The sequence below is a fragment of the Canis lupus genome, chromosome 25 (genome assembly GCF_011100685.1).
Source record: "Canis lupus familiaris isolate Mischka breed German Shepherd chromosome 25, alternate assembly UU_Cfam_GSD_1.0, whole genome shotgun sequence".
In the NCBI taxonomy this organism is placed as follows: domain Eukaryota; kingdom Metazoa; phylum Chordata; class Mammalia; order Carnivora; family Canidae; genus Canis; species Canis lupus.
Genome location: NC_049246.1, coordinates 35,776,967 through 35,844,318, shown reverse-complemented (window position 1 = coordinate 35,844,318; position 67,352 = coordinate 35,776,967). Strand labels below are relative to the sequence as shown.

The 67,352-nt window shown below is 41.5% G+C and overlaps 1 long non-coding RNA gene and 1 pseudogene across 10 annotated transcripts; one reads left to right on the top strand and one right to left on the bottom strand.

Moving 5' to 3' along the window:
* Window positions 1–10,334: 10,334 nt before the first annotated feature.
* LOC111092460 lies at window positions 10,335–34,907 on the bottom strand. Of its 10 annotated transcripts, none has more exons than XR_005378252.1 (5): window positions 34,629–34,907; window positions 30,904–30,981; window positions 25,592–25,695; window positions 10,957–11,053; window positions 10,335–10,566 (listed from the first exon to the last, which is right to left on the bottom strand). It is a non-coding gene; the product is annotated as an uncharacterized LOC111092460 (long non-coding RNA). The 10 variants fall into 10 exon arrangements; XR_005378244.1 differs by lacking the exon at window positions 30,904–30,981 and adding an exon at window positions 12,149–12,306 and having other exon boundaries at window positions 25,592–25,705; XR_005378245.1 differs by lacking the exon at window positions 30,904–30,981 and adding an exon at window positions 12,149–12,306.
* Window positions 34,908–49,947: 15,040 nt separating this feature from the next.
* LOC100684509 lies at window positions 49,948–61,739 on the top strand (annotated as a pseudogene).
* The last annotated feature ends 5,613 nt before the right edge of the window (window positions 61,740–67,352 follow it).

The window sequence follows — 67,352 nt, the reverse complement described above, 5'->3', positions numbered from 1 at the left end:
GCAGAGCAGAGGTTGGTCCTCTAATTATACTGAACTGGAAAAGCTTCAGATACAAGTGCAGGAATACTAAGCAAAACAAAAGCAGAGTTGAATCTCAGGGTTAAAAACAGAAATGAAATAATACATTTTGAATAGTGAGAACACCCCCTCCCAGCTCCCTATTGCCATCCAACTTTGAAAATGACAGCAGTCAGATAGAGACAAAGATAGAGGTAGAGATAGAGATGGTACAGGTAGAAGTAGAGAGACAGAGACAGAGATTCCAGGAGGAGATAGACTTTTCTGAAGAAATTGAATTCTCTTATCTTCTCACCAAAAAGAAAGACCTATATCCTGCTTGGTGCTTGATAACTCTACAGGGAAACTATGTAAGAAGTCGTCTTCCCTCAATACACACACACACACACACACACACACACACACACACATAACACACACACGAGTGCTTCTATTTTTAAGATCTTGCTCTTAAACATGAATGACAACCATGAGATATGCTAAAAAACAGCAACCAAAATGAACAGTTGTGGAAAAAAGAACCCAGAGGAAACAATGTTGGAAAGAATAGAATTTCCAAAAACCTCTGTTAATATCTTTTAATTAATATGAGAAAGTATTGTATCTATGGAACAAATATAGGATTCCATTAAAGAAAAGAACAATGAGGGCAGCCCCAGTGGCGCAGCAGTTTAGCGCCGCCTGCAGCCCAGGGCGTGATCCTGGAGACTTGGGATCGAGTCCCAAGTCAGGCTCCTGCATGGAGCCTGCTTTTCCCTCCTCCTGTGTCTCTGCCTCTCTCTCTCTCTCTCTCTCTCTCTCTGTATGTCTATCATAAATAAATAAATAAATAAATAAATAAATAAATAAATAAATAAATCTATCTTTAAAAAAAAAAAGAACATGGTCATCAAGACAGTGTGGTACTGGCACAAAAACAGACACATAGATCAATGGAACAGAATAGAGAACCCAGAAGTGGACCCTGAACTTTATGGTCAACTAATATTCGATAAAGGAGGAAAGACTATCCACTGGAAGAAAGACAGTCTCTTCAATAAATGGTGCTGGGAAAATTGGACATCCACATGCAGAAGAATGAAACTAGACCACTCTCTTGCACCATACACAAGATAAACTCAAAATGTATGAAAGATCTAAATGTGAGACAAGATTCCATCAAAATCCTAGAGGAGAACACAGGCAACACCCTTTCTGAACTTGGCCACATAACTTCTTGCAAGATACATCCATGAAAGCAAGAGAAACAAAAGCAAAAATGAACTATTGGGACTTCATCAAGATAAGAAGCTTTTGCACAGCAAAGGATACCATCAACAAAACTCAAAGACAACCTACAGAATGGGAGAAGATATTTGCAAATGACCTATCAGATAAAGGGCTAGTTTCCAAGATCTATAAAGAACTTCTTAAACTCAACAGCAAAGAAACAAACAATCCAATCATGAAATGGGCAAAAGACATGAAGAGAAATCTCACAGAGGAAGACACAGACATGGCCAACACGCACATGAGAAAATGCTCTGCATCACTTGCCATCAGGGAAATACAAATCAAAACCACAATGAGATACCACCTCACACCAGTGAGAATGGGGAACATTAACAAGGCAGGAAACCACAAATGTTGGAGAGGATGTGGAGAAAAGGGGAACCCTCTTACACTGTTGGTGGGAATGTGAACTGGTGCAGCCACTCTGGAAAACTGTGTGCAGGTTCCTCAAAGAGTTAAAAATAGACCTGCCCTACGACCCAGCAATTGCACTGCTGGGGATTTACCTCAAAGGTACAGATGCAATGAAACACCGGGACACCTGCACCCCGATGTTTCTAGCAGCAATGTCCACAATAGCCAAACTGTGGAAGGAGCCTCGGTGTCCATCGAAAGACGAATGGATAAAGAAGATGTGGCTTATGTATACAATGGAATATTCCTCAGCCATTAGAAACGACAAATACCCACCATTTGCTTCAACGTGGATGGAACTGGAGGGTATTATGCTGAGTGAAGTAAGTCAATCAAAGAAGGACAAACAGTGTATGTTCTCATTCATTTGGGGAATATAAATAATAGTGAAAGGGAATATAAGGGAAGGGAGAAGAAATGTGTGGGAAATATCAGAAAGGGAGACAGAACATAAAGACTCCTAACTCTGGGAAACGAACTAGGGGTGGTGGAAGGGGAGGAGGGCGGGGGGTGGGGGTGAGTGGGTGACGGGCACTAAGGGGGACACTTGACGGGATAAGCATTGGGTGTTATTCTGTATGTTGGTAAATTGAACACCAATAAAAAATAAATTTAGTATAAAAAATAAAAAAAGAGAACAATGAAAGAACAGAAAGAATTCTTGGAAAATTAACATATGATAGCAAAAATTGAAAATGTAAATAGAATCAAAGGAAGACAAAGTCAAAGAGGTCTTCCAAAACGAAGAAACTAAAAAGGAAAGATTAAAAGCTATAGGGATCCCTGGGTGGTGCAGCGGTTTAGCGCCTGCCTTTGGCCCAGGGCGCGATCCTGAAGACCCGGGATTGAATGCCACGTCGGGATCCCGGTGCATGGAGCCTGCTTCTTTCTCCCTCTGCCTATGTCTCTGCCTCTCTCTCTCTCTCTCTCTCTCTCTCTCTCTCTCTCACTGTGTGCCTATCATAAATAAATAAAAATTAAAAATTAAAAAATAATAAAAGCTATAAATAAATGTAGGGAATAATCCAAGAAGTTCAACAATTATCTAATAGACATACCAGAAAAAGAGAAGAGATAAAAAACAGAGAGAAGAAAGCCATCCAACATGTGTAACAAAAATATCTCCCATGACCTGAAACATATCAGTCCCCTAACTGAAATGGCTCCCTGATTGCCCAACACAACCAACGAATAAAGACCCTACATTTAGGCTCCTCATCATGAAATTTTAGACCAACAGGGGTCAAGACAATGTCTTAAATTCTTGCATAGAGAAAAAAATGTCACATCAAAAGGCATGAAATACGAATGACAATTGATTTCTCAATAACTACGTGGGAGGTTAAAAGACAAAATTCTGAGCAAAATTTCTTTTAATTTTATTTTACTTAAATTCAGTTAATTAACATTAATAATTGTATCATTAGTTTCAGAGGTAGAGCTCAGTGATTCACTAGTTGCATATAACACCCAAAGCTCATTACATCACGTGCCCTCCTTAATGCCCATCACCTGTTACCCTATCCCTCCACCCACCTCCCGTCCAGCAACCCTCAGTTTGTTTCCTAGAGTTAGAAGTCTCTTACAGTTTATCTCCCTCTCAGATTTTGTCTTATTTTATTTTTCCTTCCTTTCCCCTATGGTCCTCATTTTGTTTCTTAAATTCCACATATGAGTGAAATCATATGATAACTGTCTTTCTCTGATTGGCTTATTTTGCTTAGCATAATACCCTCTAGTTCCATCCACATCATTGCAAATGGTAAGCTTTCATCTTTTGATGGCTGAGTAGTATTCCATAATATATAACTCTCTATATTATATATCAATCTTCTTTATTCATTCATCTGTTGATGGACATCTAGGATTGTTCCATAGTTTGGCTATTGTGGACATTTCTGCTATAAACATTGGGGTGCAGGTGCTCCTTTGGATCACTACATTTGTATCTTTGAGGTAAATGCCTAGTAGTGTAATTGCTGGGTGGTAGGGTACTGAGCAAAATTTCTTTTCAATATAGAATTAAATTCCCAACTAAACTAAGATTCAAGCATGAGAGTAGAATAAAGATATTTTTAGACCTACAAGGTACAGTCATTTCAACAGCACCTAGAGGGCAGCCCTGGTGGCTTAGCAGTTTAGTGCCGCCTTCGGCCGGGGGTGTGATCCTGGAGACCCGGGATCGAGTCCCATATTAGGCTCCCTGCATGGAGCTTGCTTCTCCTTCTACCTGTGTCTCTCTCTCTCTCTCTCTCTGTCTCTTTGTGTCTCTCATGAATAAATAAAGCCTGATGTGGGGAGAGTTGAAATCTTGACCTGAGTTCTTGAGTATAGGAAAGGAACAAGAGGAAAGGACACTGGGAGAAGATACAAGTTTCAAAGAACCAAGTATCATTGAGTCAAAAAGCAGGTGTCACAGAAGAAAGAGAGCAGGAAAACTGTTTTTGTTTTTTATACTCCTTCGTATATTGTCAGTTGACATACGCATTGTCCATCGTTAGTTTAGAAGTTGCGGACAATATAATTATTTGCATATCATAAACATACACAGGTCCACACATGGACATATAGATATATCTCAAAAATAAATTGCTCCATCATTTTTTAAGCACACTCCATGGACTCTGATTACAATAGCAATGTCACAGTGCCATCATACACTTTAAAAAGATACAAAAAAGCTTAACCTTATCAGCTGAACAAGTAGTTAAGTGAACAGTAAAAGTCAGAGAATTAACTTGAGCAGGTGCTTTATTAAGATGGGAGTTTGTGGGTGTGAGGGAGGGATAATGGAGTTTCTGAGGTGGAGTAAGTTGTGTCACACCCAGGAACTGTGAGACCAGGGTGCTGGAGAGCCACCCAATTGCCTTTGAAAACACAATTGGTGATGTCTGAGTTGAAAGAGGGGCAGCCCGGGTGGCTCAGTGGTTTAGCGCTGCCTTCAGCCCGGGGCATGATCCTGGAGACCCAGGATCGAATCCCATGTCAGGCTCCCTGCATGGAGCTTGCTTCTCCTTCTACCTGTGTCTCTCTCTCTCTCTCTCTCTCTCTCTCTCTGTCTCTTTGTGTCTCTCATGAATAAATAAATAAAATCTTTTTTTTTTTAAAAAAAAAAAAAGAGCACCTAGATATTTAGTGGAAAAAAAGTGAAAAAGAGGAAAACATGGATCCCAGGAAACAGGGCTCTAGACAGGACAATAAGAAAGGTAAATTCTAGGATGGTAGAAAAGGAGAGCCCCAGATGGCAACTTTACAGCAGGTACAGAGAGCAAATTGATTTAAGTGGGATTGGAGGGTTACTTACTTTGAAGAAGGATGGCATTTTAAAAAGCAAGCTGTTACAATCCCTGTTAATGAGCACACAAGAAAGGAAACACAGTTACAGTACACTACTTGGCTCAACAGTACACAAGATTCACTTACCATAAGCATAGAAATACTGAATATTGGCTTACACAGAATTTGTGATATTAACTACATTATTGGTGTGGCAGAAATGGTGTTAAGAGTATAATTTCCCACATTAAGAATATGCATTCTGCACCCCTGAGAGTGAGCTGAAATAGGCATCCCCCCTCAAAATACATCTAACTACAGAACCCATTTGTGGTGAGGCATCCTGTAGGGCTGGTGTTCCATGAAATATCCTTGAAGGATTTTGTCCACTACCCTCTGATTCTCCCAACCCAGGAGCCTGCCTTGGAGTAAAGAGATCCAGCACAATGCCTATTAAATCACAATGCATAACAGTGAACTTATAAGTCTAAATGAATGAGGCTCATAGGAGTCCAAAATCACTGTTTTGAGGCAGGAAGTTTTAATGAAGAGAGTGGGACACATTGACATCGGCTTCTAAAAACTGAAGAGATTCTAAAGCCACTCCTTGACGTGCTTTCTGCCAGACTGACCAGATTCCCTGAGGCCTCTGGGTACCTGAGATGAAGTCCTCCTTTCTCTTTCTTTCTTTTTTTTTTATAAGATTTTATTTATTTATTCATGAGAGACAGAGAGAGAGAGAGAGAGAATGGCAGAGGGAGAAGCAGGCTCCATGCAGGGAGCCTGACAAAGGACTCGATCCTGGATCTCCAGGATCATGCCCTGGGCTAAAGGCGGCACTAAACCACTGAGCCACCCGGGCTGCCCCTCTTTCAACTCAGACATCACCAATTGTGTTTTCAAAGGCAATTGGGTGGCTCTCCAGCACCCCGGTCTCACAGTTCCTGGGTGTGACACAACTTACTCCACCTCAGAAACTCCATTATCCCTCCCTCACACCCACAAACTCCCATCTTAATAAAGCACCTGCTCAAGTTAATTCTCTGACTTTTACTGTTCACTTAACTACTTGTTCAGCTGATAAGGTTAAGCTTTTTTGTATCTTTTTAAAGTGTATGATGGCACTGTGACATTGCTATTGTAATCAGAGTCCATGGAGTGTGCTTAAAAAATGATGGAGCAATTTATTTTTGAGATATATCTATATGTCCATGTGTGGACCTGTGTATGTTTATGATATGCAAATAATTATATTGTCCGCAACTTCTAAACTAACGATGGACAATGCGTATGTCAACTGACAATATACGAAGGAGTATAAAAAACAAAAACAGTTTTCCTGCTCTCTTTCTTCTGTGACACCTGCTTTTTGACTCAATGATACTTGGTTCTTTGAAACTTGTATCTTCTCCCAGTGTCCTTTCCTCTTGTTCCTTTCCTACACTCAAGAACTCAGGTCAAGATTTCAACTCTCCCCACATCAGGCTCCTTCATTTTTTCCCCATGCCTTCAGTCTTCTGTGCCATCTGCCCTACAAACACCCTTCAGTCCAGGTGCACATGGGTACCTGAGCAGCGCTAGAGAATTCATATAACCATGATTATTGGAGGACTGGCGATATTTTCTAGTCTCGACCGTGTCTTGGGACTACTTGTCCATGTTAGCTTCTTCTCCCATTCACAATATTCCCTATCTCCTTAAACCTGTACCTTCTTTGCTTCACCTCCTATTCACAGTGGAAGAGGCATCTGTCTCCAGGTTCACAGCCAACACCTCCTCTTCTGTCCTCCGTCTCATCCACTGCCAGCTCAATGGATTGCTGTCATTCATTCACAATGGCAGCTCTTCCCCCTCTACCCGTTCCTCCCCCCTCAAGTCTTCTCCTCAAATCTATGTCACTTGTCATTATTACTTTCTCTCTCTCCTTCCATTCTGAGCTTCTTAGGGGATATGTGTGCACTCGGTATCTCCACTCAGCGTCTCCTATTCCCATTTTAATGTAAACATGCTTTCATATGTTTCTGCCCCCACCATGGCAGGGAAGTTATTCTTGCCAAGGATACCTGCCAACTGCCAAGTGAAACAAGTGCTTTTTAGCCCTTACATAACTTTGTTCTTTGGTGTACTTCATGCTCTTGACCAAGAATTCTTTCTTTTCTCTCTAGAACATTCCTTTCCCTGCTTCTTTCTTCTTCTTTTTTGACAATTCATTTACTCATCCAGAAAGCATTCATTGAGCACCTATTCCATGCAAAGCTGGGCACAGGAGCCCACAGTCTGGTTGAGGAAGTTGGTCATGGAGACCCAGAGCACTCTGCCAAGGGCTACAGGTGTAGTGTTGAAGTTTATGTATGGGAGGGAGCATAATGAAGGGATTGTCCTTTACACTTACAAGAGAGGTTGTCAGAGAGGACCTGAAAGGTGACAGAGTATTTGCCAGAAAGACACAAGGAGATGTGTAGTCCTGGAAGATTGCCTAGGAAGCGAAGATTGGGAACCCATATTGGCCTCAGACCCCTAGCCTCCTGTAAGGTGTGTGGTGTGGTTGGGGAGTAAGTGGAGGGGTCTGCTCATCACTAGGTCTCCCTCCACCAGCATCCTATGGCTGCCATTACTACAGTCACTCCTTTGTCTATCTTTACTTCCCCATCAGAACCCTCTCCCTGAGTGATTTCAGGTTTACACCCATCTGGGTGTACAAAACATAACTTCATCCTCCTCCTGAATTCTCCTTTGTGGTTTATAGTTTCCTCATCTCCCAGTGACCAATGGTGGAAGCCTGGGGGTCCTTCTGGACTCCCAGCTGTCCTTTCTCTTCCTCTGACAATATCCAGATCCCTGCCAGTACTACTGCCAGATGCCTGCACCTCCCACCCCCATGGCCACTGCCATGGTGCGCTCTCAACCTCTCTAAAGCAAGCTATCCTGAAGACCTTCTAACTGGCTTCCTTGCCTCAAATCTCACCCTCCCTCTTCATGCCAACCACTAAGAGACCTTCCTAAAACACAAGGATGGTTACACTTTCCTTCACTTCCTGTCACCATAGCAGGTTTCCTCAAACTTTCCCAAGAGACTCTCCCAAAGGTAGAGCAGAGCCAACAGACTCCCCCTGAGGGGGCTGGCCTGGGACCCAGCCAGAGGCTTATCCCAATGCTATAATCATACTTTAAATTACTTAGCTACTGAATTATTCAACTTCTTCCCCAAGGATGTTCAAATAAAATTAATGCCCCAGGAAGATTACACTGTGTTTATTTCTCTTGTGGCTTTGAGTTCTCCCTGACATACCATCTCATGCCATCATGTAAACCCGTTCCCCAGACTGAGGAGCAGACATGCCCACCTAAAGCCTGGTACATAAAGCTCTCCTAACCTGGCCCATGCCTGGCCCTCCAGTGCCACCTCTCCCCTCTTCCCACCTCACACTCCATTCCAGTGATACTCTCTTTGTGTCCTCAGATAACAGGCTTGTCCAGAAAAAAAACTTAACTAATTATACTCTGGTTTAGAAATGGTCTTCAACCAGAGGGCCCCTCTCACTTTAAAGCCTCAGGGCTTTCATTTTGCAGTGGACTTCTGGAAACCTCACTATGTAGTATTGTTATTTTTATTAAAGTAATAAGTTTCTCACTTTTTATGAAGTGCACATGTTCATTACTTAAAAAGTAAGCAATAAAAAAATACGAAGAACAAAATAAGTCAGTCAAACTCCTACCACTATCTAGAAATAAGCAATATTAACATTTAAAAATCATTTCAGGAATACCTGTATGCATAACAACTTTGTGATTGTTTATATGTTCATCTCTGGTACAAGGCAGTGAGCTCCTTGAAGACCCAAGTCTCACTCACGTGCCCAGCCCCTCCGAATGCCTGACTATGCTGGGCTAGGGTAGCAGCCCCCTAGTGCCATGTCCTCCAGAAACAAGAATCCATCCTTCCTGCATGAGCCTCCCCCTTCGCTGACCATCAGCTTTTATTTATTTATTTTTTTAAAGATTTTATTTATTTAGGAGAGACAGAAAGAGAGAGAGGCAGAGACACAGGCAGAAGGAGAAGCAGGCTCCATGCAGGGAGCCTGACATGGGATTCGATCCTGGGTCTCCAGGATCATGCCCCGGGCTGAAGGCAGAGCTAAACTGCTGAGCCACCCGGCTGCCCTGACCATCAGCTTTTAGCTCCAAACCTTGGGCTCACTGGGTCCCCCAGCTTTACCTCCCTCCCCCACTTTTTACCACCTGTTTCCTTACATCCTGCTGGGGTGAAGATTCACCAGGTGAGAACCTGGTGGACTTTCTAATTACAGGGGAATTGACAGCCTGGGGTGGAGAGATGTCTATTTTTAGCTGTGTGAAGAGAAAGGAGATCAAGAGCAAAAATCTTCTGTCAGAACTTTCCTCAGCTCCTACTCCTGAACTGAGCGGGTTCCCAGGGTCTCAAATTTAAAAAGTTTTGGAACGAGAGCCAGTGAACAAGAAAAGTGATGGGAAGAGCTACAGGGAGGGGAGAAAATGGTTAACATTGCTGTCAGAATATTTGTTTTGGAGAGGTTTGCAAAACAGTGAAATGTGTTTACTGTTCAACGTTAAAAAGCTAACAAGAAATAGATACAGAGGCAGTGTGACACTAACTGTCTTTGACACTGGTGATGGCCCTTTGGTTGGAACAAATTCACCCAGTGCCGAAACAGATTATTTCATGCGTCCATTGTCTTGAGAGCCACCCTTTGCAAATATTCTAATGCCCAAGTTGGCTCATCTGTCCACTTATTGATTTATTTGAAGGCAGATTGGTGTGGAGAAGCATCCGGCAGGAAGGACCCTGCAAGGATGCAGGAGCCAAGGGCAGGGGAGGATGAAGTCTCCGGTAGGAATCACCTCAGCTGCAGGCCCTTGGATCAGGTGAGGCATTGTCCCCTGGGACCATCCCCTAGGGTGATGACTCATTCTGACCTGCCATTGTCACTCATTTAGTCTTCACAGCTATAGGAGGAGAGGAATTCTCAGCCACCTTACAGATGAGGGACTGAGGCACTCAGACAATTCTGTGGCAGTCAACTGGCAGAGGGACAGAGCAGGGATCTGGGCTGAAAGTCAGTGCACTCCCCACCACCTTCCCCTTTCCCTGAGTCCTGCTCCTTGAGAAAGGAAACCAAAGCCTCTTCCCTCCAGCAAGCTGGGCCTTTGCCACACTGGCCCATCTCTCACTCTGCTCCTCTGCAGGCATGCTCCTACCCTCCTCCAGCTTTCACACAAGCACAGGGGCTCAATTTAGGGGTATAGGGATTAGGCAACTCTGCCTTCTGTAATTAGAATAATAGAGTCCATTAAAGTTTTCTTAGCAATTGATATTGTTCAAAATGTTTCAAATATATCTTTAAAAATAACATCAACATAGTTCAGGGAAGCCAATTCCCATTGACTTGGTTACAGCTGCCTTGATTGTGTTCTGAGTTGAGATGGATCCTGAGGTCAACTCCAGGTGCAGTGGGAAAAAGTCCAGGGGTTAATGCATTGCATCATCTGTGCATATAGTCAAATCACATCATAAGCACATTTAATTCGCCCAAATCGACCACTAAGGTTCTATAAAAATGAAAGCAGAGACAGAGCAATTTTAGGAGTTCTACACATTCTAACACTCAGTAGACACATGCCCTGGAGTGAACGGATGATGGGCTCTCACCCACCCTCATGCGTCTCCTGGTGTGAGCATCTCACCACACTAAGTGGGATTTTGCTGTTTCAAAAAGATAACAAGTATTTTCAAACAGCAGACCCTCAAATATGAATCCAAATATTTCATCCACACTGTTCTGTTTTAACACTGAAAAACATTTTTGAAAGGCTTGAGGTTTCCAACTTGGCACCTTCCTAAGAGATTTTCAAGGCTAATTTTGTTTATGTGCAATTTTGTAAGGAGCCCATTCCTTTAGAACTCATCACTCACACGGGACATAAATCTAGAGTACTTACCATCCTGGTAGAGCGGATGAGCACTGGGCTGGATTTACACCTGCCAGCTCTGCCATTTACTACATCTCCAGTAAATTAGCAGCTTCCTAAGGCCTCACTGCAGACAGAAATAAGTAGCCCCAGGTAAACCCCAGAGCCAAGTGTTGGGAAAATACTTCAGCTGTGTTCTTCCAGGTTCCCAAGTTTTGTCTTTCACTCCATCTCCTACTAGCCGAGCCACCTTGGTCAAGTCAGTAACCTTTCTGATCTGTTTCCTTATCTTTAAAATGGGGCCAATAATCCACCACAAGTGGCTTCAAAGAACAAATCCAACAAGATAATGTGGGAAAAAGTATTTTTAATTTTAAAATCACTCTAAAAACAGTTTTGCTTTGCTTGTAAGTGGTTTTCTATTTGTGTTTTTAAGTTGCTATTGTGTATCAGAATGCAGAGCTGATCCTGTCATTCTCTATCTAAAATCCTTCTGCTATAGACTGTTTATAACCCTCCAAAATCCACATATTTTAGCCCTAACTCTCAAAGTGATAGTACTTGGAGATGGGACCTTTGGGAAGTAATTAGGTTTAGATAAGTTCATGAGGGTAGGACTACCATGATGGGATTAGTACCCTTATAAGAAGAGGGAACTACTCAAGACCTCTCTCCCTCTCTCACTCTCTTTCTCTCCCCACCCCCTATCTTTCTCCACACCAAGGAAAGACCATGTAAAGATATATCCATGGAAAGGGACCTCACCAAGAACTCAACCATGCTGGCACCCTGATTGTACACTTCCAGCACCCAAAACTATGAAAAATAAATGTTGTTTAAACCCCCAGTCCATGGCATTTTTTGTGACAGCTCAAGTAGACTAAGTCACCTTCACTGACCGCCTGGGTCCTCAGGGAAGAGAGTATCTTCCAGCCTTACATGCCAGGTTCTTCATAAGCTGGCCTTTGTCTACCACCCCCTGCCCATTCAACACATACAAACACATCTGTAACTTCAATTTCCCTCACAGACCATGCTTCAAATAATTCTTTTCCATTGTGTATGTTATTTCCTCCTTTGGTGAATGATTCAAACTTCAGGAATCAACTCAAAATTAATTTCTCTGTGAGGCTGAATCAATTATTCTGTTGTCTTTCTTATGCCCATGTGTGCTGTGGTGCTTGTCGCATCGCATTGTAATTGGGTATTTAAATACCTTTACCCTCAATTGACCTTGGGAAGTATGAGGAGCTCTTTCTTATTCCCTTAATTAATGTCAACCTTCAGACTAGAGCTCAATAAATTGATGGGTGGATGAATTAATGAATGAAGGAAGGATCCATTTTCAAGTCAGAGGTTCATGGCTGTCTCCAGACAGTTCTGAAAGTGAAGAAAATAGTAGTAGTAGCAATGTGACTACTTTGGAGATGTCTACCACATTTCCCTCAAAAACTTGAAATTCTTTTTCCCCATCCACCTAACCTGACTACTAAGCTTCCTTTATGCCCTCACTAAGGAAGAGCAAACTTGGAAAATCCCACTGAAGCACCTCTTTGCAAAGAGAAGGATTGAAATATCTCACAGTACCGATTAAGTTGGATCACCAAGTATTTTTTATTTAGTGCCATTTAAAAACTATCTATTCAACTTACAGTTAACATGATAGCCAATGTAAACTCTTCTGATATCTTCTTAAAATATGAACAAAGATACTGAAAAAAAAAGAAACCTTACAACCAATAAAACTAAGAGAACTTTACAGGAAAGTAGATGGAAGTGTATTAGGGAAAAATACCTAGCCAATCTTTGCCATATGATATATTGGGACTCTGTACCACATAAAACAAAGACTTTTTACTTTTATTAATTAATTTATTTATTTATTTTGTGGGTTTTTTGTATATATTTTTTTATTGGAGTTCAATATGCCAACATATAGCATAACACCCAGTGCTCACAAAGACTTTTTAATTTAGTCTCTGACTCAAACTTAGAAACCAAGGTCTATACCAAGCATCAATGTGAGGAGCCATTCCTTGGTGCTGATCTTGAGTTTTGACCAAAAAACTACTGCCTGATCAATTGCTCCCTCCTACTGGCCACCAACTTAAACCCTGCATTTTTCTACATCTCTTTGGCAAGAACTCTTAGGGACCACTCATTACAAGTTCAGAGAAGCTAGGAAATCTACATTTTCATGTATTCCATCCATTCAGCTTATCAGGGAACAAGGCAAATAAATAGCAAAAGGAAAAGATGCCTTCTAGGTTATTACCAGAGTTTGGCAGTTAGACTAGAGGTTGTATACACAAACCTAGCTGATAACTTTGGGTCTGGGAAAGTGAAGATTTGAGATTTTGCCTCAAATAGACAAAGAACAGGGAAAGTGCTATTGGAAATATCTAACAAAAGAATAATACAAATTTTAATTTGTTTGAAGATGAATAAAGGAAAATAATTCAAAGTAAGATAATTACTTAGCAAGAGAAATGGAACAGCATCTAAGACACAGTGGAAGAACATACCTCTGAAAAATGATCACCTCCGGGCATCAGAAGAAAATGTCCAGAAATCTGTATTCTCAGTAGAATGCAACAAGTCATTACCTCTTATGAAACAGAATGAAAAGAAGCTGAGATTTCAAAGACAATTGAATGAAAAGCAGAAATGGATAAAATATAGAAATGATTACCAACCTTTCAGAGTTATAATGGACCAGACCTGAGTGGATTATAAAAATCACCTTTTAAGGCATTTTGAGTTCTCAAGAAAAGGAAATCTACAAGAGAGGGAGATGGAGAAAGCAAGAACAACTTGAGAGAAGGTGCACTGAGGACTATAAGGACAGGATTGCTTTATAATTAAGTTCCTTTATCATTAAAATCAAGAGACTAAACTTGTAGCCCTATGCTAATTGAGGAAAATGAATCTGATGACCTATTAAACCGAGGTCCTCCAAAGACACTGAAGAGGTCATAGGTCGCTAATGCTCCTTGCTTCCTAGTAAAAGTAAGCACAAATCCTCTGGATTATAATAACCCATCAGATGTTCTTAGTATTCCCATCCATTAGGTTCAACCAAATATGAACTCACAATACAAAATTTCATCCAAACCCACAAGAAAACAAGGTACCATGATTAAGAATCATCAGAAATAAAATGCAACACATCACAATATCTGAGGGAAACTACAAAACTTTAAAGAAATAAATCAAAGAAGAACTAACTAAATGGAGAGATAGTTTATATTCATGGATAAGAAGACTCAATATTGTCAAGATGTCAATTTCTCCCAGCTTGATCTATAGAGTCAATACAATTCCAACCAAGATCCCAGCAAGTTGTTTTGTATCAGTAAATTGATTCTAAGGAATATTACACTACTTGACTTTAAGACTTAATATAAAAGTACAGTAATCAAGACAGTGTGATATTCAGTGTGAAAGAATAGACAAATAGCTCAATGGAGCAGAGTATAGAGTTTGAAATTAGACCCACACAAATATAGTCAACTGATCTCTGACAATGGAAAATAACAAAAATGTTGCTAGAAAAATTGCACATCCATGAAAAAAGAAAGAAGAAAGAAAGAAAGAAAGAAACTAACAGAGACCTTACATCTTTCAAATATCAAGAATAAAATGAAGAATCTTATAAAAAAATATAGTCAAGGAAAATAAAATAGCTTTCCTAAAAAAAAGATAGCAAGCTATTCTCAGAATTTACCTATCTTAAACTTAAATGCCAAAGGCAATGGAATAATAGCAACAAAGTTTTGAGGAAAAAAAGACTTACTGCCTGAAAACTCTATGCTGGTTGTTGCTTACGTGTAATAGCAATAGAAAATATTCTTGGATATACAAGGACGCAAAAAATATACCACTCACAGTCTTTTTGAAGGAAATAAAAACGAATTAAAGACAAAACAGCTGACAGGAATAAATGAATAAAAATAACTCAACACTGAAGAAAGTATTCTGTAAAAAAACTGGTAAATACTGAAATTATTAAGATAAAGATTAATTTTTTAAAGATTTTATTTATTTATTCATGAGAGACACAGAGAGAGAGAGAGAGAGAGAGACAGAGACACAAGCAGAGGGAGAAGCAGGCTCCATGCAGGGAACCCGATGTGGGACTCAATCCCAGGACTCCAGGATCATGCCCTGGGTCAAAGGCAGGTGCTAAACCACTAAGCCACCCAGACATCCCAAGACAAAGATTTAAATGAAAACACCTGCTATCAATGAAATAACAAAAAAAGGGAAATGTCAAAAATAATTATCAAAAGAAAATATATATAACATAAAATGATAGTAAATACACAGTAATTTACTAGTCTAAATATTACATATTAAATTAACACATACTCTCAGTAAGAGAATGATTGAGGGAAGTAAATTATGCTAATTTGTAAATAATATATTAGAAGGTATTAGGTAATATTGATGATATTTTGATAATACTAGACAATTGATATTTGGTTGACATTGATAAAGACAGGGGGTAATTATATCCTTTTAACTAAAGGTAATCACTTAGAGAAGAAAACAAAAGAAACATTGATGTATTTACCAAAAATAAAACAAGGATATATATTTCTAAAGTACAAAAATGGCCCTAAAAATAAGATGAAAGAAGTAGAAGAAAACTTTTCTGTGATAGTAATAAATAACAATAGGATAAACTCACCTACTGAAATTCAAAGACATTCAGAATGAATTTTAAAGAGTCCAATTATAAATTATCTACAAGACATACATTTAAAATGACACAGATAGTTTAAAAATAAAAAGATGAACAAAGATATACCAGACTAATGTGAACAAAAAGAAAACAGAGACCAGAAGATTAATATTAAAGTAGAACTCAAAGCAATATTCAATAAACAAGATAAAAAGGTCCATATTTAATTGATAAAGGGCAAAATGCACAAGGCAGATAAAGTAACATAAAATGTCTATGTTTTGAATAATGTAGCACCAAATTACATGAAAAAAAAACTATTAGAAATACCAGAAGTTGATAGAAACACATTAGAAGCATGAGATTTCTTAATACATATTTTTGGGACCTGATAGAGATAATAGGAATATAGAAGAATATAGATAATGTGATTAAGAAAATTGATTTAACTTTTTCATTAAACCCGGCAGTTTATACAGAATATATCTTTTCTTCCAGTGTCCATGAACATTTATGAAAGTTGACCATATAACAGGCCCTAAAGAAAAACTCAAAAATTTACTCAGAAGCAAAAGCTATTATCTTCATTCTCTGGTAGACACTATTATAAGATTAGAAAGCCAGTGCAGATGCACACATATACCAAATCAACTGGAAAATGCTATCCTAAATCATTATGGAGCTAAAGAGGAAATCAAACATATACCTAGAGAAAGCTTGGATAAGAAGGGGGACAGACCATGTCTCCCATTAAAAGATTCAACATTATAAAAAGCAAAATGCACACTTCTCCATCAAGCTTAATTTACAAATTTTAATGTCATTCTAACAAAATCCCAGTCAGTATTTTTATTTGGAGAAATAATTCTAGAAACTATATAAATGGTGAATTGATGAGCTTTTTTATAGTAAAAAAAGATTTCGAAAAATAATAATTGGAGAAAAACTAGCATTGGAAATTATTAACATAAAGGATAAAGCTAAAACATTAGAAAAGGTACTGATACAAACGAAAATTTTACCTAGAAGTCTAAAAATATACAATATCTCAATATAGTTACATAATGCTTCAAATCAATAGGGAATCAGTATTATTATTATTATTATTATTATTATTATTATTAGGTGCTTGGATAATTGGTCAACAGGGAAAAATTTAAAAACCCACATCCCATCATTAAAAATAATACCCAGGTGACAATAGAGTATGAACTAAAATAACAAAATACTATTTAATAGTTAGGGCAACCTGCCTTGGGGAAAACTGATAATGCATATCAGTTTAAAAATGTCTATCATCTTTTACCCAGAAATTCAACTTTAACTATTCAGAATTTGCACAATGGAAAATAACAAAAATGTGAATAAAATTAAACTAATAGAGATATTTACTGTAGCATTAATAATAATATGAAAATTAACTGTAGTGTTCATAACAAAGGAACTATTTGAGTACTGTGTATGCAACCATTAATAATGTTATAAATAATAATTTGAGAAAATATGATCTGAAAAAGCTATATTGCATTGTTGCTTCTGTATAGATCTATATGATTTTCTACATAGACATATATGGTATCTGAGAAAAAAATAGTTTTACATCTTTCTTCATAATATGGCTATTTTTATTGCTTTTTCTTGCCTTATTGCACTGGTTAGGCCCTAATGTTGAATAGAACTATTGAAAGTTAGCATCCTTGCCTTGTGCCTGATCTTAGGAGGAAAAGATTTAGTATTTCACCACTAAGTATGAATTAGCTGTCTGAATTTTGTAAATACCCTTTATCAGGTTGAATAAGTTGCTCCTATTCCTAGTTTGTAGAGTTTTTATTAGGAATAGTACTGAATTATATCAAATATTTTTTCTGCCTGTGTTGAGATGATCATATGCTTTTGCCTTTTTTAGTTTCTTAATATTGTGATTTATATTGATTAAGTTTTAAAGTGAAACAAACTTGTGTTCCTGGAATTAACTTAACCATAGTAGATTATGGTTTAGAATAATCTAAATATGAAGAGCATAATATATATACTCTTCATAATTTTTTTAAATTTTTATTTATTTATTCATGAGAGACACAGAAAGAGAGAGAGAGGCAGAGACACAGGCAGAGGGAGAAGCAGGCTCCACGCAGGGAGCCCGATGTGGGACTCAACACCACCCCCCCCACTCCCCCCCCACCCCCCCCACTCCCCCCCCACCCTCCCCACTCCCCCCCCCACCCCCCCACTCCCCCCACCACCCCCACCCCCACCCCCGGGTCTCCAGGATCACGCCCTGGGCCAAAGGCAGACGCTTAACCAGTGAGCCACTCAGGCGGCCCCATAAGTTGTTTGACTTGGCTTCTAAAATTTGGTTAAGAACTTTTTCATCTATGTGTATAGGATATTGATCTATATAATACTTTACTCTGGCTTTGGTATCAAATAAATGTTAGCCCTATGGAAAGAATAAGAAAGTAGTCCCTCTCTCTTCTAATTATCTGAAAGAGTTTGTGTAAACAGTATTTCTTCTTTAAATATTTGGTGGAATTCACCAGTGAAGCCACTTCATCTTTCTGTATGGAAAGTTTACAATTACAATTTATATTTATTTCATATATAAAAAATTTTTCAGGTTATCTATTTCTTCTTGAATATGTATTAGTAATTTCTCTTTTTAGGAATTTACCATTTTAACTAAGCTGTTGAGTTTACTGGCATAAAGTTGATTCTAATAATCCCTTATTATCCTTTTAATAAGTGCAAAATCTTTTGTGATATCACCTTTCTCATTCTTCATATTCATTTTTTATGCCTTCTCTATTTCCTAATCTGATTAGTTTATTGATTTTATTGATGTTTTATTAGAAACAACTTAAAAAGTTGTTATTGATTTTCCTTATTTTTTGTTTTCTAGTTTATTGATTTCCATTCTGATCTTTATTATTTTCTTTTTCATGATTACTCTGCATTTAATTTGCTTCTCTTTTTCTAGTATCTCATGGTGAAATATGAGATCATTAATTTGAGACCTTCCTTTTATTCTAAAAAAGCATTTAGTATTTTAACTTTGTTTTGATAGCATTCTACATATTTTGACATGCTGTGTTTATATTTTCATTCAAAATACTTTCTAATTTTTTACTATTCTTTTTACTCATATGTTATTTGCAAGTGTGTCATTTTAATTTCTAAGTATTTGGGAATTTTTCCAAAGATCTTTCTGTTACTGGTTTTTTTTCTTTCTTTCTTTCTTTTTTTTTCTTTTTTTTTTACGATTTTATTTATTCATGAGAGACACAGAGAGAGAGGCAGAGACACAAGCAGAGGGAGAAGCAGGCTCCATGCACGGAGCCTGATGTGGGACTCAATCTCAGGTCTCCAGGATCATGCTCTGGGCTGAAGGCGGCTCTAAACCGCTGAGCCACCCAGACTGCCCTGTTACTGGTATCTAATTTAATTCCACTGTGGTTAAAGAATATATATTGTACTATTTGAATTTTTAAAAATATCTTGAGGTCCAGAAATGACCTATCTTGATAAAAACCTCCTAAACATGTGCCTTGTACTTTTGTTAGTATTCTAGGTCAATTTAGTATGTTGTTTGTCTTCTACATTTTTACTGATTTTCTATTTGTCCTATCAATTATTAATAAAAGGATGTTGAAGTCTCCAAGTAGAATTGTAGACTTAATCTATTTTTTTACTGTTGTTTTATATATCTTGAAGCTTTGTTATTAGGTGCATAAGGATTTAGAATTGTAATGTCTGCTTAATGGACTAATCCTTTATCATTATGAATGATATAAATGACCTTTTTATCACTATATTTTCTCTCAACCCTACTTTGTCTGATATTAATAGAACCACTCCAAATTTCTTTTCATTCATTTTAGCATGGTGTATAGTTCATCCTTTTACTATTCATGTCTCTGTATTTAATGTTGGCTTTTTATATGTAGAGTATACGGAGTTGGACTTTGCTTTTATCTAACCTGACAATTTCTGCATTTTACTTGGGCTCTTTAGACCATTTACATTATATGTGATTATTGATAGGGTTGGCTTTTAATCAACATCTTGCTTTTTGTTTCTGTTTGTTCTATCTAATCTTTGTTCCCCCTTTCCTGCCTTCTGTCTTACTGAGTAGCTTCTATAATTCTATCTTATCTCACTTGCTGGTTTATTAGCTATAAGTAAGGCCTTTCGGTGGCTGTTTTAGGCTTAAAATAATACATTAAATAATACATTTTTAATTTATCACTCTTCTCAAATAATATTATATCAGTTAATGTATGGTATTAAAACGTATAGCAGCACTGGGTGTTATACTATATGTTGGCAAATTGAATTTAAATAAAAGTAAAAACAACATACAAAAGTATAATTATATTTCTCCCCTCCCTATCTTTGTGCCACTTTTGTCACATATTGATATTAACATAAGTCCAAAAAATACCCAACATATTATTTTTGCTCTACACAATTACTTATCTTAAAAGATATTTAAACATTATGAAAAAAGGCAAGATTTATCCTTATAGTTACAATTTCCAGTATCCTTAATTTCATTGTGTAGACCTGGATATTCATTGGCATCTGTTTCCTTCTGCCTAAAGTTTCCCTTAACATTTCTCGTAGTGCAGGTCTTCCAATAATGAATTCCTCCAGTTTTATATATATCTGAAAATTTCCTTACATTACCTACATTTTTGAAAGGTATTTTTATTTGGTATAGAATCCTAGATTAACAGTTTTCCCCCTGAGTACTGTAAAAGTATTGCTTCACTATCTTCTGATTTACATCATTTCCCATGAGAAGTCTACTATCATCTTTATTCCTCAGTATATAATGTGTCTTTTTTTTCTTGCCTACTTTTAATATTGTCACTTTACAACTAGTTTTAACCAATTTGCTTATATGCCTTGCTCTAGTTTTCTTTATGTGTCTTACATCAGGGCTTCACAGAGCTTCTTGAAACTATGGGTTTATAGTTTTCACCAAATTTGTAAAATTTGGGGCTATTATATCTTCAAATATTTTTATATCTCCATCCCCCTCACCTCTGTTCTACTTTGTGGATTCCACTTACACATATATTAGACAGCTTAAAATTGTCCCACAGCTCACTGGTATTCTGTTTATTTTTTCAGTCTTTTCTGTGTGTTTCATTTAAGTAGTTCCTATTATGACCTTTTCATAAATCTTTTTTCTATAGTGTCTAATCTAGTTTGTTGCTTATTTCCAACATTATATTTTTGTCTCTACAAGTTTCACTTTGATCTTTTAAAAATATTTCATGTCTTTAATGAAAATTCTCACTTTTTCTTCTAGCTTCTTGAATATATAAAATACATACAATATAGTATGTTAGCACTTCTATCTCCCAATTTATCATCTGTGTCCTTTCTAAGTCAGTTTATATTGATTAATTTTTCTCATCATTGTGGCTTCTTTTCCTGACCAGTAATTTTTTATTGGGCATTAGACATTGTCAATTTTACATCATTGGATGTTGCATATTTTTGTATTTCTTTGCTCTAAGATACAGAGATGCAGTTACATTAATAGAAATAGTTGTAACCTCCTGGGTCTTGCTTTACACTTTGTTAAGAAGGACTAGGCAAAAAAAAAAAAAAAAAGGACTAGGCCCATGTTTGGTCTAGGTATAATTTTTTCCCATTAATGGAGCAAAGACCTTTTAATTACTCTACTCAATGCTCAGTGAATTGAGTAATGTTTTCCGTGTTTCTGGTGGGAACAAGACTATACTTGACCCTGTCTGAGTTTGGTATTTGCTCATTCTGCTCTTTTGGACCATTCTCTCTCCTCTTCAATAGTTTCCTCATCACATGTGCTGAAGGGTCATGAGTGAGCTATTGTAGATATTCAGAGCACCTTATTGATCTACTGATCTATCTATCTCTTTCTCTCTATTACTACTCTCCCCTCCTGCAAGTTTCCCTGGCCTAGCTTCCTAGGCATTCCCAACACCTACCTCCAAATCCACAAGTCAAGAAACTGGAGTTCCATGTCATTTCCCCCTCCTCATGCTGCTGCCTAAAATCTCTCTAGGTAGTAAGCTGTGGAAATCGTAGAGATTACACTTTTTGTTTCCCATCTCTCAGGGTTCACTGTCCTTTGTTGTCAGAAGTCCAAAGACTTGAAAGCTGTGGTTTAATTTATATACATATATACATATGGATGCGTGTGTATATATGTAATACATATGTATACATAAGTGCATATGGGGGTATACACATGTATTCTTTTTTTTTTTCATTTATTTCACATAAGTCAGAGCCCTGTTTTTCTATCTTGCTAAAAGCAGAGATCCTGATTGATACCATTTTATTCTTTAAGAGATAGAAGCACTTTAGAAGCCCGTTCTAAGGAACTTTTTGCTAAAGCTATTTTATATCAGAGTGTCTGAGAGAGATAAACACAGAAAAAGAGATATTCTGAGTAAAAACATGTTTCCTAGTATATAAATTAGGACTACATAAAACAAAAAAAAAAAAAACAAATTAAGTATAAAAACTAAGGAAGTCTGTGTAGTAAAAGACGACATCCAAAAAGCTAATATCCAAGTGAAACTAGTCAGACAGAAAAAGACGAATGCTGTATGCTCTTATTTATATGTGGAACCTTAAAAAAAAAACTGTATTCATTGATACAGAAAATAGATTGGTGTTTTCCAGAAGCAAGGACTTGAGAATGGCAATGGGTGAAGGTAGTCAAAGATACAAAATTTCAGTTATAAGATGAGTAAATCCTGGGGATAGAATGCACAGCATGGTGACTACAGTTACAAATACTGTATTATATATTTGAAACTTGCTAAGAGAACAGATCTTAAAAGTTCTCATCACAAAAAAATAAATTATAACCATGTAAGATGATAGAGGTTAACTAAACTTGCCACTTACTGTGGTAATCATTTCACAATGTGTGTGTGTGTGTGTGTGTGTGTGTACTCTGTTGTACACCTTTGAACTAATACAGTGTTATATGTCAATTATATCTCAGTAAAGCTGGGGGAAATTTTACCTACATGAAAAAGAGAAAGATTTGCAGTAGCAGTTTTGTTATCTTCAATTAAAGAATTATTTGACTTTTTTTTAAAGAAAGAAAAGAAACATACTTAAAATGAAACAATAACAAAAGCTTTGAAATAAAGACATGGAAAAAAGATACACCGAGAAATAATAAATGAAGCTAATGTAGTGGTATTTTTAAGTATCAAACATTTAATGAGGCAAAGAGAAACATTTGATATTTAGAAAATAAGCAATCTCCAAGAAGATCATAAACAAAATAGCTTGGAATGTGTAAAGGAAACAGAATTACAAGAATAAATTGATAAATTCACAATTGTGGTGAGTGATTTTACATCTCTTCCCCTCAAAAATTGATGGGACAATCCCATAAAATATTATGATATAAAAATGTAAAATATATTTATGAAGAAAAATCTCACACCCAAGAGAATAACTATTTTCAAGTACATAAAAAGATTCATAAAAAATGACCATATATTAGACCAGAAAAGATATCTCCTCAAAAAAAGGTTAATAGATATCAAAATGGAAGAAAATATTTGCAATGTGTAAATCTGAAAAGATAGTTTATAACTACAGCTTCACTGTCTTATATGGTAGCCATTATCCACAAATGGCTAATGAACACTTGAAATGTGGCTAGTCCAAATTGAGGGATACTGTAAGTATGAAATACAAACTGGACTTTGAAGCCTTATTATGAAAAAAACACTGTTTGTTTACATGTTGAAATAATTTTTTAGATATGTTAGGTTAAATAAAATAGATTATTAAAAATAATTTCACTGGTTTATTTTGATTCCCTTAATGTGACTAGTGGAAGATTTTTTTTTTTACTAGTGGAAGATTATGTGGCTCACATTATATTTCAATTAAATAATAAATCTAGAATATACAAGGAACTCTTAAAAATCAATAAGGAAAAGACAGCAACAGTAACCTCAACAGAAAAAAAGGCAAGAGATACAAACAGGCCGTGTACAGACAGGAAATCCAAAATAATCTAAAATAAGCATATGAAGATCTACTCAAAATAATTAAGAATGAGAGAAATGCAAATTAAAACAGCAATGGAAAATACAGATTGGCAAGCATAAAATGAATAATGCCAAGAATTGTTGAGGATTTGGAGAAGCAAGTATCCTTATTACTGCTGGTGAGAATGCAGTTGGGTGCAGCCATTCTTTTTTTCTTTTTTAAAGATTTCATTTATTTATTCATGAGAGACACAGAGAGAGAGAGAAAGAGAGAGAGGAGAGACGGGCAGAGGGAGAAGCAGACTCCATGCAGGGAGCCTAACGTGGGACTCAATCCTGGGACTCCAGGATCACACCCCAGGCCGAAGGCGGCAGCAAACCGCTGAGCCACTGGGGTTGCCCAGGGTGCAGCCATTCTGAAGAATAAAATTAAAGAGATGCATATGCTATAACCCAGAAATACCACTCCAATGTCTATATCCCAAAGTAATTCTTATGCAGCTACAAAGGGGCATAAGTATAAGGATACTTGTTGCAATGTTATTTATGGTGACCAAGAGATGGAGGCAACCTCAGTGTCTATCATTGAGAAAAAGACATAAAATATGTGATGGATATTCTCCAGACAGTACTATGTAGTAGTTGAAAGCAATAGATTATATTTGCACAGAGCAATGCATATGGGTCTTGAAAACAGAGTAGGTGGTGTGAAATGTATGAAATAAATTTCCATGTATATCATATGTTTTGTCATATATTATATATAATACACACATAAAACAATACCTTTTGTGGGAACATACCCTAAGATAAAGTTACACATTATTTCTATTATAATAGAGCTGTCAGTGGGGGATATAAATGGGGGAAATGAAGAATAAGAACATAATTTAAAAATAATAAGAGTAAGTAAATAGATATATGCCTGCAAATTCATATACATACAACTCTGGGATGATAATGTATCTTGAACTGGGGATTTAATAAATTCAACCCTCTACACCTTTGGTTGAAAAAATTGGGACAAACTGTTGCATCTATTCTAGGACAAGAATAAATGCTAAATTTGAGCATCTTACTTATTGAAATTTCCTGTCATTCAAGGGAAGAAGGGAAATACAGTTACCAATCTGGGCAATATCAAAATAAACACAACTGTTTCTGAGGTGAGACAAACTATGTCTTAGCATAAACTCCCATAATAATATCCATCTTAGACTAGCATTAATGATTTTTACACTATGTTCAGAGGATATCTTCAACAAATGACTATGTAGAGAAATGTGAGGTAGTGGGTAAGAAGGAGGTGGAGAAAGAAAAGCAGAGGGAGAAGGAAGACCCAGCTGTAGGGCTTCCAGCTTCCATTTCAACCGTATTGACCTATTTTAAGGCATTAAGCTTCCACATAAGGTTTTATTTGAAGAAAATATCTTGTGGTTAAAAAAGAATATATGCCATTTTCCTAGGCCTTTGTATAAGATATTGAACAATATAATGAACAGAATCTTCAACCGGAGTTATACAAAAGTTGCAGAGTATTCTTCATATCACTGTGTCTGTTACCAACACTGGATGGGAACTGAAGACATCATATTAGATCACTGTTCTCTGAAAAGACACTTCTATGGGAAGCTAAAGTAATATAGTACAGAGTGTGTCTCTCTAGTAATAGAACTCACTAAAGAGTTAATTTAGAAAATTGGGAATTTACAGTTAATGATCTGTAGGCTAATTCTCCAAGGTCTTTGGCAGGCTGCTTCCAGAGGATTTAACAGGTAAACATTCCAAGTAAACAGATATGTTCAATTGTTGACTAAAAGGGAGCCATTTATTTTAAAGAAAATTGAAGTGTTATTAAACAAAAAGAGCCTGATTTGTGGTTACCAAATAAGGATTCCTCTAGCTCCCCTCCAATACACCAACATGCATGCACACAAACATGTGAATCTACACACACCTGCATGAGAGTGGTTTGCAGAAACACGTAAAGGTAGGATCAGACTTCCACAGAGAGCAGCTTTCCATCTGCACAAGTACTTGAATAGTGGCTCAACTGAAGTCCTATGCAACACTCTCAAAAAAAGAAAAATGAGTTTTTCATCGGAGATTTTAAGATCAGTCATAACCAATCTACTTGACTACTTTTTATATATACATTTTTTATTAGAGTTCAATTTGCCAACATATAGCATAACACCCAGTGCTCATCCCGCCAAGTGCCCCCCTCAGTGCCCGTCACTTAGTCACCCCAACTCCCTGCCCACCTCCCTTTCCACTACCCCTTGTTTGCTTCCCAGAGTTAGGTGTCTCTCATGTTTTGTCACCCTCATTGATATTTTCTATTAAAGACCCCTATATATTGCTCTAATTTTTCTTATAGAATATCAGAGAACAGGATATCAGACCCTAGGATGGGATCCAGGACCTTGGACTAGATTCAGGGGCAAAAAATATTGGCTTACAAGTTGACAAACATGGACTCAACGAAGATTGAAAATTAGCTCATGGACTTCCAGGTTTTGGTAACAGTGGAATAGCTAAAATTGAACTAACCTCTGTGCCAATGACAATTATAAACCTGGGACAATATTTTTTAAAGATGTAACTATTTGAAGGACTGGAGAGTGACACAAAGCAGGAAGAAACTAGAGTCTCAGCGCTCTAAAGGCTGAAAGTTCGATATCAAGGTATGATCAGGACTGGGTATTTCCCAGAGCTATGAGAAAAATTCTGGTCCATGAGTCTCCCCTAGCTTATGGTGGTTTGCTGGTAATCTTTGGCATTTCTTCACTTAAGGATACATCACCCCAATCTCTGCTTCATCTTTATGAGGAGCTCTCCCTATGTATGTGTGTGTGTGTGTGTCAAAATTTCCCCCTTTTGGGGGACATGAGTCATATTAGACTAAGAACCACCTTACGACTGCATTTCAACTTGATTATCTCTGTAAAGACCCTATATCTAAATAGGGTCACATTCTGACATACTGCAAGTCTTTAACATATGAATTTTGAGAGACACATTCAACCCATAGCAGTAATAATTGCATTTAAGTAGCTTTTCTCTTGAAGACAGACCACAGTCCACATGGCACATAAAAAAATAGAACTCAAGAAAGAAACGACATTGAAGTGTGAGGCTGTCAAAATGGCTAGAAATTGAGAAGAAAAATCCCAGAAAAGAGTGAGCCACCAAAGAGAGAGCCACAAAGTGCTTATAAAAACTGCCCTCAAAATCTTAGCTGACTTCTGAACTGCTCATGCATTGAGTGATCAGAAATCTATAACTGGTAAGCTAGAAGAGATATGAAGATTGTCCTAGTTCAGACTAAAACAAAAATACCATACACTGAGTGGCTTAAACAACAGAAACTTATATAACATAGTACATGCAGCTGGAGGTAGATTTGGTTTCTGGTGAGAGCACTCTTCCTGCTTTGTAGACCCCTTCTCACTGTGTTCTCATATGGCAGAGAAAAAGCTCTAGTCTCTTCCTCTTTGTATAAGGACACTAACCCCATTCATGAAGGCTTCATTCTCATGACTTAATTACCTCCCAACAGCCCCACCTTTAAATGCCATTACCTTAAGTATTAGGGCTTCAATTTAGGAATCTGATAGGGACACAACATTCATTCCTGAACAAAGATATTCCCGGAGCTACCTCATGCTGAGGAGACAGAGTTTATGGCTCAAACACTAAATTTAGAGATCTTTGGCAAACCCCAGAAATCTATTTAAGCCCCACAAGGGTCATACCTTGGACTAGAGGCTACATTTGAGCCCCAAACAGGGAAAAACTGAAATAGAGACATCTGAGAGAACCTAAAGTTATATCTTCACAAGTTGAAGTGGTCTGCTAGTGATTAACTCATTTATAGAGCAAATTTAACACTCATCAGTATAAGAAAACAGACTCCAGAGTCTCTAGAATATATCATCCATAATATGCAATAAATAATAAAATATTATTGGATATGCAATAATATTGGAAAATGTGACACATAACAAGTAAAATAGTCAATAGAAATAGACCCTCAGACAACATAGCTCTGAAGTAACTATGAGAAAGAGAAGGGGCTAAGATAAGATGAGTAGTGGCATTTGCTTTGGGTGTTAAATTTAATGAATTGTCCAGAAAGTCAGTAATCAAAGTAATATAATGCAGTATTATAACAAGTCAAAACTAATGCAGAAGAAATCCATAATGTATAAAATGTCAAAAATTTAAATAAAAGCATAATTAATAATAATGCCATGTTGAGTCTTGCTGGAACCTGAAGAAAAGGAAAAAATCCAACATGTTTTACTTAAAATTTTTGTCAGAAAAAAGTTATAAAATATCAGGCAAAATTTTTCTAAATCTGAGAAAACTTTAGCACAAAGTACTAAAACTTTCAGCAAAACCCATACAGAACAAATACAAAGACAATCTCACTGAGGTATATCATAATTTAATTGTTAAAAACAGACCAACAAACCAACAAAGACGTAAAAAAAAATCTGTAAAGCAGCCAGAAAAAAAGACACAGGTCTTTTGCAAACAGGTCAACAGTAATAGGAATAGTGGCTTACTGCTTATCAGAAAAAAATGGAGAACAGAAAACATAAGAGTATCTTTAAAGTGCTGAAAGGTATAAAAAGCAAAAAAAAACTTTAACAGAGATTCCATATCCAGTAAAAAATGTCCTTCAATACAGAAGATAAATAAAGACATTTTCAGATCATTGAAAGCAGAATGAATCCATCACCAAGAGGCCCATACCACAAGAAATGTGAAAGGTGACTATTTTGGCTGACAAGTGACACCAGTTGGAAATTTAGATCTATGCGAAGGAATAAGGAGCACTAGAAGTCATGATTTTATGGGTAAATTTCTTCATTATTTTTAGTGTCTTTTTAAGAAAATTGAATAAAGTAATAATGTATTGTGAGGGTTATAAAAATATGTAGAATTAAATATATAACAGCAGTAGAACAAAGAACACTAAAGGTAAATGGAATTACACTTTTTATAAGATCCTTACATTAAACAAAGTATAGTATAGTATCAATTTCAGTTAGACTGTGATTAACTTAAGGATGCATATTATAATTCCTAGACAACAGACTTTTTTAGAAATACAAAAATATAAAAATGTGTAGGCTATAAAGCAAACAGAATATAAAGTAAAACATTTTAAAAATACTTTATTATCTCAAAGGGAAGAAGCAGAAGAAGAGCAAAGGAAAAGAACAGAGAGGAAAAAAAGTTTTAAATAACAAATGACAAATGAGAGCTCTCAGTGGCCATATAAATAGTGGTTTGAGACAGACTAGAGTTTGAAACTCGACTTTACCATTTGACATTTGAGTCACCTTGATAAAGTGTCTGAACCTCTCTAAGAAGTTTCCTTATCTGTAAATAATAGTACCTGTCTGCCAGAATTATTGTACAAAGTTTGTTTAGATTATGCACATAAACCCTTTATCACAATGCCTGACCTTTAATGAACCAACAATAAATAAACAGTGGAATCAGCACAAAGGAATTCAGCCCAAAAATGAAAAATATGAAAGATGACAGGTGGAAGTTCTATCTATCAGACCCCACTGGGATGTTGATAGCTCAGTGACACCTTCATTGATTCCTCCATGAAGAAATAATCTACCCATCCTCAGAGCTCCCAAAGAATTTTATAAATCATGCTATGAGAGCACTTATCAAATTGAATTATACTTATTTCCTTTAACTAATCTTTTTATTTTGAGAGAATTGTAAATTCACATACAGTTGTATGCACCTGTTCCATGAGTATGCTCTCCTTCAGCGCTAACATCACAACATCACAACCAGAATGTTGATTCAATCAAGATATAGAACATTTCTATCACAAGATCTCTCATGTTGCCCTTGTTTGGACACATCCACTTCCCACCACCTCCCTTAGGCCCTGGCAACCACTAATCTGTCCTCCATTTCTATAATTTTGTCATTTCCATAATGTTATAAAATGAAATTATACAGTATATAATCTTTTTGAGTCTGGCTTTTGTCATGTGGGGTTCACCCAACATCTTCAATCTCCAGGATTCAAATTTTACCAAATTTAGGAAGTTTTCAGACTTGATCTCCTCGAAAACTTTTCAGCCCCATATACTTTCTTCTAATCTTCTGGGATTTCAGTAAACAAATGTTACAGCTCTTGTCAGAGTCCCACCATCCCTGACACTGTTCATTCTTTTTCTATGTATTCTTTCTCTGCTGTTCAAACCGGATAAATTGTATTGTTCTACCTTCCTCTGACACTATTCTGGAAGGAGAAGGGGAGGCACTGCCTCTTTACTGCTAGGGGGAGGGAGAAGTCCAGGTTCCCCACCCAGAGACTCGGGTGGAAAGGCTTGCAGTTATTCAGGGCAGGGCTGGGAGTTTGGGCTCTTGACTTAGCTTCCACTGAAACCACCCTGGCTAGGAGAGTGCATAGAAGCACCTCTTTAATTCTCTCTAGGTGGTCTTTCCTGGCATCACAAAGAGGGAGTGACATTGTGACCCCTGGGTGGTGATGAAAGCTCTCACTGTTCACTAGGTCCAGCCTACACCACCCGAGGAGAGCCAGTGACCCTCATTCTAGTTTGGCAAGAGTGGGAGTCTAGGCTCCCCACTCAGCTTTTGCTGGTGGTGATGGGCTACACTCTCTTCCGTGCTGTTTGCCTGGAGTTCTGAAGTCATTGTCTAACGATTTCTTTCCTGGGCCTTTGACTAAAGAGAGGCTTTTATGGGGGCTTCTTTGTGTCTCTGTGCCTATTGTCCTGCCTGGGCTGCAGTTTTTTTCACCTCCAAGTGTGGGATATACCAGATAATAAGAAGACCCAGGGAATTCACTACTGGCTTTTCTTAGGTCCCGGGAGCCCTTAAACAGGGTGCCTTCTTTCCTCAACCTTTCAAAGTCTACTTATGTTTTTTTCTTGTATAATATCCAGGATTTTTCATTGTGCTTAACAGGACGAATAGGAGGAAGTACATCTGTTCCTCCTTCCCAGAAGTGCCAGTACTGAATTGCAATTTGGTTTTTACAGTTTTCTCGTCCAGTGGAATGATTTGAGGGCAAGGAACAAACTTGATTCATTTCGGTTTCCTCGGCACCTAGCTCAGAGTGTGTGTCCCATACACGCTGTTAAATGAATGTGTGAATGAATCAGTGCCTAAGGGTCCGTGAATCATCCTTTGCAGTGCCAAGATCTCTGTGCTATGCCTTACAGCCTTTCAAACACTGAAACTGGAAGTTCTTACCTGTGTGCCTGCAGCTGGAGCTCTGAGATGTCCTCGTGCAATGCCAAGGGCTTATATTCTGGTTTGACTGTGTGCTGCCTTAACGACCCACCATGAGGAAAGCGGACCAGAGACAAGGAAAGAACAAAAGCCATAGTTCTAAAGTGTAAGGAGGGCATGTACTCTAGCAGAAAGCTCCCCAAGGAAGAAAATACCAGAAAGCCTTTAGAAACATTATGCCCAGATGTTTTCATATCATCTCTCCATTTGCTGTTGCCTGGAAAGCTGCTAGGTTAGAGTCAGAGAAAACAAAGCAGGGAACCTTTGGGGATTTCCCAAATTGAAACAAAATTGCATCTCATTAAGATGTGCACACACACTCACACACACAGCATACTCGAGTTGTGGGTTACATGAATTCCCACATCACTGGGTAATTTATTCAGTTCCTATTCCCGCGCTATTGAGACGCACGGAAATACAAACCAGCAAACATAAATAATGAACAGCTTTAGTGCCTTAATCAATCATAAACATTGTGTTAAGCCCCTCAAGAGAGGCTTGTAATGAAACCCTCCATTCATAATTTGGGGTGCCCAGACCATGTCTAGGGACATGGTCTGGGCATGTAGACCAGCCTTACCCACTCTGTGATATTATTCAAAGGGGTTAATCCCAAGCTGGGCTTGCTTTTTAACCAAGACCTGTCAGCCTCATGTCCCCTTTCTTCCAAAGGAACAGATATGATTAAATCAGCCTTATACAACAGAAATATAATGTAAATCACATAGGAAATTATAAAATTTCTACTAGTCCCAATACAAAAAATAAAAAGAAATCTATGAAATTAATTTTCATAATCTATTTTATTTAACTCAATATCTCCAAAATGCTATCATTTCCTATGTAACCAATAGTTTTTAAAATTATTAATGAGTTGTTTACATTTTTTGTACTAAGCCTTTGAAATCTAGTGTGTGTTTCACATTTACGGCACATCTCAATTTGGACTAACACATTTCAAGTGTTCAATAACCACATGTGACTAGTGGCTACCATTTTAAATAGTACAGATCAAAACCGTGAGTGAACAAATAAATGAGTGAATAAAAGGCTCTGAGGCCACCGTCCATCCCCATATGCCCATCACCCATGCTGGCTGGAGATGGCTAGCCAAGAGCTAGAGACTTATAGTTATGATCAGTGGGAAAATGTCCTGCCTTAATGCTTGTGCACCAATGTACCCCATTCCAGGGTTCTTTCACACACTCCTTTTGGTCCTCATTATGCCCCATGAAGGTGGTAGGAGTCTACAGGAATCAGGACCTCGGGCCTAGCAGACAGCCCACTCCCACCCTGCTGGCCGCTCAGCAACAGGCCAACAGATAGTGTGCCAGGGCCACCACAATGAGAAACTTCTGCTAAAACCCTCCCCTCTCAGTTCTCCCTGGCTGTCAGGTGCTGCTGTATCTTTTACTTCCTTGGAGAGTGGCCTCTGGCCATGTTTGTGTTCCAAAGGCAGGCAGTCCCACAGAGGTGCTATGGAGGAACTAGCTGCCTTCCTGGAACAGGTAAAGATTCCCAACCCTACACTGTAAGCTGCACTATACAGTTCATCAAGGACTCTTTCACACACATCTCTAATCCCTCCACACTCAGGGCCAGGCCAGCACAGCTGGGGCTCAGACCAGAGGGCTGATTCCAGGATGGAGTCTCAGAGCCTAGGATGGACTCAGATAGGATGTTTTACCTAGAGCACAGGCAAAAACCAAAGTGTGAGTGTACACACACAGGTCATGAGGCCCCAAAATCACATTTGTAAGAAACCAGAAAGCTGAGGTGGTTGGATTATAACAATTCATACTACTCATCTCAATGCTCTGGTACCCTGGCTTCTTTCAGGGTACCTATGGAACAAGATAGGTTTAGAAAGGAAGGCAACACCTGGTCAGCCAGGTAGGCTTAGGAAGTAAAACTAATCCTAGAAATTCCATAGAGACAGAAAGCCGCTTAGTGATTGCCAGGGTCCAGGGGAAGGGGAACATGGTGAGGGAATGCTTAAAACATGTAAGCCTTCCTTTTGGGGTGATAAAAATATTCCAGAACTAGATAGTAATGATGGTTGCACAACATTGTGAATGTACTAAATGCCATTCAATTGTACACTTTAGTAATGGTTAAAATTCATGTGTTATATGAATTTTACCACAATAAGAACAATTAGGGCTAGAACTTAAATTCAAGGCTTATGACCAAGTCCTGCTCTCAGGGCCAGGCCCACACAGCCCAGCACAGACCCTGGATGCCTGCCATGCCCACAGAGTGGGACACTCAACTAACAGGGAAACCACCTGGCCATAGAAACTGCAAATTGGCCACTGTTGAGTCTGGAAGATTTGATGCAACCAATCTCTGACAAGAGAACAAGAAGCTTGTTCAAGGGATGGAGTCTGTAAGTACCTAAACTCCACTCCTCGGCTTATTAGGGAACTTTAATCTTTGAAACCTATAAACCCTTCTTGATGTTATTTATATGATCAGTGTGTGCAATATCTCTTGAGGATAAAGAGTTGCATAAATTTATACTACTCACTGGGCAGAGCGGAATTCCCGTTAGTTCTCCTAAAATTCCCTCCTGTCAAGTTTTATGGGGCTGGAGGAGAAGGAGGGATTTAGGTCTAAGATGTCAGGATTTCAACATACACTCTCTCTTTCATGATCAGCTAACCTTTCATCTCACCCTCTATCAAACCTGATCTTTCCAGATTTAAGAACCCTAATTGCTCCCACATCCCTTTTGATCATTTTTGTAGCCTTTCCATCAGCTTTTACTATTTGTCCTCTTTCTCTCTGAAAAGGGAGTGATTAGAATCTCCTGAAATACTAGAACGCACAGAAGAAGCAGCATCTACCATTATTGAATCTTCTGCACACTTGGTTCATCAGATCCCCCCATGAATTTAGCATCAGCATCTGCTCCTAGGCTTACAGGCCAGCAGGCCCTGCACAGCCCAGCTCCCACCTTCCTCACCAGCCTGTTCTCATACTACCCTGCTCCTCGATCTCAATGCTCTGGTACCCTGGCTTCTTTCAAGTGCATCAAGATTCTTTGAACCTCAGAGCTCTTGTACATGCTCCCCATTTAACAGGAGAGAAGCTGTGCCTATTACAGAGAAAGCACTCCATACATATCTGTTGAGTGATGACTCAAAGCTTAATCACCTGCTAGGCACTGGGAATTCAGAGATGAACAAAACACAATATCTGCTCTCAAGAAACTCTCAGTCTAGCGGGAAAAGACAGAAAAGTAAAGCAATGAATACACTTATAAGCAACAGCTGCCTTCAACGCTAAGAAGGAAGCACAGCAGAGTCGAGGAATACAAAAGGAGATCATGTAAACTAGGTGAGGGGGTACCAAGAAAGTCTTCTCAGAGGAGAAACATTTGACATGAGCTTGAAAGGATGAGTAGGAGTTGTCCAGTGGTAGAGAGGACCCCCTTCCCATCAGATCAAACCACATGAGCAGAGGAACTGAGCAACGAGAGATCTGTGGGTGACTGGATCTGAGATAAGTGGCAAAAGATGAGCCGAGGAGGCAGGTAATACAGGAGTTCAAGCCGCCAACTCTTTTCAGAGCCTTCCCTAAGCCCAACACCCAAACAAGGACTAATGGGAACATGGGACAATCTTCCAAAAGCATTGAACGCACAAATAGAGCTGGTGCTATTAGTGCTAGATACTTACATGCTCTTAGTGTGGAGCACAAAGGCCTTTATCATGCAGGTCATAATGGCAGTCAACATCAAACACCCATTCATTGGAGACTGGTAGGGTACAGGCATGAACACACAGTGGAGAGGAAAAAGAATATCTCAGAGCAACTTAGACTTTTACATATACTTCCGTATCCCAGCATCGTACACACTCACACCACACAGGACAGTTGCCGCCTCAGGTTTCACTTCAAGGGGACTGGCAGCCGCCTGCTGAGGGCAGCAGAAAGCCACAATCACCCCTCCCCCAGTGTCCTCTTACACCCATACCTCCTTGAGGATGCCTGGAAATCCAAGAACAGAAGTTTCCATTATGACACAAGAGGGAAGATTCAAAGTATAAACACACTGAGAGACTTAACACCTTGCCTGGCATTCCCTCAACCATGGTACCAATGAACAAATGATGATTTTACTGTTAAATCCAGGTCCAACTTTTCAATCCACTGTAGCTCCTGGAAAGAGAAGCCCTTTGCCTCAAACTCCACATTAGAGCTTCTCAGCCATGTGTTGAACTTTCAAGACTTTGGTTAGGTGTTTCCTCTGCCTTTCTCAGTTGTCTTCCTGGAGACCTCTTGCTGGCATCATCAATGTCCAACTCAAGTGGTCACCACCACTGTGAAACCCCCTGGATCTCCTTGTTGATACCATAGCACATCTTGTCATCAGTGCTGATGTCCCTCTTACTAGATGGTGAACTACCCAAAGTCAGGGACTGTCTTATCCATCTCTCTCCCCACAACATCAAACACCATACCAGGCAAATGGCAAAAACTTGGTTGTAAACTTTTAGACAAACTACAGAAATCAAAGGGACATGCTCTTTTCTAGCTGGTGGAAAGATTGCTGTATATAAGGCCAGCTGCCCAGTTGCCCTCATGCCTGTAGATCTCTATATGCCCTCGGGCTATGGCTCTGTTAAGAGGAAATGATTCCCAAAGACTACAACTGCACATGACAGATGGATTGTTTTACTAAAATATCTCATAATCCCACCTTCCTTCTGTGATGAGACCCAGAGAATGGCCACACTGGCACACATTGGTCCAGACCTGGAGCACCAGCCCACTATCATCTCCAGCAATGGCCTCAGAAGCTGCTGTCAACTACAGAGTCATCTGGGACAATTTTGAGCACTCTTCCAGATGACCAGGCCTCTGCCTGTGATGCCACCAACAGTTTCAACTCCTGTTCTCCAGCTTCAGATGGAGGAGCAGCTCCCCTGCCAATTCCTTCTCTGGTCATAACCAAGACAGAGAGTTGGTCCCCAGATAGGGTGCTATAGGCTCACTTTCTCTTGCTCCCTTCCTCAAGATAAAACTAAACGCTCTTGAAATAATTAAGCAACCAGAAAACTACTCTTAGGGGTAGAAAGTGGGCTGGATAGAGACCTTGAGACTTGAAGAATGACACTGCAGCAAGTTGTCTGGGTTTCATTTATGTCTCCCATTAATACCCAACTGGGTACCAGAGAGCCCAGCAGTGCAGAACCACCAGGTACAGACAGATCATTTCAAAAGAAAGACAACAAGAAAGCTTGCTCTTTCTGGTGAAGGCATTGGGAAGGGAGAGGCCCAGTTGGGACCTGGCAGGGAAATCATATTCTGTGGCCAAATCCGCCCACAGCAGCTTCACCAGTCTGGCCCAAGCAGACCAACACACCCCGATCTCATGAGGCAAGTTTGATGGCTGTTCTCTTCTGCACCACCCACCCTCTCATCCCACATAAATGCTGGGGCTGACCCCCTTCCGGGTCCACACCCCATGATGCTACCTCTGGGGGTCCCACGCCTCAAGCCACACTCCTCTCAGATTAGAGCTCAGGCTATTTTTGACTGATTTTTCCCTAACACACCTCCTCATTATGTCCCCCACCTGCTCCAGCTACCACTTTGAGCTTGGGCATGTCAGCCCTGCAGCTACCTCCCACCCTTGTTCTGTCTCAGATTATCGATGTTCTTTTTCTTCTTCTTTTTTTTTTCCAACTCTCTTGCAAGGTTCCCCAGCCACGGAATTTAAGGGAACACCCAAAATCCCTGGCCTCCCCACACAAACATATGCCCCCATAGTAGCAGGGCTGGAGGGTCTCAAATAACAGCCCTTATACTTACCAAACCTTCAATCAGCCCCTGAACTGCAGCTGCCTCTGAGACTCTACCAGCCAAGTAAACGGCTTCAAGTTCCCCCCAGAGATTTGTCCTCTGCTGCCCAACTCCCATTTGCAGTTTACCAGATATGTCTGAACCCCAAATTCAGACACAGTTGCAGTATTTCTCCCCAAGAGGTTTCTAGCCTCCATACAAATCAGCAGAAACAAATTTGATTTGCAAGATAGTCCCTGACTCCACATAGCAAAATAAATCCCTATCTCACCTGCAGGCCATGCTGGACTCTGCTATATATTTTGCTTAGGTGGATTTCTTATATACAACTCACTTATTTTTTGTCTTAATGTTAGTCTGGCCCTTTAAAAAAAACCAACCTACAAAGTCAACTCACCAGTCTCAACTTGAGGAACAATTTGGAATCACTGGGAACAGAGTAGCACCAGCTCAGGATAGCAAGGTGGAGAAGAGCTGGGGAAGGTGCCCTTTCCAGGAAGCTTTGTGGGGGCTGGCGTCAGGGGAGGTTGGATTTGCTCCAGTTCACAAGTCTAAAGTCTTCAACTTCATTTTGAGTGATTTAATTATGGCTAATAAAGTAGATGAACTGTTTGTACTGTGTTAGTGTAAATAAATACTTTTCTCCTTTGTCTTAAAATGGCTGTTTCAATACCAAGACCCAAGTTCACAAGGGTATATTAGACATGTAACCTCTATAAGCTCACCTCAGGCAACTGAAACTAGAGAGGGCAAGGCCAGAAAACTTGAGGGGGCTGCTACTGCCCTTGAATAGTGCTCAGTGGACCACACTGTTGATGACCCTGCGTTCGACATTAATTGATCCATTAGTGAACCTGTCATCAGTGTACTCATACAAAGTTTCTAGACTATGTACATATATTGTTACGGGCTTATAGGTTTCCTAACCATAACTAAACCCTGTGTGAGGTATAATCTCTTATTTGTCCTATAACTCTATGGCAATGTTTCTCAACGTATGACAACCTGCAACAAACATTACAGGGTACTTATTGAAAAGAAAGATTTCTGGGTTCCACTGAGAACTTGTGATCCAAGATCTCTGGAGGTGTGGCCAGGAAGCTACATTTTAACAAGCAACCCAGATAATTTTAAGCATGTTGCTCCATGCTTTTGGTACTTTCTGATTCATTCCTTCTTCCTACAAGATAGTGATGATGATGATGATGGTGATGATGATGATGATGATGATGATGATGGAAGATACACTAAGATTCCTTTAGTTTTTTTTTTTTTTTTTGGTGCTTTACCATTTACAAAGATCTTTCATAATTATATGACTGAATTCTCACCATGACTAGATTGTTGCAACCCAATTTACAGATTAGGAGGGATCTGAGATTTAGAGAGAGATTAAGAGGTTTCTCAGGCTCAGCAAAGCATCTACTGTGGGTCGTTTTCTGGAGATGACAGACTTTCACAAATCAATTCACTCTTAGCCTGTTCCATCTTCCCAGATACCACCTTGGAATTGACTGGCCAGACCCAATTAGGTCTCAGCTTAAGACCAAAGAACAATTTGACTCAAACACTAAACCAGCTCAAGGACTAAACATATGATCTTGAGTCGTGTCCTATGGAGCCAGGAGACTCCAGTCACCTTGGCAAATTGCTACTTATCTCCCCACCCCACACACTCATCAGAAGTATTGTATGGCAGTTAGAAGACCTGGTGTTAGTTATGACAATACCTCTGCTAAGTAAGTGGGGGGTCCCCAGACAAGTCACCTAACAGAAATCTCATCTCCTATGGAAAAATAGGTTGTAACAAGACTGCATGGAAATCATGCTTGCCAGGTACTTTACAGTTATAAAGCATATAAATGTTAGCTAGTATTCCTGTTAGCTTATTATCATCTTTAGGGGTTCAAATTCAGAGCTCCTTCCATTTTATCTTTGCATCTCCCACTGCCCTCCTCCCAGATCAGCTACCACCATGACTGCCCAGGATGGAAGCCAGAAGCCCAGCATCTCCACAGAGAATGGCTAGTAGTAATTCAAAGGCTGTTTTTCCTCCACACTTTGTAGCAGTTCAGAAAGGCAAGTCACAGCCATAAATTGTGTACAGAAAGGACGGTGTGTCACCAAAGGGGCCATTACCTCCTTAGAAGTCAAGCAATATAGATTAGAATGGAAATTATTTGGGATCTTCATCAGTCGGCTGAAATTGTTCAAGGCTCAGCAATTCACTGAGGTTTGCTGCTGGGTCATTGATTTTAGTAAAGTGTGTGTGCGTGTGTGTGTGTGTGTGTATGTGTATAAATGCGTACAAGTGAGTGTGTGTGTATGCGTGTCTGTGCGCTCCATAGTTTGTTGAAGTTCAAAACAAAAAGGAAAAACAGAAACTACTTCAGGTTTTCAGGAAGCTGGGATTTCCCCCAGTGATCTGGGCCTGGGAGTGTGGGGCCTAATTCAGTCTAGCAAAATCCTCCTAGACCATAAGGAGGTCTCCCCAGGAGAGGCAGCCGTGGAAAGAGATGGCCCAATATGAGACTTCTGGAAAACACCTCCACCCCAGAATACAAAACTGTGACAGCCAACAGCCAAGAGGGCAACCTAGACACCCAAGGATATTGTTAGAGATGAGGCCTCAGACCAGGCGTGAAGCTCAGGGTGCCTACCCCAGTCCTCATGGTGCCTCAGCCCTACCCAACATGGGATCCAGTTGCCCAGTCTCATCCACTGGACTTCTGGGTCAGGAAAGAAGTGTAAAAGTAAGAAAAAGACTAAAAACTAGCCTTTATCCAGTGCCTACCTCATGCCAGGCTTTGGTAAATGTTTTATATGTATCGCTGCATTTGATCCTACAAAAACCCTATGAACTAGGTTTTACTATTATCCTATTAACAGTTGGGCACACTGAAATTCACCATGATGAAGCGACTTATGCAAGATCACAGAACCCATAACAGGAGAGCCAGGATTCAGATTTGAGTCTTACTCTACAACCTTGCTTGTAACCGGGTTTTGCCAGTTTATTCCATTATTCAGACCTGGCCCATGGAGTGTAGACCTACAATACAGAGGTTCAAAACTCAAGTTCTGGGGCTGGACGGATTCAACACTCAGGATTGCTATTCCCTAGCTATGTACTTCATCCTCTCCGTAGTTCAATTCTCCTATTTATAAAATGGGTGTAGTCTACTTCATAGAGCTATAATAGAGTGTCAAATGGATTAGTGTAAGTAAAGCCATTCAAGGGGCTAGCACAAGTAAGTATTCGATAGTAAGCATTTAAAACAGAGAGAATTTAAGGAGGCTAAGAACCCAAACAGGAGAAATGGGACAACCCAGAGATCAGCAGTAACATCCCTGGGCTGGTGGGGCAAGGAAGACCTGGTTGAAACCAACTGCAAGCCTGCTGACCCAGAGCCTGGAAAACAAGTTCACAGGGGCAGCCCCAGCCAAACACAGTAGGGCAGGGCGTGGGCAAGCAGTAAGTCAGAGAGCAACAGGCTCAGAATGGGCATGCCTGTCTGTGGTGCAGAGGAAAAAAATCCACACTAGCATGGCCCAGGCTCTTCACTCACCACCAGCCCGGCCTCTCTATAGCTACACAGGCCTTCCTTTAGCTTCCAAGAGCCAAGATCCTGCTGACCCCGGGGGCTCCATTAATGCTCCCCACCTATCCCTCTTATCCCACTTTTGTCTCTGCTCATCCCAAATCATTCTTCACATCTCAGCTTAAATGTCATGTCTTCTGAGAACCTAGGGGAGACTCCCCCTGTTAACTTTCATTTCAGTACCATCTTCTCTTCCTTCATAGCAATGCCTACTTCCCAACCCACCTAGTACGATGCTAGGTAGATAGTAGATGCTCAGTACTAATTGCTGAGTGAGCAAATGGAGGTGGTGCCCAGCTTTCATCCGGCAGGCCAGAGAAATGTCGGGAGGATCAAGATGGTGGGTGCTTGTCCGCAGAGATGCCAGGCTCGTGGATTACCTCTTTCACATGTCCCAAGGGCACGGCTAGACCTTTTAGGTCACTCAACAAATGCCCCCCTGCAGCCTTGAGAAATCTGGTAGCAGGCCAAGAGCAGGGTAACTCTTCTGACCTTTTTCTCTTGGCTCATTCCACCCCTCCCTCTCTCATTCACTCCCAGTACCCCTACTTTCCAAAGAAAAGCCTTCGGATCCCATCCCGCGAGCATCCCCAAGCACTTCCCTCTCTTCTGTATTTATTATCACCCTTATGTAGATTAAGCCTGGGGTCAGCTTGAGATCAGGATAATGCAGCTTTAGAAGCTCCGGAGTCATTTTAAAGTGTTGAGGATCCTGGAGGAGCAGACTAAGGCCCTCAGAAGCTTCTGGGGTCTCCTTTACCTGGAAGACAGGAGGAGAGAGCATAAAGAGAGACAGGAAAGTGAGGGCAGCTGGCCTAGAGGAGAGAAGGAGGGATAGGAAAGAAGGGAGTGCGCAGGCCCTGGAAACTCAGCAACTGCCTGTAAGTAGGCCATGAGGGTCTGGGCTGAGAATGTGTGATTGGTACTACTAATCATTTCACCAGCTCAAAATAGGTTCTCTCCTCTGAGACCGTCCTCCCAGGGTCAGCCACGGCTTCTGATTAACCAAGGATGCTGCTGCGCTGCTGCACTGCAGGAAATGATTCTGAGGAGGGCCCCAGCATGGACCCCAGGGGCCTGTGCTCCCCAGAGGTCACTCCTCAGCCTCTCAGCCCCCCCAGCACAGAAGCAACCTCAAACTCACTGGCCGGGCACCCTGGACAGGGTTAGTTCAGGCCCCTTCCCCAACAACGGAGCCCAGCAAGCCAGGGAGGTAATTGGCAGATCCTGGGGCCAGCCCCAGGGGGACAGTGATCCAGGAGAATGTCCTGTCTTCTGGATGTCATCCTCACTTATCCTCAGGGTGCTGTGGCCCCCCGATGCTCTCTGGGAGCTGTCTTACATCTGCTCCCAGAACAGCATCTGTAGTGATTAAAACCACACGGCCCCTCCGTTCAGACTCCTGTCATCTCTCAGCCTGGCCGCCTCAGCTGCCAGACCAGACAGTCACTTTCCCTTCTCCTATAAAGACTCTTGTTCAACATGGTTGTTGGGAAGGGGGGCCCATGGGGACAGAAAGCCAGAATTACAGCGGCGGTTAATTGCCTGGGTAGTGGCAGGGCTGATTCGAGGACATGTCTGCCTCAGAAGCTGACTTGGGTTCTCTGCTGAAGGTCATTAGTAGGAGGCAAGCTTCAATGTCTTCATCCTGCAAGGCCACATGGAAGATGACAAGTCAGCCGGGCCCAAGATGGCACCACTTCAAATGCTGCGGTGGGCATCTGGGATAGCCTCGGGGTACACTCGTCTCTCTACAGTCTTCACTGGCTTGCACTGTTAATTGGCAGCTATGGGAATGCAGCTGAGACTGCCATTTCCCTCCTAAGACAGGTCCCTTTACCCAGAAGCCCCAAATTCCCTCTTGCCACAGTGCTTTCCCGTCTGGTATCCAGAGCCGTCATCTCCGTAGTCCAGACTCCACTACAGAAGCCCACTGGGTCATTTATAGACCTGGAGGTAGGCTGTGCCTGGACACCAGGGAGTGGGGAAGTCGTCGGTTCTGTGCTGAGGAAATAGCAGACAACGTCAGATGAGTTTCATGCAAGGACTGAGCTGAGTGTCCAAACTGCCCCTGCCCAAAATAGATGATGAGCACCAGACCCAGGCTTCCTCGGGGAGTGGGGTTGGCACTTTCTCTGGGAATGCAACCCCACTCCCAGAGAAAGCCTGGGTCTGGTGCTCATCAAGTACAAGTGGTGAATAGAGATGCAGGAATGTCCTGAGTCCGTGGCCCCAAAGGAGCCATCCACAGGCGAGCCACAAAATCCCAACAGTGCCATAAAGGCAGAGCCAGTGCCAGGCCCCAGCAGGACTAAAAGTCATGGCATGAGACAGGAGGAGTGCCAGAAGGCAGACAGCAGAACTGCTTTCCTAGCTGGTTCTGTAGCCCCAGTTGAGGAACCATATTCTGAACCGTAAAGGCTGCTGGAGAAGAAATACTGAGGGGCCTATGGCGGGTGGACCAAAAACTGGCGGAAACTGGTTTCTGGCTGACCAGAAACTGGCACGGCAGATGCACCAGTCTGGCAGAGCAGATCCTGTCTGTGGACAAGAACTGGCACTTTCGACCCCTGTCTCCCACCCCACCCAGGGAAGTTGAGGCAGAGAGCGTCTCAGCCAGCAGTCCTGCTTACCCCAGCCTGCAGAGGTGGAGGCAGGATGGGCACTCACCCAGGGCTGGCGTCAGCAGCTTCCCAGCCCAGCCCAGGCACAGGAATGTCCTGGCAGCCCTTCAGGCAGCATACAAGCCCTGTGCGCTTGGGAGGCCTACAAAGGCTGCTTGTCTATCCGGGAAGCCTCTCCCATGCCTGTTAGTAGGGCCTGGCATTTGGGGCTTTGTTATAGCAAAGTGACTTTTGCCCCTTGAGATCATTGTTAGGGAGGCAGGCCAGGCCAGCTGCAGCTACTCCCAACCAGCTGCTTGGGCAGAGAGCAGTGAGACAACTCTCAGCAACCCATCACAACACGGCATAGCCAGAGTGCACAGGCATGCACACGCTCGCACACACGCACTGCGTAATACAGTTTCCTGCTCTAGCCCACAGCCACGCTTCCAACGAGCAGTGTACATCCTCCTGACTAGTCCTTAATTTCTAGCTCTTCCATCCTGGTCCTTTAGGGATTTAGGTTCAGATAAGAACTTTGCCTCCAAATTAAGAGTCCCATTTCAAGGGACGCCTAGGCAGCTTAGCGGTTGAGCGTCTGCCTCCGGCCCAGGGCGTGATCCTGGAGTCCTGGGATCGAGTCCCATGTCAGGCTCCCTGCATGGAGCCTGCTTCTCCCTCTGCCTCTCTCTCTCTCTCTCATAAATAAATAAAATCTTTAAAAATAAAAGAGTCCCGTTTCAGAATGCAACATCCCTTTCACAGTGGCTTCAGTTTGTACCTGAGTAAATTGGATCAGAAAATTTGTCCAAAACTCACAATATACCTTAAGTAACTAAGCCTCTTTGAGGAGTGAGTGATGGGTTCACCTAACATTAAACATAGTCTCAGACCCTGGACACTTTAATACAAATAATGTACAGTGTACTTGGAGAGACAAACACTCATAAGTGTAGTTTCAGGATCAACAAGTGTTAAAATTAAATCTATTTTCATGGAACAGGTGGCATCGGACCTGTGTCTCAGAGGATGAACAGGATCCCTCCAACATTATTAGGGGCCAGCAAGAACTTTCTGTACACTGAGAACTAGGACAGGTGTTTAATTAACAGAGGGATTAGTTAATCTTCACAACTATCCTACAAAGTAGACACTTTCCTCATTTCCACTTTATAGGAGAGTGAGCCCCAGTGTGTGTGACCCAAGTCATGGAGCTGGATGGGGCGAAACCAGGATCTGAGCCTCAGTGGCATGACTCCATTACCAGCACTCTTTTTTTTTTTTTTTTTTAGATTTTATTTATTTATTTATTTATTTATTTATTTATTTATTTATTTGAGAGGAGGGGTGGAAAAAGCAGACTCTCCGCTGAGGAGGAAACCCAGTATAGGGCTCAATCCCAGGACTCTGGGATCACAACCTGAGCTGAAAGCAGATGCCACCCGGGCACCCCAGGACAAGGACTTAATCACCAAGTGATGCTGCTGCCCACAGTGGGAAACAAGGGGGTTTCAGTAACAGTTCCCAGGTGGCAAATAAGGAGAAGGGCATCTGAGCCACGTGCACAGCATAGGCAAAGGCACAGAGGTTGAGGAGCATGGTGTCCTTAGGACCTGTAAGCAGCCAAGTCCTGCAAGAGCAGGAATCGTCACCAAAGAGGCAGATGGCATCAGATTATGCATGCATGAGCTACAGAATCTGGACTCAGACCTGTAGGTAATAGGGAGGAATTTAAGGATTTAGGCAGGGGAGCAACAATTTTGTGCATCAGCAAGATCAGCTCTGGAAGGCTGGGACAAGGAGATCAGTTAGGAGACTGTGACCCCAAATGGAGAATGTGGCTCTGGGAAAGAAGTTGGCCCTGATTTGATGTGAGGAAAGTGAGAAAGATGGAGAAGCCCAAGACAGCTCCTAGGGGCTGGCACCCAGGAGTGCAAGTTGAGAGTAGCAATAAAATGAGTCCAGTCAGGGGCAGGTTGTGTGGGAGGAGTCACCCTTGGGGGAGCTACCTAGTGGTGGTTCGGGTAGGGCTCATGATGTAAGAGAGATGCGTGGCTGCCTGATAAGTGTGGTGCGAGTGGGTGGAGGTGTAGCCAAGGGAGAACCGTGGTCTGGTGAAGGGGTGGTAAGAAAGGGCAGGAAGACCCTCAGACAGGAATCTGGGGTTGCAGGCATGAGCACACTCAGCAGAAGAAGAGGAGGCAGCAAAGATACTAGGAGATACTGGGCAGCAAGCTCAAGGGAGAGAGAAGCAGGACAGAGTAATGGCTTTGGTCTCAGGGGTTTCAGAAGATGAGTAGCTGAGTGATCAATGCAACAGGGATGGCAGGTGAGGTGTGGGCTGCACAGAGACCTATCAGTGGTCACGAGGGGCTCCTGTCAGTGGAATGGTAGTTTAAAGAGGAAACAAGAAATGAAGTTGGAGATAAGTATCTAGGTGATCTTCCAGGAACTTCACTAAGAAAGAAAGAGCAAGGTGCTGTAATACGGTGGAAGGAGAGCTACTTTCATCAAATTTGATTATTTAAATTATATAATAGTGGCTACTTGTGATAGGATACAGGTAAAGTGCCCATGAACTTGGCACTTGGTTGCTCATGTAACCCAAGAACCAGAAACTGACTGGCACTGCAGTAGCAGGTGCCTGTGCTCCTCCTGCCCGCCTTCCCCTCTACAGAGAGTGGCCCTGGCTAGAGCACATTTAAAAACCAGGAGGAAGGAACCCATAGAGCAGGGGCCTGGGGAGTGCATGCCAGAGAAGGTGGGACAGGGTGGGCTGTGAACACCAGGATCACTGAATAGGAAAGCCATTCCCTGCCCCGAGCCAAGAGGACAAGAGGTGAGGCTTGATGCAGATTTGGATGGGTTAAAAGATAATGAGAAGAGGGAGCTGGGGGAGTTTATGCCAAATGACCCCCATCTTGTCTTGAAGAGAATCATCACAATAATAAATGGGCCAGTAATGAGGTGAGAACCTTGAAGAGAGTAGGCCGACCAGAGACACATAAAGGCTGTTCCCAAGCAGCCTGGCCAGGGGATCTGTAGTGGCTCCACCCACCCAATGATATAATTCCCTTCAAGTGCTCTCAGCAAGCCAGGTAAGCATAGCTGGACTGACCCAAAGTGGGAAAGTCATCAGGGCGAGTCTAGTCCAATGGGAATGAATCCAGGTTCTTGATAAGCAGGGGCTCTGACAAGAATTGGATTGAACTGATGCACCTCAGGATCCTGGCGACCCAAAGAATAAGATGCCAGAGAGGGAATGGGGACTGGCCTGAGGGCAAGTGGAAGGATCAAGGGATCTCAGTTCAGAATGAGGTCAAGAATCAGAAGACACAGTGAAGCACTCTGAGGTAAGTGTCAGATGAGTGCTGCAAAGTGCTGACGCAGTTTGCATCTGGCTTTGACACCTATCAGCTGTGTGGCCTTGGACAGATTTTTTAACATTTCTGAACCCCCATGAACTTACTCAGACCAATACCTCTCTCAAACAGTTGTCACAAGACTCAAAAGAGAGAACTGTGTGACTTCGTTGTAAGCTGCGTGCAAATGTCAGCCATGATGGATCAGGCAAGGGAGGCCAAGAAAGTTTTCGGGTTTTAGGCAGGGCTGGGACGTAGCAAGCCATTCCTCATCATTCCTTTGGCTGCCTCTTCCTTTGCCCTTGTCCTTCCTGAATCTCATCTGGCTGGTTTCTGACCAATCTCTAAGACCTACTGGAGTCCATTTGAATTCTAATCCAATCCTCCAAGGTGCCCCTCCAGCCTCAGCTGGGTGTCATCTATGAAATTAATGAGCATTCTTTGTCTCATCATCTAGTTCATTGCTGGAAACATTAAATAGCCCAGGGCTGCAGACTTCGAGATACTCCAAATAGCTCCACAAGTCTCCAGGTTTTTTCTTTGGAGACAGTGGAAAGGCAGATGCTCTTCACCCTGGATTCTCCCATAACCTACCCCTTCACCTCCATTATCGCCCACAAAGGTGGTTTAAAAAAAAAAGATTTTATTTATTTATTCATGAGAGAGAGAGAGAGAGAGAGAGAGGCAGAGACACAGGCAGAGGGGGAAGCAGGCTCCATGCAGGAAGCCAGATGCAGGACCCGATCCCAGGACTCCAGGATCACGCCCTGGGGGAGGGCAGGCACTAAACCGCTGAGCCACCCAGGGACCACCCAAAGGTGGTCTTTTTGTGAGGCTCAAAAGATACGCTATGTTATGCAGTAAAAATCAAGGCTCCCTGCACTTCCCTGAAGACCACTCCACTTCTAGCCCCTTTGTTAGGAGACCCTGACCCACAGCCTTGACCGCAATTCCTGCCTATTGCCCTTCCTCTAAAGGCCTCTGAATCATCATTTTCTCAGTCCTCGATGTCTAATGTAGAAGCAATAATTTAGCACTAACAGAGAATTCTTGGAATCTAGATGGAAATGTCTTGAAATGCAACCCAGGACCATGCATCTGCCTCTACCTTGCTTTTGCCTATAAGCCAGTCCTGAGATCTTAGACATAGGAGTCTGCACACTTCTCCTACCTGCTGCCATCCTTCTTCCCTCCACTCTGCCTTGTTCCCAAAGATCCCACCCAGAATTCATTCAACTTTTATTGATCACCTGTGAAGCGGCAGCCTCAGGCATAGTTACACAGCCATTATAAATCTTGTCCTTATGGATACTCCAGTCCAAACTCTCCCTAGTTTTCTGTCTCCCCTGATGTCCCAAAAGAGCTACCCTCCATCCTCCTGAATTCTAGTTGACAAATCCTATACTGATTTCTTCCTTTATGTGCTTGGGAAAATCACCTTCAACTGCTCATCTTCCATCCCAGCTCTGGCTCCTGGTTCACCCTTAATTCTTTCATGCCATCCTTGTCACCTTCCTTGCCCTTTTTATTTTTCACCGTTTCTCTACCTTGTGCCTAAGCACAAGGCATCCCTTCCCTCTTTTTGGTTCCTACCCTCTCCCATCTAAGCCCAGCCAACCCTCCTTCTCTTTCCCCTTCTGTCTCTACCTTTCCCACTTCCAACTGATGAGTGAGCCAACATCAATTTACATTTACAAAGCAACCACTTTGTAATTCTCTGTGGCCCCATAGGAGTCTGGCTTTGGCATTTCTATAATTGGGTAGGATGCTTGGCACCAAATTCTCATACCTTAGTGTCTCACATCTCAAGACAGGAGGAGATCCAGGCTTTTGCTGAGAAAAGTTTGGAAGTATACCCCAAAATTCCCTTTGTGACGGATCAGATCCAGTGCCTTTGGGGTCCATTGGCTCATCAGTCATTCAAAAGTGACATGTACTAGACACTGGGGATCCAGAAATGATGAAGACACACTATTGTGTATGAAACTAACATGGGAACAGAAACAATAACAAAGGATGTAGGCACAACACAGAACAAAGGAATTCACTTTTTTGCTTAAGGAAATCAGGAATATTTCATAGAAGTGATGTGCAGAGACAAAAAAAGCAAGTGAAGAAAGTGTAAGCAGTGACCCTATTTTTGACTTGGCCATCTGTCAGCTCTGCAGAGAAGGACTTTTTACCCACCCTACTGAGCACACAGAGCAGCCAGAGATGTGTGTGTGTCTCTGTGTACAACCAAGTAAACAGGTTTACATGTGTGCCAGTGTGTGCTGGCCATGGAATGAGGGGTTGGTGTTAGAGTTCCTTTTGAGAAATGATAGAAGAGGCAGAGAGAGACAAAGCTATAGGACAAAAGGCCACCTCTCCTCTACTTTGTCCTCATCTAACATCAGTCTGGTGGAGACTTTACCCTTTCTACCTTCTGAGCATCTCCTGGATCTATGTGCCTCCCCCCATTGCCCTGTACTACCTAAGTCAGACCCTCATTGTCTGCCACCTTGATTACTGCAATAGTCTTCTAACTGGACTCCCCTCCTCCATCCGACCCTCTTCCAAACTGTTCTCCCCACGGCAGCCATGATGTCCTTCTAAAGCATTATCAATATGCTTTCCTTCTTCAGTGGTTCCCCAATGGTCCTTTGCTTAATGAGGCTCTCAACGTCTGCCAGTTATGGCCCCTGCTGATCCTTCCAGCCTGGTAACTCACTCCTCTTCCCACAACCCCAGGCTTGATGGCCCAGCCATGCTGTGTTGTCCTCTATTTCCAGCACTCATGTGTTATTACTTCTTCCTGAAATGAATCTGCCATTCCCATCCCTTTCCCCTTCCTAATATGGTTGACCCATGGTCAATCTTGAGGTCTTAGCCTAGGCCTCCTGGCCCCCACGTGGCATGCCCCCATCGCCACAGGATAACATGAACACCTGTTCAGGCATCTGAATCCCATTAGACCATCATCTTGGTGCCTGTGCTGGGAACCAGTGTATCTGCATCTCTAAATCACTACTCGTTAAGTTAGAGGTGCTCAATGTTTATTGAACCACCAGATGTGCTGTAACTGCTTGTAAGGCTCTACCTTCATCATTGGCTTCCCAACTAAAAAATGAAGCATTTTAGTGGTTTCTCCTGAAAAATAAGAGTCCCAAACTACCAGGAGTGAGAGGACCTTGGAAATCACCTAGTTTAAGCTATGAACAGAAGGAACTGAGTGAGGCCCAGAAAGCAGAGTCTCCTGAGGCTATAGGGGGAATATGAAGATTATTGCTCTATCATAAAGTGTGGTAATTAGTAGTACCTGCCCACATCCCGCACAACTGCAACCCCCAAAGAGCCCTGTCTGTTACTGATTACAAAGCATTTTCTCATCCTCATTTCATTTGTTGTTTGAACCACACAACTCCTACAGAATTGGTTGAGTGGGTGATCTCAGTGCCCCCATTTCATTGATTAGGGAATTGAGGCTCAGAATGCCCAAGCCACAAGTCCCAGAGGAAGTCTCCTCTGAATCCATATCCATGTTCATTCCCCTTGCTGCACTGCATCTGGCCCTTTGCCCTTTTCTCATAAGAGGTAAGTTGCCAGCTAAGACTGGGATGATGAAGCCAATGCCATGTCACCATGGCAGCACATTGCCAGGAAGCTGACAGGGTAATACCAACAGATCTGCAAGAGGAAATGTCCCAGCTAAAGCTGCACGGTGTCCAGAGCTGCGAGTGTGAATGGGCAGGCAGCAGCTCTCAAACTTGCCAACCATCAGCCAGGTGCTTGACTTTATTTAAGAAAATTATTTTTCATTTGGTCTCATGGGCAATGGACCATGTCCTGCCTTTTTAAAATGAGATTGGGAAGCTGGAGCTGACCTGACACATCCCTCCAGTTTTCCTATGCACACTTAAACATCCTGCCAAAACTAATATCTTTATTCCTAAAACCTTCAATTCACGTAGGGCAAGCAGCGTCTGCCTGTGCTGTATGGAGCATGCACTTCAGCCTTTATATTACCCAGAGGAATGAGCTGCTATTATGAAATCATTAAATTAATAACTTGGTAATATAGGCAGATATATAAAACAATCTGTTCATAGAACAAAAGAAATTACTACGTTCCAAACATTCATAATTTAATTTAACAGCAAATTAAAGTAGCATACATAATTTTATCCTCAAAATGTCAATAGAATTATGTAAATAGAACACCAAGTCCTATTGCTCTGTGTATGTGTGTGTGTGTGAGTGTGTACACACACGCAGGTGTGTAGTTGTGTGTGTGACAGGAGGGCAGGGTACAGGGTTGACATTTACCTCCTGTAGGCCTCTCTTCTTCATGACAGAGAAGCAATTGACAGAAATAGATGAGGTTCCCAGCTTTTAATTAAGAATTTATTAAACATTCAAAGAGCTGCAGAGGAAAAAAGCTAGCAAGGCACTCTGCTGGCTGCCAGGATTGGGTGTCGAGCAAACAGTAAGAGTTGCAGAGGAGGCAGGTCCAATGGGGCTGTGCCAGGGCTCCCTCAGGAAGGGCAAGCACCAAAGGCCACCAGGTCTAGATCATAGGATCTTAGAGAGACTCCATATGAGTTTGGAGATGAACAATGGAAAGATGGGCTGCTGGCTACTGTGGAATTATCTCAGGAGAATGACCAGGACAGGGGAGCTCTTCTCGTGCCTCAGCATTGTTTGGCAAGAACCAGCCCTCCTGCCCCAGGCAGCTCTGACATGGGTAAGTTGTAAAGTAAGCTGGAGAGTCTCTGGTCCATTCTGGTCAACTCCACAAACCACCTGCCTTATGTGAACCAAGAGGAATGAGGCCAATATGAAGCTGTGTGAGGGACAGTGAACTGCATGGCAGGAGTTCCTGACCCCTCTCCCTGAAAGGTTGGCAGGCAGTGGTCCCTGTTAAAGCAAGAAGAGACAAAGGGTTTCCTCTGTGAGCTGACTTTGCCTCCACCCAAGCTCTCTTCACCTCTGAGGTTATCATATCTATTTCTGCTCTCATGAATTGTTTTCTAGGGACAACGGGAATCCCAGTCTCATGGACTTGCAACACTGCAAGGGATATATGAAGCCGGTAAGTTCAGTCCTGCTTCAAAGCAACAAAATATACACATGCACATACACAGAATTTAGAACATAATTTCATGGGATTCACATATCCCACTGATGAGCCCAAAGTAAAGAATCTCTGGTCTGCCTGAAGACATTCATTAAGCATGGAACTGTATGTATAAAGAGTAACATATGTCTAGTGCCAAATGTATGAGACAGAGAGTAAGATAAGAATTCACAGAAGGCTCCCTGGAGGAGGGAAAACACTTGAAATTGAAGGATTGCTAAGCCTTAGGCAAAAAGATAGGAGGAGGAATAGATGGAGCCAAGATTTAAAAAAGAAAAAGCATGAATGCGTGTAAGATGATGTGTGTTCTATGGAGGAGGATAGAAGAGGAAAGAAGACATCCTATGGGGAAAGGCCCCAGATAACACAGATTTGTAAACATAAGCATATAAACATTTATCCTCTTAGAAATATTTCTTTCCTGTATGCATGAATGGTGACCTAGAGGAGGAATGAGTAGAACCAGGTAATCTAGTTAATAAATCTTCCTAGTGGTTTAGGAGTGAAGGAAGCAGCGATAAGATTATGATAATCTAAATAGGCATGGGAAGGAGAGGACAGGGAGACACATGTTGAAGATAGCCTTGACAGGACTTTGGAATTATTGGGGGATCAGTCTGCACAGGTCAGCTCCTGTAACAAAACCCACAAAATCTAAATGGCTTAACATTAAAGGTTTATTTCTCACTCACATCACAGTACAATGTGGTGAATGGAGGGACCTAATCCATGCAGTCATTCAGGGACCCAGGCCCCTTCTGCCTTTTGGTTCTAAGAGAGTTCACATTGTCCTCCACCAGATGTGTCTCCATTCCACACATGGCAGGAAGATGAGGGAAGATAGACAGCATGGAGGGATTTATAGAAGCTTTTACTGCCAGCCCAGAAGGTAGTAAACATCTCTTCTGCCCATGTGTTGTAGGCCAGAGCTCATTCCTGTAACTGCTGGGAGGCTGGAAAATGTAGTCAGACTGTCCAGTAAAATAAGGGAAACAATTCCCCCATTTCTATAGCTGTCCATGAAAATAAAGAGACAAGAAATCAAGAATGACAATTTTCAGGGCTGGGAACTAGAAGATTGATGGGACCATTGATACATATAAGAAAATTCAGAAGGGAAGCTACAAGGATCTGAAGCTTGCCATTGTACATCCATATATCTAATTAACCCAAGAGAATAATAAAGTAGATTTGCTCAGACATACAGTTACAACATTATCCAGGAAGCTTAGCATAACAATGACTCTTTCTTACAAGATAAAGAAGTAATGTGGTTAGATATGACATACAAAAAAATGGCAACAAGATAGCTTAGCTTTCATCAAAATTAAAAACTTTCTTTTTTTAAAAAAAGATTGTATTTATTCATGAGAGACACAGAGAGAGGCAGAGACACAGGCAGAGGGAGAAGCAGGCTTCCTGAGGGGATCCCCAGGACCCAGGGATCATGACCTGAGCCAAAGGCAGATGCTCAACCACTGAGCCACCCAGGCTCCCCAAAATTAAAAACTTTCATGCATCAAAGAACACTATCAAAAGTGTAAAAGAGCACCTCACAAAAATGAGAGATAAAATTTGTAAAGTATTTACCAGATAAGGGATCAATGTACAGAATATATAAAGAACTCCCATAACTCAACAACAAAAAACAAACAACCCAATTCAAAAACCGGGCAAAGAACTGGAATACACATTTCTCCAAAGAAGAAACACAAGTAGCCAATAAGTACATGGAAGAATTCTCAACATCACTAATCATTAGAGAAATGTAAATCAAAACCACAATGGGACATCATTTCACACCCCTTAGGATGGTTATTATTAAAAACGAAACAAAACAGCTTTTTTACATGAGTTGGTCACCAGAACACAGGTGTCATGAAAACCACTGCTAAACCTAAACCAAAATGGGAAAGAAACAGTCTCCTATCAATATCACGATCACTGGACATGTAGATTCAGGCAAGTCTATCTCTGTTGGCCATCTGATCTATAAATGTAGTGGGACTGACAAAAAAACCACTGAAAATTTTGAGAAGGAGTCTACTGACATGGGAAAGTCTCCTTCAAGTATGTCTGGGTCTTGAAAGCTGAACATGAATATGGTGTCACCATTGATGTTGCCCTATAGAGATTCAAGACCAGCAGGTATTATGTGGCCATTGCTGATGCCCCAGGACATGGAGACTTTGTCAAAACCATGATTACAGGCACATCTCACTCTCGGTGTTCTGTCCTGATTATTGCTGCTGCTGTTGGTGAATTTGAAGCAGGTAGGGGAGACCCATGAGCATGCCCTTCTGGTTTACACATTTGGTGTGAAATACTTGGTGTTCACAAAATAGATTCCATTAAGCCACCTTATAGCCAGAAGAAATACAAAGAAATTGTTAAGGAAGTCAGAACCTACACTAAGAAAGTTGGCTACAACCCCAACACAGTAGCATTTGTGCCAATTTCTGGTTGGAATGGTGACAACATACTGGAGTCAAGTGCTAATAGGCCTTGGTTCACGGGATGGAAAATCACCCATAAAGGTGGTAATGCCTGTGGAACCACACTGCTCGTAGCTCTGGATTACATCTTGCCACCAACTCATCCAACTGACAAGCCTTTGGCTGCCCCTCCAGGATCCCCACAAAACTGGTGGAATTGGTACTGTCCCTGGGGCCCAGGTGGAGCCTACTGTTCTCAAACCTGGCATCGTGGTGACCTTTGCTTCAGTCAGTGTTACAACTGAAGTAAACTTAGTTGAAATGCACCAGGAAGCTTTGAGTGAAGCTCTTCCTGGGGACAATGTGAGTTCAAGGTCAACAATGCATCTGTCAAAGATGTTTGTCATGGCACCAGGGCTGGTGACAGCAAAAATGCCCCACCAATGAAAGAAGCTACCTTCCAACTCCGTTGATTATCCTGAACCATCTTGGCCAAATCAGTGCTGGATATGCACCTGTGCTGTATGGTCACGCAGCTCACATTGCTCGCAAGTTTGCTGAGTAGAAGGAGATTGAGCATTGTTCTGAGAAGAAGCTGGAAGATGGTCACAAGTCCTTGAAATCTGGTGATGTTGCCATCATTGATATGGTTCCTAGTGAGCCCATGTATGTTGAGAGCTTCTCTGACTATCCTCCTCTGGGCTGTTTTGCTGTTCATGACATGAGACAAATGGTTGCTGTGGGTGTCATCAAAGCAATGGATAAGAAGGTGGCTGGAGCTGGCAGGGTCATCAAGCCTGCCCAGAAAGCTCAGCAAGGTAATGAAAATTCTCCCCAATACCTGCCACCCCAGTCTATCAGTGGTGGAAGAGCAGAGTCAGAGCTGTTTATGCCATTTGGCCATTTAAATTTAATAGTAAAAGATTGGTTAATGATAACAATGCATCATAAAACTTTTAGAAGAAAAAGAGAATGTTTTGTGGACTCTGTGTGTGTGTGTGTGTGTGTGTGTGTGTATGTATGTGTGTTGTGTGTACGGCAAATTTAAGTTCTTAGTTTTTTAATGGAAACAACTTGACCAAAAATCTGTCACAGAATTTTGAGGCCCATTAAAACAAAAGTTTAGTGACAAAAACAAAACAAAGTGTAACAAGTAATGTGTTGGTGAGGTTGTGGAGAAATCAGAACACTTGTACATTGCTGATGGGAATGCAAAATGATATCACCACTATGAAAAACCATATGGTGGTTTCTAGAAAAATAAAACATTAACCTATAAAGTGATCCAGCAATTCCACTTCTGCATATATACACAAAAGAACTGAAGGCAAGGGCATGGACAGATATTTGTACACCCATGTTCATAGCAGCAGTATTTACAATAACCAAGAGATGGAAGCAACCCAAAGTCTACTGACTTTGATGAGTGGATAAACAATATGGTTTGTGTATACAACAGAATATTATTCAACCTTTAGAAGGGAGGAGATTTGAACACATGCTACAATATGGATGATCCTTGAAAACAGATGCTAAGTGAAATAAGCCAGTCACAAAATGACAAATATTCCACAATTTCATTTACATTGTCAAATTCATAGAGACAGAAAGTAGAAGGGTGATTGCCAGGCTGGGCAGTAGGGGAATGGGGAATTAGTGTTTAATGAATACAGAGCTTCAGTTTGGGAGGATGGAAAGTTCTGGAGAGGGATGGTGGTAATGGCTGCACAACGTGACTGTACTTAATGGCCTGAACTGTCTGCTTAAAAATGGTTAGTAAATTTTATGTGATGTATATTTTGCCATAATTTTTTTAGTTCCAGTATAACATACAGTGTTATACTAGTTTCAGGTGTACAATACTGGGATTCAATAGTTCTCTACGTTACTCAGTTCTCATCATGACAAGTGTACTCTTAATCTCCTTCACCCAACCCCCTACCAACCTCCCCTCTGGCAAATACCAGTTTATTCTCTATACTTATGAGTCTGGCTTTTTTGTTTGTCTCCTTTTTTCTTTGTTCATTTGTTTGTTTGTTTCTTTTTTTAGAGAGAGAGAAGGAGCGCGAGGGAGTGGCAGAGAGAGAGAGAGAGAGGAAGAGAATCTTAAACAGGCTCCAGATCTAGTGCAGTCAGTTAAGCATGAGTCACCCAGAGCCTCTCGTTTTGTTTCTTAAATTCCACATATGAATGAAATCATGTAGTATTTTTCTTTCCCTGACTGACTTATTTCACTTAGCATTATACTCTAGATCCATCCATGTTGTTGCAAAGGGCAAGATTTCATTCTTTTTATGGTCGCGTAATATTCCTGTGTGTGTGTGTGTGTGTGTGTGTGTGTGTGTGTGTGTGTATCATGTCTTCTTTATCCATTAATTTATCCATGGACACTTGGGCTGCTTCCATATCTTGGCTCTTGCTGCAATAAGAATATATCTTTTCAAATTAGTGTTTTCATTTTCTTTGGGTAAGTACCCAATAGTGGAATTACTGGAGCATATGGTAGTTCTATTTTTAATTTTTTGAGGAACCTCCATACTGTTTTCCACAGTGGCTACATCAGTTTGCATTCCCACCAACAGTGCACAACGGTTACTTTTTTTCCACATCCTTGCCAATGTTCTTGTTTCTTGTGTTTTTGATACGAGCCATTCTGACAGATGTGAGGTGATAGCTCATTGTGGTTTTGATTTGCATTTCCCTAATCACTAGTGATGTTGACCATGATTTTTTAAAAGAGTAGCATGGGTAAGTTCATCTCTCTAAAAATGCAGACTCTGTCAAAATGTGATTAGCCTACACATCCTCTGTTCTGAAGCCCCTCTCAACCACACGTCTTCTTCAAATAAGCTCATCATCTCCATTCATCCCCAAACCTTCTCCTCCTGGCGCTTCATCTCAGTCCATGTGCATACATACTGCCAAGAGCCAGGTGAGAAACCTCACTGTCCTCTTCTCCTCTTCCCTCCTGTGAGCCTGCAGGTCCAACAGGCAAGTCTCTCAAATCCATCCTCCCCTTTCCTCGCCATGGCCCTAGGCACACTTCAGTTCTGGCTTCATGGAAATTTAGCTCACTTTGTCTCACATTGGCAGCTGTAGCAGCCTTCAAGCAGGTCCCACTGCTCATGTCTCATCCAACCTTCCTCTCATCATGGGGAGTCTTTCTGATGCAGACCACAGTCTGCTCTAACATGCTCTCAGGTAGGTACTATGCAAAAAAGCACACATTATCTCACCTGCATCCTCAGCAGGTGCATTTCTACTGCCCCATTTACAAAGAGGAAAATGAGGATTGGAGAGTTCAGCCACTATGGCAAGATCACATAACTGACAAGCAGCAAAGCTAAGATTCCCACCAGAGCCACCAAACACCAATTAATAATAACAGCCAGCACTGAGTCAGGGCTAGCTCTGCGTATAGCATCGTCTAAGTGCTTTATACCTAAAAATTCATGTAATCCTCACAACAATCCCACAAAACAAGACAATTATCATCCCCAGTTCACATTTGAGGTGGAGAGAGCTTAGATAACCTGTCCAAATAAAGCTAGCAAAAAGTGAAACCAAGATTCAAACCCAGTCTGGTCAAGAGCATGAGTGTATAGGGCATTCCCCTCCTCCAAAACCTGCATAGTAAACATCACCCTCTGTAGACTGGGACCTAAAGCCCAGCCCCAAATGTTCACATTCAACCTTCCACGCCCATCTAATGCTGTACCTACAAGACATGGCACCCCAGCACCTCACACTGCTCCTTCATCCTAGGGTGTCGTTTATAACCTCTTCAACCGTATATACTAGGGAAATCTTTACAAAGTTCTATTGACTATCATCCACTATGGATGCCCACCCTGATAGCTGGGACCTGTTTAAAATTCATTCATTTAGGGGGATCTGGGTGGCTCAGTCAGTTAATTATCTACCTTCAGCTTAGGTCATGATCTCAGAGTTCTGGGATCGAGCCCCATTCCAAGTTCCCTGTTCAGCTGGGAGTCTGCTTCTCCCTCTTCCTCTGCCACTCCACTCCCTGCTGCATGTGCTCTTTCTCTCAAATAAATAAATAAAATATTTCTTAAAAATTCATTCATTCAACCAAATTTATCAAATACTTTCTGTAGCCAATCTGTATGCCAGGTCCTGGGGACACATTGTAAATGAAACAATGTTTCCATCCTTAAAATAGTGCCAAACAAGGGTTATCATTTTGTCCTATTCATGGGTCCTTGGATTATCATGAACAATTTATGTGTTTATCTCTGTCACAACATAGTGGGCTCCCAGAGGTCAGGGTGACATCTTATCAAGCTCTGCATCCTCTCCTTGTATTTTAGTAAATAAACTCAGAAAATGTGTTCAGTGAATCAATGTTTGAATGACTCAGTGGGCCCCACTGAATTATAAATCTCATCAAATAAAACCGAGCCTCCCATGATGAGTCATGAACTCGAGGAGTTGAGTGTCTTCATTTGTAGGACTGGCGTCTGCATACTCTGCTAAACTTGCTCTCTCACTGCTAATATTGTTCATTTGCATAGCGGTCAACATTTTATAAAATATTTTCACATCCATTTCCTCATTTGATTCTTCATGGTAGGGAAATATAATCTTTTGCATTGGCTTGAAATTAATTTTCTGTATGTCCATAAGCATGTTTTGATTGCTGTTGACTAAGTTGTCAAACCAAAGAAGTCTGCCGAAACTAAACAAAATGTCCCTACAGTAGTAATCTGGAGAGGCCTAGTTCAGGGAGTCCTGGAACAGGGTCTTCATATGCTCACTGGGGACACCACCTTTATGGGGCCATTGTCCGTTTCAAGGGAAATAAGGAGACATAGTGAACCTGACATAGGATAAATAATAAAGATGATAAAGGGTTTTTTTTTTTTTCTACTAACAGTAGCAAAGCAAGAATTAGGTTTTTGAACAGATGCCTTGAGAAGCTGGATTTAAGTGAGTTTCCCAACTCATCGACGGAGTTTGCCTTAAACCCCAAAATGAAGGTCATCCCTGGGCCTCAGTCTTTCTAGAAAGGACAGTTTCTTACAGAATCCCGACCACTCCTCAGTGAGACCCTAACTCAAGCTCTCCACCAAAGTTCCACACTCAAAAGCTCACCCCTTCCTTGTTTTGAGTGGCTCACTTAGAAGTTCCAGTTCAACATTCATATTTGAAAGACTAATGTTTTCCGCTGGTTTGAAATTAATTTGCTGTAATTCACACTAGTGTATTTTGATTGCTTTTGATTAAGTTTAACAAACTAAAGAAGTCTGCTGAAATTAAACATTAAAGTAAACAGTCCCTTTTCTAAGGCTCCTTGTGCATAATTATCAGCCTTGTCATTCTTGCTAAATATATCCATTCTGTGACAGCCCCTATGCCTGGGTAGTGGTAATTAATACAGAATCCCAAAATCAATTCCAAAGAAATCCTCTAAAATCAAGGAAGCTCATTTGCATAACTTCTAAAACGCATGAATGAATTGTTTTGAAACTAGGATGAAAAGAAAGGGGCTTTCACAGGTCAGAGTTTCCAAGTAAAAATAAATAAATAAAGCGGGCTGCATATTTAATATTGGATTTGTTGTAAAGAAAAATAGGTCTTCGGTGGAAAGTGTGAATAAACAGGTAAATGGCTCTTTGGAGCCGTCACTTTGCAGAAAGCTTCACCAAAATTAATGGCTAATAATTAGCCACCCAAGCGACTAACATGTTAAGAAAAGTTCACAGGTAGCTTTGTTACATTGCCGAAAATGATGAAAATTAAAGTTAATATCACTTTCTTAAATGTGGTGAAATAATTTAAATATTTTTATGAGGGAAAAAAAAAAAAGACCTCCTCATGCCTCCATTCGTTTGCTTATTTTCATCCAAGGAAATAGAGGGGGAAAAAATACCAGCTTTGGAGTAGAGTGGCCCAGCTGCAAAACTCCACTCCCTTAGGAGCTGAGTGACTCTGGACAAGGATGCAAGCTCCTGGAGCCTGGAGGTCCTCACTGAAGAATAGGGGCAACCCAACTCTATCCCTAGCTTCCTCTGAGGGGTGCCAGGGAGAGAGGAATGCCCTCTTTGTGGTGCATAGCTCCTCCAACTACAGCTCTTCTCCGTACACATCAATTATTAATGATAATAATAAGAAGAATATTTATCAAGAGCTTATCAGACCCCATGCTAAGCACTTTTCTTGCATTCTCATTTTTAATCCTCACAATAACCCTATGAGAAAGTTGCTATTAGTATCATCTTTTTCTAAAAGTTTAAACAAATTTCCTAATGAGAAAACCAAGGCTTGGAAAGGGCAGCCAGCTCCGTGGCAAAGCTGGTTTCTGCACACGAGGACTGTGTATTTAACCACTGCATTACGGAATAGCCTTGGGGGAGGGGCCGCCAACCTAATGTGCATGGAGGCGATATAATGTCTGAAAATATATGCAAAACTATTTGTGTATGTGCATTTTGCGGAGGAGTGTCCAATATATTTATCTGATCCTTGAAGGAGTCCTTGACACCCAAAAGGTTAAAGGGCCCTGTGCTAGATGTTTGAAATTGAACCAGACCAGTAACTAACCTAAGATTGCTTTGCTATTTGTTTTTGTTTTTGTTTTTGTTTTCTTTGCTTTGCTATTTGAAGTGCAGTCCAGTATCAGCATCACGTGGGAATTTGTGAGAAAATGCATTATCTTTGGCCCCATTCCAGACACACTGAATCAGAAGTAGGGTCTTAGCAAGATCCCCGGCAGATTGCTGTCTCTAATCCTGCCTGGGGGAGCAAGGAAGGCTATCTGAAGCAGGTGACTCATGAAATTAGCTCTAAGTGATGAGAAATAATCAGCCAAGGGAAAAAGGAGGTAGTTAAGAATGCACAAGGTGTGAGGAATTCAATCACAGGAGATGATCCAGGAGTTCCAAGCAGGATAAATTGCTGTATGTGTGGTGTGAGGCCTGGGGTTCCAGAGGGACTAAGTGAATAGGATGGGTCAGGCCATGCTAATATATACTTGGGATGTATGCAGATGAGAGGGGGAAACACTAGAATGGCTGCTGAAGCAAAATCCGGAGGTGGTCAGATACACATTTTAGAAAATCACTCAGACAACATAACAGAGGCTGGACATGTCCGACCCTACAGGCATTACTAAGAAGAATCAGCCTACCACCCTCATCATTCTTCCAATCCTCGTTCCCCCACCCACCCCAAACCAAACTTATCCATATCATGCCCTGCTTCTGCTCCCCAAACCTGTGACCTGAGTCCTTCAGCACTGTGACTACACAGGTAACTAAGACCGCAATTGATAGGACCAGGTCCCTGAGATCAGGCCTGTGACCACCAATCCCCAGTTGCAGAGGGGTCCTGGGTAAGAACTCAGTGACGGTTCGCGGCAGCAAGAAATAGTAATGAGATTATGTCTGTGTTCTTTTTTTTTTTTAATTCAATTTGCCAACATATAGTATAACACCCAGTGCTCGTGCCATCGAGTGCCCTCCTTAGTGCCTGTCACCCAGTCACCCCATCGCCCCACCTTCCTCCCTTCCACAACCCTTTGCTTGTTTCCAGAGTCTCTCATGGTTTGTCCTCTTCTCTAATTTTTCCCCTCTCAGTTTCCCTCCTTTCCTTTATGGTCCCTTTCACTATTTCATATATTCCACATATGAATGAAACCATATGATGATTGTCCTTCTCCAATTGTAAGTCCATGTTCTGTTTGGTCAGGAGCACCTGACCTTTCACGGGACCCTCGGGTATCAAAGTGCAAGATGGACCATATACTGTTCTTAGAAGTCTGTCAGAGTGCAAGGAAATTGGGACAGAAATTCTATTGCAATGCATTTGGCCAGGAAACAGGTTCTGTGAACTGGAGATGAAGGAGGAGAACCATGTGCTGGTGAGCCCCCACCCCTCAGAGACTGCAGCCAGAGAGGTAGGGTCTTCATAGACCATTTTTCCATCCCTTCTCAGCCTCTTCCCTGAGTCCCTTCATACTCATGCCCATTAAACAAACATTTATTATGCACCTCCCATATGCTTAGAAGTAGAGAACAGAGAGAAATAGTGAAGTAAGTGGGAGTTCCCTGCCCCAAGGAGCTTGCGTTCACATGGAGGAAAGAGGCAGGTACACAAAAAAAGAGAGTAGAGCATGCCCGGCCCCCCACCCCGAAGATTCTGCACACAAATATCTTTGCCTACCAGCTCCCCTGAGCTGCCTTTGAGGCTGACCTCAAGGTTCATATGTTCATCTGCTCTGCTGCCAGAATGGGAAATCTTCAGCATGAGGTTGGCTCTGTGTCACTGTGGGATCGCCACCCAAGCTCCCCGTGGACCCAGCACTGTGTCTTGGTCTTCCCTCTAATTCACAGAAAGGTGCCCTGCAGGCTAGTGGCAGCCTTTTCACATAAGATCCAGGGCCTCCTTAAAGGCCAGTTCAGGACTCCGCTTGGAGAATGATGAAGAGGGATTTTCATTCATTTTGGGGTTTTTTGTGTTTTTTTTTATAATAAATTTATTTGTTATTGGTGTTTAATTTGCCAACATACAGAATAACACCCAGTGCTCATCCCGTCAAGTGTCCCCCTCAGTGCCCATCACCCACTCATCCCCACCCCCCACCCCCTTCCACCACCCCTAGTTCATTTCCCAGAGTTAGGAGTCTTTATGTTCTGTCTCCCTCTCTGATATTTCCCACACATTTCTTCTCCCTTCCCTTATATTCCCTTTCACTATTATTTATATTCCCCAAATGAATGAGAACATATAATGTTTGTCCTTCTCCGATTGACTTACTTCACTCAGCATAATACCCTCCAGTTCGGAGTACCTGATGTGGCCCAAGCACTGTGCTGGGTGCTGGGCAGGTACCACCCAAGTTCATTTTCACAGCAGCCCAGGTGCTGGGTTTTATCTCTATTTGTAGGTTCAGAGAAATTGTGAGAGGCTGAGGGGTTCAGCTGGGACCAAGTCTGGTTCCATCCTGCTCACAGTCCCACTGCCTTCCTCCACCCCGGCTGGACCAGTGTCCCTGAGGTGCCAGTTCCCAGCCCCCCTCCAGCTACCATTTCCTATTCCCTCTTTCACAGTAAACACTGAACAAGAGAGTAAAATCAATGAGAAATAATAAGCATTTAAAAAGCGACTCCATAAAAGACAAACTTAAAAGCAGTAAAAACAAAAGCATGCCTTTTAAAAAACAATTGGGTAAACTCAGCACGGGGGGGGGGGGGCAGCTGAGAAGATTAATCTGAATTTTTAAATCTTAAATAATAAAACCATGTGGAGAGGTGAATCAGAGGCCCAGTGCAGGAAGCACGCATTTTATTTTATTTTTATTTAAATTCAGCTAGCCAACATATAGACCATCATTAGTTTCAGAAGTAGAGTTCAGGGATCCCTGGGTGGCGCAGCGGTTTGGTGCCTGCCTTTGGCCCGGGGCGTGATCCTGGAGACCCGGGATCGAATCCCACATCGGGCTCCCGGTGCATGGAGCCTGCTTCTCCCTCTGCCTGTGTCTCTGCGCCTCTCTCTCTCTCTGTGACTATCATAAATAAATAAAAATTAAAAAAAAAAAAAAAAGAAGTAGAGTTCAGTAATTCATCAGTTGCATATAACACCCAGTGCTCATCAATCACATCACATGCCCTCCTTAATGCCCATCACCCAATTACCCCATCCCCCCAACCACCTCCCCTCCATCAACCCTCAGTTTGTTTCCTAGACTGAAGAGTCTCTCATGGTTTGTCTCCCTCCCTGAGGACTTCCCATTCAGTTTTCCCTCCCGTCCCTTATGATTCTCTGCACTGTTTCTTATGTCCCAAATATGAGTGAAACCATATGATAATTGTCTTTTTCTGATTTACTTATTTCACTCAGCATAATACTCTCCAGTTCTATCCACATCAATGTAAATGGTAAGTATTCATCTTTTTGATGGCCGAGTAGTATTCCAGTGTGTGTGTGTGTGTGTGTGTGTGTGTGTGTGTGTGTGTGTGGACACATACCATGTCTTCTTTATCTATTCATCTGTCAATGGTTAGCTCGGCTCTTTCCACAGTTTGGCTATTATGGGCATTGTGCTATGAACACTGAGGTGCAGGTGCCCCTTCAGATCATTACATTTGTATCTTTGGGGTAAATACAAGGCAACTGAGGGATAAGAGGGTAGTTCTATTTTTAACTTTTAGAGAAACCTCCATACTGTTTTCCAGAGTGGTTGTACCAGCTTGCCTTCCCACCAACAGTGTAAGAGGGTTCCCTTTTCTCCTCATCCTGGCCAATATTTGTTGTTTCCTAACTTGTTAATTTAGCCATTCTGACTGGTGTGAGGAGATATCTCATTGTGGTTTTGATTTGTATTTCCCTTATGCCAAATGATGTTGAACATTTTTTCTTGTGTCTGTTGGCCATTTGTATGTCTTCTTTGGAGAAATGTCTGTTCATGTCTTCTGCCCATTTCTTGACTAGATTATTTGTTTTTTGGGTGTTGAGTTTGATGAGTTCTTTGTAGATCCTTGATACTAGTCCTTTATCTGATATTTCATTTGTGAAAATCTTCTCCCATTCCATAGTTGCTTTTTAGTTTTAGGAAGCACACATTTTAAAATATGGGGGAGGATTTCAAGGTTGGACTCCAGTCCCCATGCTCCTTTCACCCTGATGGGCAAAATCAGCACTCATTGCAGTGGTACAGGAAGGCTTCTTGGAAGAGGTGGCATTTTAGATGAACTTTGAAGTTAGGCAGCCTTCCCAGAAGAGAACTGAAAAAAACAAAGTCATACACACAAGAGATGATGCAAAATTTTGGAGGGACTGGCTGGCCATCAGCCTGACTAGAGCAAGTTGTTACACTAGGGGAGTGGTGATGCAGAAGGACCCAGAGTTGGTTTGAGACCAACAATGGGGAACCCTAAGCCCACTCCAGGAGTGTGGACCAAAGTCAGGTGGCTCTTCCCCATGGAACAAGGAGAGAGCCTAAAGCATCCCTCCAAAAAACTTCAAGGTCACCTGTGGCTCTGTCCCAGCCAGTGGGAGGGCTGAAGGGTAGTGTCGCTGACTCAAGGTCATAAACCACATAAGAGGTCCAGACAGAGCCAGGGCCCAAGGGAGCTGAGTCCTTTGCTGATAAGGACTTGGCAGAGTTTTGTTTCCTGGAGTGACTGTGTGTCAGGGGATGTAGAGTCCTTTACACAACAGCAATTCTTCCTGGCAGGATGTGAGAAGTCTGGTAGGGGTGCTGACCAGGGGTGGGCCTGGGAGGTCAGCTCCACCATGGCATTAGAGTGAGGGAGGTGTGGAGTGGAAAGGGCACAAAGGAGTGATAATGGAATGGAGACATTAGGGGAAGATGTCCCCCATAACTTGGGTGTCAGGCAAGTCAAGGTCCTGCTGATTATGTGCAGGCTCTGGCTCCAGCCATCATGGCTCCCCTCCTCCTCCCATGCCCACATACATCTTCTCTTCTCTTCTATCCCCAACACACACATGCACACAAGCAACACACTTGTCCATATGCTCACAGACTCCCACGTCTGTCTGTGACATTCGCACACTTGCCTTCCCACATGAGGATTCACATTCACATACATTCTTACACACAGGCATAATCCTTTAAGCTTCAGCCAGATGACTAATGTTTTCAACAACCTCAGTAAAATTAATAAAATAAGACATTGCAGTGAATTTTATCCAATGCTATGTTTATTCAATTTAAAGAACTCCACATCATTCTGAGATTATGTCCCTTATCTCCTCTTTGGTTTGGGGCAAGGGGATGTTAAAACATCCTTTCTTTTAGGAAAAGATGGTGATAATAGATGGTAGCATTTTTTCTTCATATCCTTTCTTAGCAAAACACAAAGCGGGTGATCCTATATTGATTTCTAACTATTATTTATTTATTCTGGCCTGTGAACTCCAAAGCCAGGAAGTAGATGCCTTAGGCTGAAAACATAGGTTCTGGAACATGTCAAGCCTCTCCTGCCCCTAGCATCCTAAGCTGGAAATACCTTTCTTCATTGTTTCCCTGATCCCCTCCAACTGCTCATTCGCCCCATAGCCCTCCCCTGAAAGCATCAAGAGCCCCAGTACAGCACTGTGCCCTATTCTAGGGCCTTGTGCCCTGGGAGCATCCTACTTGAAGTACCACTGCTTATAGGGTAGGTTTCATGGAGTGTTTGCATGTTAGGACAGTCATGGATGACAAAAAGTTCTGATTGCAAAGGACTTCATATTCCCCAAAGATGGAGCTGGTTTCTTGGCAGTCTGACCTCGGCGTGTTGCTAAATCCAATCTCTCTTCCTCTGTGCATAGTAGATCCCTTAATGGTACCTTGAGCAGATTCTCTAACTCTCTGATTGATTTTGGTTATTAAAAACTCAGTCCATCTTACATTTGATCTTCATCCATTTAAGGCTTTTCTTCTTCTCAGCCCTGAACAGCCTTCAAGCTCCAGGACTGGAAGGAGTCAGAAGATAAAGTTTGGTCTTTTGTGTCTTTCTGCTCCTCTCCCTGGAGTCCTGGATAGAGGTGTGAAGACCACCCAAGAACACCTCCTCTTCCCTCTTCTTGAGTGTTGGAGGAGGGAAGCAGAATGAGACAGGTTGTATCTTTTTAACTGGCTGCATTCCAGTGGCGTAGAAGTCTTGTGAACTAAATGTGCCTCCCAAATGTGTATGTTGAAACCTTAAGCCCCCAATGCGACTGTATTCAGAGATAGAAACTTTAAGGAGGTAATTAAGGTTAAACGAGGTCAAATGGGTGGGGCCCTAATCCTATAGCACTGGTAGGCTAATAAGAAGGAAGAGACACCAGAGCTCTCTCTTTTCATGTACACAGAGAAAAGGCCATGTGAGGACACAGAAAGAAGGTGGCTGTCTGCAAGCCAGGACATGGTAACTAGAAATCACATTGCCAGGGGCACCTGGGTGGCTCAGTCGGTTAAGCGTCTGCCTTCAGTTCAGGTCATGTTCCCAGGGATTGAGCCCCACATGGGGTTCCCTGCTCAGCGGGGAGCCTGCTTTTCCCTCTCCCTCTGCTGCTCCTCCTGCTTGTGCTCTCTCACGTTCTCTGTCAAATAAATAAATAAAATCAAGGAAATAAAAAGAAAGAAAGAAAGAAAGAAAGCAAAGAAAGAAAGAAAGAAAGAAAGAAAGAAAAGAAAAAATAAAGAAAGAAGAAAGAAAGAAGAAAAAGAAGAAAGAAGAAAAAGAAATGACAAAACTAACGCACAGCAACGCCTCCCCTCAATCCCACGCCTGAGCAATGTAACTTACTGCCGAAAGACTCCTCATCCCTAGCACCTCCACTCCCCGACCAAAAGAAGAAAGAAAGAAAGAAAGAAAGAAAGAAAAGAAAGAAAGAAAGAAGAAAGAAAGAAATCACACTAACACATTGATCTTAGACTTCTTGTCTCCCAAACTGTGAGAATAAATGCTGTTTAAACACTTCCTCTGTGAAGCATGTGGGTGGCTCAGTGGGTTAAGTGTCCA